The 72,089-nt window shown below is 44.3% G+C and overlaps 3 protein-coding genes across 3 annotated transcripts in view; 2 read left to right on the plus strand and 1 right to left on the minus strand.

Annotated features, from left to right (window-relative positions):
• The window catches only part of LOC143282257 (tetratricopeptide repeat protein 37-like), a 52,988-nt gene extending 51,200 nt beyond the window's left edge, over positions 1 to 1,788 (plus strand). The window contains exon 34 of the mRNA XM_076587856.1: positions 1 to 1,788. This exon is cut by the window's left edge and continues 548 nt beyond it. The gene's annotated coding sequence lies outside the window, so the exon portion shown is untranslated.
• Positions 1,789 to 27,587: 25,799 nt separating this feature from the next.
• LOC143282258 (uncharacterized) lies at positions 27,588 to 42,375 on the plus strand. The gene is made up of 4 exons (XM_076587858.1): positions 27,588 to 27,690; positions 35,635 to 35,860; positions 38,465 to 38,696; positions 41,826 to 42,375. The coding sequence occupies exons 1-4, from the start codon at positions 27,588 to 27,590 to the stop codon at positions 41,973 to 41,975; spliced, it is 711 nt and encodes a 236-aa protein (XP_076443973.1). The 3' UTR covers positions 41,976 to 42,375.
• Positions 42,376 to 54,994: 12,619 nt separating this feature from the next.
• Positions 54,995 to 55,672, minus strand: LOC143282259 (uncharacterized). Its single transcript, XM_076587859.1, has one exon. The coding sequence runs from the start codon at positions 55,670 to 55,672 to the stop codon at positions 54,995 to 54,997; it is 678 nt and encodes a 225-aa protein (XP_076443974.1).
• Positions 55,673 to 72,089: the final 16,417 nt, after the last annotated feature.

Consider the following 72,089-nt stretch of genomic DNA (forward strand, 5'->3'; position numbering starts at 1 on the left):
GTGCTGCATTGGACATTGACCACGGTTTGTTAGCTGATTGAACCCTGTGTCTGTTTTAGGACTGCTTGTTGTGGTGTGTGCTGCAAGTCAGACTGTTGTTTCTGTTTCTGTAGTTGCGGCTTAGAATATCTGACTGTGACCATCACAACAGCAGAGGAAGCAGCTGCTGTCCCGACTATCTGGAATTGAATTTGATTATGGTGGAGATTATCTTGCCCACAAAACATCCCAGCTCTCTCTCAGCCTACAGGGCTTTTGGATAGTTAGTGTTGGGATGGTCCCCAATACATCCCACCTCTCTCAGATAGTTGGTGTTGGGATGGTCCCCAATACATCCCAACTCTCTCAGATAGTTGGTGTTGATGGTCCCCAATACATCCCAACTCTCTCTCAACCTACAGGGTTTTTGGATAGTTGGTGTTGGGATGGTCCCCAATACATCCCAACTCTCTCAGATAGTTGGTGTTGGGATGGTCCCCAATACATCCCCAACTCTCTCAGATAGCTGGTGTTGGGATGGTCCCCAATGGCAAACTGGCCCCTAGGACTGCAGCACTGAGAGCCAGTGCAATCTGGCTTCCTAATTTGGAGAGTCAGCCCTTCACAAAAGACTCATTTGTAAATGAATTCCCATTGCAGAGGAGAAACCACTGACCAACCATTGACAACTAAAACCTTATGTCAGTATGTGATATCAGCTGAGCGTATAATCACTGTGGGCCAGTAGTAACTAGTATGGAACAAATTGTCCTTCTCAACTGTATTCTCCAGTTCAGTTTAAAAGGTTTCACGGAAACACACCTCTCTCCTTCTGCCCACTAATGTGCTTCTGGAACTTCTGCTGGTTATGTATGTGCATGTGAAGGTAGGTGTGTGTGTGCACATGCTTGTCTGTGTACAGTGTACAGTACTTGATGCGTGCTTATTTATGTTTGTTTTATCATGAACACCGTGAGCTTCCTACGGGGAGGGGGTGAGAGCATTTGTTATTATTTTTAGTGTTTCTTTTATCATACTGCTGTATACACTTTCAAAGGTGTTGATTTCAGCATCCTTCTTAATCTGTCTGAAATGTTTGTCATGGTTTTCTTTCATAATTGTCCCCAGAAACATTCATTATAACCTTTCACAGGAAACATTTCCAGGATTTTTGTCAGTTTTGCTGACTGCTCTTCTCTGAATTTTTCTTGCATGTTCATCTGTTTTGGAGTCAGGTGGATCATGTCTTTTCTGCACCGTTGTACTTTGAATTTTGGTTTGTGCCTACTGCCGATTTTTTTTTCTTTTTTTTTTTCTTTTTTCCTTTTATGGATGATGATTTAGATTGAAGTGATATGTCAAGAAAGCATTGTTTCCAGCAGGAGGGTGTGTATAGTTGTTCACACTGAAGGTGATTTAGTTGTTATTTCTTTTATTGGTGTTTTGTCAAAACCAGTGACTTACAAAAGATGGAAACATGTTTTTGTTTTGTTTTTTTCTTGCATTTTTGTTTGTTTTTTGTTTTTTTCCCCTTGGTTACATACACTGTCAGTGTACTATTTGTATTTCTATTTCTTTTCCCCCTTTATAGTGATTATTATTCTTGCAGTTTAATTATTCTAAAACATGAAATACAGATACAGAATTAATGCAAATGTGTTTGTGTTTATTCGTGTGGGTGGAACACAGTATAGCAAAACATGTCACAATGCGTTTGTGTGCGTGTATAATACAACACAGTACAGTTTAGCACAAAACAATACAATGTATGTTCATGTGTGTGGAACACAGTGTAGCAAAACACGTCACAAGGTGTTTGTGTGCGTGTGTAATACAACACAACACAGTACAGTCCAGCACAAAACAATACAATGAAAAACAATGAATCTAACTACAGTGGGTCAAGGGAGAGAATTGCATTGTCTGATTCTTGCACATTACTCCCCTTAAGTGACTGACGTGAGAGTACATAAAAAATACAAGCACGCATTCATGATCATACAAGTGTTAACATGTATGCATACACGTGCTTACACTCTCAAGCACAAACATGCATGCATGCTAATACGCACAACACACACTTTCACACATTAACCAATATGCAAACAGGCAGGTACACTGTCAAACATGTACACACAAATCTCTCTCTCACACACACACACACACAGACTGACAGGGAAAATCAATTGTTCGAAAACTATTGTGGCTTCTTGGTGAATTGCTGACACGCTGTTTCCTGGGACCATTTCAATGAGATCAGCAGCTGCTCTGACTTTTTTTTGGGGGGGGGGATCCCCTTCTCCAGAAACCCCCTGTGCTGTCTGTCCTGTGCTGTCTCTGCTAAATCCCCTTTGCTGTCTGTCCTGTGCTGTCTCTGCTAAATCCCCTCTGCTGTCTGTCCTGTGCTGTCTCTGCTAAATCCCCTCTGCTGTCTGTCCTGTGCTGTCTCTGCTAAATGCCCTCTGCTGTCTGTCCTGTGCTGTCTCCAATAAATCCCCTCTGCTGTCTGTCCTGTGCTGTCTCTGCTAAATGCCCTCTGCTGTCTGTCCTGTGCTGTCTCTGCTAAATGCCCTCTGCTGTCTGTCCTGTGTTGTCTCTGCTAAATGCCCTCTGCTGTCTGTCCTGTGCTGTCTCCAATAAATCCCCTCTGCTGTCTGTCCTGTGCTGTCTCTGCTAAATGCCCTCTGCTGTCTGTCCTGTGCTGTCTCTGCTAAATCCCCTCTGCTGTCTGTCCTGTGCTGTCTCTGCTAAATGCCCTCTGCTGTCTGTCCTGTGCTGTCTCTGCTAAATGCCCTCTGCTGTCTGTCCTGTGCTGTCTGTCCTGTGCCGTCTCCGCTAAATGCCCTCTGCTGTCTGTCCTGTGCTGTCTGTCCTGTGCTGTCTCCAATAAATCCCCTCTGCTGTCTGTCCTGTGCTGTCTCTGCTAAATGCCCTCTGCTGTCTGTCCTGTGCTGTCTGTCCTGTGCCGTCTCCGCTAAATGCCCTCTGCTGTCTGTCCTGTGCCGTCTCCGCTAAATCCCCTCTGCTGTCTGTCCTGTGTCATCTCCACTAAATCCCCTCTGCTGTCTGCCCTGTGCTGTCTCCGCTAAATGCCCTCTGCTGTCTGTCCTGTGCCGTCTCCGCTAAATCCCCTCTGCTGTCTGTCCTGTGTCATCTCCACTAAATCCCCTCTGCTGTCTGCCCTGTGCTGTCTCCACTAAATCCCCTCTGCTGTCTGCCCTGTGCTGTCTCCACTAAATCCCCTCTGCTGTCTGCCCTGTACTGTCTCCACTAAATCCCCTCTGCTGTCTGTCCTGTGCTGTCTGCCCTGTACTGTCTCCACTAAATCCCCTCTGCTGTCTGCCCTGTACTGTCTCCACTAAATCCCCTCTGCTGTCTGTCCTGTGCTGTCTCCGCTAAATCCCCTCTGCTGTCTGTCCTGTGCTGTCTCCAATAAATGCCCTCTGCTGTCTGTCCTGTGCTGTCTCCGCTAAATCCCCTCTGCTGTCTGTCCTGTGCTGTCTCCAATAAATCCCCTCTGCTGTCTGTCCTGTGCTGTCTCCACTAAATCCCCTCTGCTGTCTGTTCTGTGCTGTCTGTCAGAGAGAAGATTTAATGAGGAGAGGATAGTTTGGAGGGGATAGACAGGGTTTAAAAAGGTGAGAAGAGAAGAACCCTATAGAGTTAGAGATAGACAGTCAAGAAAAGAAATAGCCGATATTAGATAAGATATGCCCACTTAGCCCTGAACATAGATATGGACGTACATACAAAATATCAACAATGACACGGGCTTAATGACCAGTCATACATTTATTCATTCACCCATGACATCAAATTTCGATATTACTCTACTCCAACGCACCTTGCACTCTCAATCATACATCTACTCTAACACACATTTGCTCAACCAAGTCCTTTGACCCTTATATAGGTCACTAAATTAATTTATAGTCTTCTGTAAAGTTCCTCCTTGAACTGTCCAGGGAAATACAAATAATAATAACACTTTTCTTTTACCAGGATAGCATCCACAATAAAACTGCGATGATTATTCTCGACTCCATTCGAAGTCCAACTTTTCAACCAGCAGATCTAAACGCCAAGGATAAACACTGATGCTATCCCACGCTGATGAAGAACCACTGATGCTAACCCAATGTTAAATGAAGTTAAGTGATGCCCTCCCAATGTTAATGACGATCAAAGAAGCTACCCCAAGTTGACAAAGAACACGAAGCAAACCCAGTTACCCCTCCCGATGTAAATTAAACGTCTCTCTGTCGCCGACCCCAAAAGCTGATCTACAGTTCCGCCTTGATGTAGTAAAAATCACAGAAATGTTTGGCTTTCGGCTAAAAGCCTTTTGCCCTCATAATCAGTGTCCATTTATGTGCTTTTGGATCACTTGTGAACAGACTCTTGTTTAGTTTCAGTTTCAGTAGCTCAAGGAGGCGTCACTGCGTTCGGACAAAACCATATACGCTACACCACATCTGCCAAGCCAAGCAGATGCCTGACCAGCAGCGTAACCCAACGCGCTTAGTCAGGCCTTGAGAAAAAAAAAACACCAAAAAAAACAACACAAAAAACAAATAAACGGGGGAATAAATGATAGATAAGCTTGCATAAATAAATAAATAAATAAATAACAATTATAATATAGAAAAAGGTAGTAGTAATAATATTAGTAATACTAATAAAATGATAATAATAAAACATAAATAAATAAATAAATAAGACAACAATGGTGATAAATAAGCGAATAAATGTAAAACATGAAGACACACATTCACACATACACCCACACATGCATAACAGAAATGCACCAAACATGCAGTTTCACAGATATGAAAGCACAGTCAAATACATATAAACGTACATGAGCTCCAACACACACACACACACACACACACACTACCTTGCACCTCCTCTACCCCCCTCCTCCACACACTCATTTCTAGTCTGAGTATCGCAGCTTCCACGACACACACACACACACAAACACACACTCACAGAGATGAACACTTACTTGTACAAGCACATATGAAAGCACAGTCAAATACATATAAACGTACATGAGCTCCAACACACACACACACACACACACACACATATTACCTTGCACCTCCTCTACCCCCTCCTCCACACACTCATTTCTAGTCTACGTATCGCAGCTTCCACGGCACACACAAACACATACTCACAGAGATGAACACTTACTTGTACAAGCACACCCACACACGCCCGTATCTCCCACTCCCAACCCCACACACGTACATACAAAGATATATATATATATATATATATACGTTCCAATATCCTGTTGCTCCCACAGTGTAGGCATGCATACACTCACATACCTCATCCTCTATCCCACCTCCCTCCGCACTCCCACCTCCCCTCACACACACACACACACACACACACACACACGTACACATATCTCTCCTGACACTTGTGTACACTTTCACTCTCGCGCATTCACAAACGCACTCAAAAGCACAGACCCACACATACACACAAACACACACATACACACACGCACAGAGGCTGCCACTGACTGGCCGCAAGAGGGATGGGAAAAGATCTCTGATGCCAAGAACGTGGCGTCTAGTGTGTTGCTCAGTTTATTGTATTTGGAAAGGCCCACAGCCAATTTCATGAAGGCATGCAGGCTCGAGTCCAGGACAAAGGCGAAACATCTGCTCCTTTTGCTGTCACAAATGGTGTCAAGCAAGGCTGCGTCCTGGCTCCAACGCTGTTCAGCCTCATGTTCTCTGCAATGCTTACTGATGCCTTCAGAGATGGCGATGTTGGAATCGGCCTAAAGTACCGAACAGATGGCAAGTTGTTTAACCTCAGAAGGCTTCAAGCAAAAACGAAGGTCATGACAGACATCATCAGAGACTTTTTGTTTGCTGATGATTGTGCCCTCAACGCTGGATCTGAAGCTGACATGCAACTCAGCGTTGACAAGTTTGCCACTGCCAGCAGGAACTTCGGCCTTACCATCAGCACGAGGAAAACTGAAGTTCTTCATCAGCCAGCCACAGGGAAACCCTACGTTGAGCCCAACATCACAGTCAACGGTCAGAGACTCAGTGCAGTGGAGCGGTTCACATACCTTGGCAGCACACTGTCACGAAATGCGACCATCGACGATGAAGTGAACGTCAGGATTGCAAGAGCAAGCGCAACTTTTGGTAGACTCAGTGCAAATGTCTGGAACAGAAGAGGCATTAGTCTTGAGACCAAGCTAAAGGTCTACAGAGCAGTAGTTCTCCCCACACTACTGTACGCCTGCGAAACTTGGACAGTGTACCAACGACATGCCAAGAAGCTGAACCACTTCCACACAACATGCCTCAGGAAGCTACTGAACATCAAGTGGCAAGACAGGACCCCAGACACAGAGGTGCTCGCAAAAGCCACCCTTCCCAGCATCTTCACCATCCTGATGCAGTCCCAGCTTCGCTGGGCTGGACACGTGGCGCGCATGCCAGACCATCGGCTGCCCAAAAGGCTCTTCTATGGCGAGCTGCAACAAGGGAAGAGATCACACGGAGGTCAGAAGAAGCGCTTCAGAGATACTCTGAAAGTCTCTCTGAAAGCATTTGATATCAACCCTGACTCCTGGGAGGAATCTGCAGTGGACCGTGACAAATGGCGTGCTGCTGTGCACAAAGGCGCCAAGTTGTGCGAGGCCAACAGGACTGCTGCAGCTGTTCAGAAGAGGCAGGCCAGAAAGTCACGGGCAAACAAGCTCCCTGACAATGGTATGCCTGTCTTTGTCTGCCCCAACTGTCAGCGAACATTTCGTGCGCAGATTGGACTATTCAGCCATCTGCGCATTCACAGATAGATTCATGAGCATCCTCCCCCACACCCCACCACCACCCTCCCCCCATCCCCCAGCTGGATGACAACGATGGTCATCATCGATCTCGATGGACACACACCACCATTTGGAAAGGCCCACAGAGACTCTGTTCCGTTTTGAAGAAATTTGCATAATGTTGGTTTGGAAATGATGCCGATATTTGATTTGCAAAGCATCGTGCTCTACCTTTCATGTTAGACTTGCGGCCGCTCCCTCTCTCTGCTTCTATTTCTTTGAGGCGATCGATGGTGTGATGGCCTTGTACCTGTTCTTTTTGGTATTCTTTGACTTTTCTGAGGATTTCCGATTTTCCTAGATGTAGGCCGCTCGTTGGTGTTGCGTTTCCAGCAAGTCTGTCAGCTCGCTCATTTCCCTTAACACCTGCATGTCCCGGGCAGTATGACCATGTGAGGTTTTTAATCTGAAAGTTGCGCATTGCGTTATGCCACTCTGGGCTTCCCATTCCGTTTTCAATTTTCTGTATGAGGTTCATTGAGTCGGTTAGAATCATGGCATGTTGGTTTCCGGGCGTATGGATGGACGATAGCCACTGGAGGGCATGTGTCACAGCTTCAACTTCCATCGTTAGGCTGGAGGTTGTGAATTTGTAGGCAGCATTCTCTTCCCAAATTGTTTTTCCATTTTGTTTCGCAGTGAATCCCCAACCAGATTGGTCTTTGGTGACTGAGCCATCTGTGTATATGATGATGTCCTCTTTTTTACTGTTTTCTTCTATAAGTAGCTTCACTTCCGCATCAGTTTTGCCCTCTGGCCATTCCCGACAATGTCTTCCTAGAGTGGGTGAAATGACTGTGTTGAATAGATGGTTGAGGTTTTCGGGGGTTTTCTCCCATTCTTTTGTTTCTTTCAGGTCTTGTAGTCGGCATACTAGCTGGATTGTGTCTTCTGCTTGCCCCATCCATGATCTTCCTCGTCCTAGGCGGCTGCCTTTTGGTTCTTTGACTGCGTCATGCAGTGGGTTTTGAGGGTTTTCTAATGCTTTGAAGTAGGTCTTGACCTGTTCTAACTTGTTTCTGGCCTGCACTGAAGGAAGGTCAAGCAGGTATCGCATGGTTTCTGTGGGCGTGTCTTTTGTTGTTCCAAGGATCAGCCTCATAGCTTCATTTTGTACTCTTTCTAGTTTTAGGAGGTTGCTTTGAGACGGTGTTGTTAGCCCAAGTCCGTAGTCGATCACACTGAGGACGAGTGATTGGTATAGCAGGAAGAGGTGGCGTTGTTCAATTCCTTTGGTTGCCATTGCTTTTAAGACTGAAAGGCCCTTTTTGCATTTGAGAACTGTATTTTCCGTATGTTTTCTGAAGGTCAGCATCCTGTCGAAGTGTATTCCTAGGTAGCGTAGGCATTCAGTTTTCTCAATTTGAATCCCATCGAATGACACAGAAGGTGGTGATTTGCTCGCGGTTTTGTTGTTGAGGGTGCACAGCAACGTTTGGGCTTTCGCTGGATTGATGGAAGATCCTGTGTTTTTGCATCATTGAGCAATATTGTTTAGTTGTTTCTGGACGGCTTTAGTTCTTTCCTGAGCATTTTTCGAAGTTTTGAAGACCAGGCCATCATCCGCAAGGGTAAGCACCCGAGCAATTCCATTGTTGTTTAAGTCTGCAAGGCCCTTCGTGTAGACATTGTAGAGGACAGGAGAGAGCGGAGACCCTTGTGGCAGTCCCATGGATAGTTTAGAAGGTGCAGACATCCAATCTCCGAGGCGTAGGACGACGGTTCTTTCCTGAAGCGCTGCTGCTATCCATCTTGTCAGTGTCAAACTTACTCCATACCTTAGTAGCAGCTCCATGAGGTGCGCAAACTGGACTTTATTGTAGGCATCTTCAAGGTCAATTGCTACTGCTAGTGTTTCTTCTTTTCTTTGAAATCCTTCATACACCTCATATGCAAAAGCAGCTGCATTTTCCCATGTGGACTTGCCTGTTCTGTAACCACCTTGATTTGAAGGGAGAATGTGCCTGTGTTCAAGATCCCTTGCAAGTTTCCTGGCTATCATGCGTTCCATGAGCTTTCCAGCAATGTTTTGCATGGTTAGGATCCGGTAGCCGCTTACCTGACGATGGTCCTTTCCTGGTTTTGGTATGGGTTTTAAGAAGCTGTGTGTCCAGTCCTCCGGCACCTGTCCATTGTGGAAACTGTTTTGATATAGATTGAAAAGTTTGCTTCTGTCTTCTTCCGATAGCTCCTTGATGTCTGAGTAACGAACTTTGTCTGGGCCAGGAGCCGATTCTTTCTTGCATTTAGCTATTGCCTCGTTTAGATCATCCATTGTCAAGTCATCATCAGGTCCAGTGTGCATAAGGGTTTGGTTTAACTCCTCAACATATTTCTTTTTCTCATCTGAGTTTCTTTGATCACTCTGTTGTATGAAACGTTTGAGCAAGGCAGATCCTTTTTCTTCATTTGTCTTAAGCTTGGTTCCGTCAGTGTCTAACATGTCTGGGGTTGTTGTGCACGTTTTCCCTTCCATGCGACGATAAAATTGCCAGAACTCTGTCAATGTTGTGTCATAACTGAGTGCCTCGCAAAACTGTTTCCACTTGTCATTTTTGGCCTCTCGAGCAATGACTTCAAACTGTTTAGTTTTTTCTTTCATTTTTGTTTCAATATCTTTGTCCGGAGATGGTTTTGTTCTTTCTTTTTGCCAAAGTTTGACAGCCGCATGTTTTTTTTTTATCCAGGCTCTCTCTGTGTCGGTATTCCACCATGGGGTCTGAATAGTTTGCATCCTGTTCAGTGCCGTTCTTTTGTTTCTTCTGCGTCTTAATTTTTCGATGACGGTTGTTTCTTTGGTTTCATACTGAAATGGATCACGCAGTTTCATACAGGGTTTATCTGACCGTTTCTGTAGACTGAAAGCTACCGGGAGGTGGTCGCTGCCTTGGTATGGAAGCGTCTCTGCATTCATTTCTGCTCTGAATTTTGGAGATGTTAGAGCGATGTCGATCACACTGTCACTGTCCCCTTGTCTTGTTCCAAGGCGAGTTGGGGATGTGGTTGTTAAAGGGCTAAGAAGAATTTCCCCTATCATTCCTTCAAGTGCGAGTCCTTGTGGGTTGGTGTTCCGCTGGTCCCATAACTTCGATCTGGCGTTAAGGTCTCCACAGATAATGACCGAGTCTCCAAGTTCGTTCTCTATTTCCTCTAAAAAGGCCCAGTCCTCTTTTGTTGTGCAGGTTCCTGGGTGAACATAGGCATTGATGAGCACGATGCTTTTGTGAACTCCGTCAGGTTTTTCAAGACGCACCCCCAATAATTCACATGAGTTGCTACACCATTTCTCTAGATTTATGGTGGAAACTTTGTTTTTTAGGTTTTTGTTCAGTATGATTGCTACCCCTCTTCCTTCATTCCTTTGAAAGACTGTGAAATTCTCAAAATGTATTGGTCTGTCTGCACTTGTCCTGGTCTCTTGGAGACATAGAATGTCAAAATCATATGCCAATTTCTCAATTGTTGAGATTCTCATTCTTGTTTAGATCAGGCACAGTGTATACTACATTTATCTACAGCTCAATAAAGATTTAACTCTGGAAAATACATGGTCCTTAAACTTTCTGTCAATGTGATTTTTGAAGGCGTTTACCGATGGTGCATTGATGGTGTCATAGGAAAGGTTATTCCACAGATTTATGATACAGTTAGTAAAAAACTTGCGGAACTGGTTAGTTACGAAATTAGTTTTGTTTATTTTGAAGTTGTGCCCTCGAGTTTTATCATAGTTAGCCATAGTAAACAAGGAAGAGGTGGTGCAAGGATCATAAATATTGTGCATGATCTTGTATACTTCAATGAGATCACCTCTTAATCTTCTAAACTCTAGGCTAGGCATATTAAAAAGAGCCAGGCGCTCCTCATAACTAAGATCTCTAGTACTATTAGTATTACTAGTTATACACTTGGTAAATCTGCCTTGAACACCTTCAATCATATTTATGTGCTTTTTAAGGCAAGGGCACCATACTGAGTTTCCATATTCAATAATGGGTCTAACCAGAGCTTTGAACAATGGAATCATAATTTCAGGAGATTTATTAGTTATAGTTCTCACAAGAAGACCAGAAATTTGATTTCCCTTTTTCACTATATTATTTATATGTGCCTCAAAGCTTAGTTCTGGATCCATCGTGACGCCTAAATCTTTTTCGGCAATTGTACTATCCATTGTTCGAGTTACCCCCTTTTTCTGTATCTTGTACTGATACTGTCCGAAGCCTACCCCACAGCTGACGCACAGTCTGGCCGTTTACTTTACAGGCGTAGATCCCAAAAGATCGTAGAGGGTCGTAGTCCTTTAGAAGGGGAGGAGCAGGGGTGTAAGGGAAATGGTAAGTGGAAATGGGGTACAAGATGGGGCACAAAAAATGGACCCTGGAGTCTCCAGAATACCCGACGTCAATACAACATGGAACATACAGCGCGACCCAGCGCAGAATACCTCACCGCGACACAGCCCGGAGTAGCCCGCCACCTCAACACACGTAACTGAGAACAGACGAATTTTTTGCCCACTTGGAACCCTAAATCTTTCCTGAAGGATTTGCACTAGGATTATTATGCTAATAAACACTCCTAACTTGTTACTCCCCCGTTTCGGGAGTATAAAGCTAGAATATACACAGAATACAACGAAATTGAACCCTGCTAGAACGAATCTAGTACTGCTGAAGGCTCCAACAAGCACACAGACTGTTTTCTAATGTCAGTTGCAGAACTCTAACTTCTGGCACTAAAGATTTTTACGTTTATATCTAAAGTGACTTCTAAACGGGACTCTTCCAAAACAATAGATCTCTATAGCTCTACATAGTGATACAATACTATACATATATAGGTAGCTCACCTATTCAGTATAACATGTTGAAGTGGCGTGCGGGTCTACACTAATTCTAGGGCTTTTTAATATTTGTTCTAAAGCAATTAAACTCTGCAACAACGTAACGATCATGTTCCAACAATAGTACATAATTTATCTAGTTTGATGGCTGTGACAGTCTCCGCTAAATCCCCTCTGCTGCCTGCCTTGTGCTGTCTGTCCTGTGCTGTCTCCGCTAAATCCCCTCTGCTGTCTGCCTGTGCTGTCTCCGCTAAATCCCCTCTGTCTGTCCTGTGCTGTCTGTCCTGTGCTGTATCCGGTAAATCCCCTCTGTTGTCTCCGCTAAATCCCCTCTGCTGCCTGCCTTGTGCTGTCTCCGCTAAATCCCCTGTGCTGACTGCCTTGTGCTGTCTCCGCTAAATCCCCTGTGCTGTCTGTCCTGTGCTGTCTCCACTAAATCCCGTGCTGTCTGTTCTGTGCTGTCTGTCCTGTGCTGTATCCGCTAAATCCCCTGTACTGTCTGTCCTGTGCTGTCTTGCGCTGTCTGTCCTGTGCTGTATCCGCTAAATCCCCTGTGCTGCCTGCCTTTTTCTGTCTCAGCTAAACCCCCCGCACCCCCTACACAAGGGCACTGCTGGTCTCGTGGTAACGCATCCACCTGGGAAGCGAGAAAATTGAGGCACATCATCGAATCCAATCCCACACTCGCCGTTATTTTCTACAACGAGCAGACAGAAAAAAAAAGAATATATTTACATGGGTGGACGATGTGCTGTGGAGAGGAGCCTGAATTTCACAGAGGAATCTGCTGTGGCAAAAGGGGATTAAACAATACAATACAATGCAATGCAGTACAGTACAAACACAATGCAACACAACGCAACGCAGTTTTCGCCGTTCATATCTTTTTCACCGTTCACAGCCTTGTCTCCCTTGGTCTTCCCGGCACTGTGATTCCATCCTATGACCAGTGAAGGGCTGCCTCTGGAAGTGTCTCTGGTGACATTCTGAGTACATGGACAGTGTGAAGTGTCTCTGGTGACATTCTGAGGACATGAACAGTGTGAAGTGTCTCTGGTGACATTCTGAGGACATGGACAGTGTGAATGCCTCTGATGACATTCTGAGGACATGAACAGTGTGGAGTGTCTCTGGTGACATTCTGAGGACATGGACAGTGTGAAGTGTGTCTGGTGACATTCTGAGGACATAGTGTGGAGTGTCTCTGGTGACATTCTGAGGACATGGACAGTGTGAATGCCTCTGGTGACATTCTGAGGACATGGACAGTGTGGAGTATGTCTGGTGACATTCTGAGGACATAGTGTGGAGTGTCTCTGGTGACATTTTGAGGACATGGACAGTGTGAATGCCTCTGGTGACATTCTGATGACATGGACAGTGTGGAGTGTATCTGGTGACATTCTGAGGACATGGACAGTGTGGAGTGTCTCTGGTGACATTCTGAGGACATAGTGTGGAGTGTCTCTGGTGACATTCTGAGGACATGGACAGTGTGAATGCCTCTGGTGACATTCTGATGACATGGACAGTGTGGAGTGTATCTGGTGACATTCTGAGGACATGGACAGTGTGGAGTGTCTCTGGTGACATTCTGAGGACATGGACAGTGTGAAGTGTCTGGTGACATTCTGAGGACATGGACAGTGTGGAGTGTCTCTGGTGACATTCTGAGGACATGGACAGTGTGCATTGTTGGCCCAGTGCTAACGCGTCCGCCTAGGAAGCGAGAGAGTGCATTGGTTCGAATCCCACGGTCGCCACTATTTTCTCCCCCTCCACTCAGAAGACATTGAGAGGTGACAGACAAAAGGGTGGCACTGTAAAGCTTCGATATTTACGGAAAAATTCACATCTCACTCCTCAGCCAGCCATGTTCACGTGCATAATAATCACACAGGAGACAGATCTTTACAAATATTTAAATAATTTACATACCAAAAAAAAAAAAAAAAACTTTTTGAAAATTCAAACACATTCACTCACGCACTCATACTAAATATGGTTGAAGGGCCACAACACACTGCACAACACATGACGGGAATACTTCTGTTCTTCAAAGATTTCCTTTCACTCCAGTCCTCAGTCCAGAACACGGGCTGCTCCTCAGCGCCTTCACGGCTTGGCTGCCGTCCACGGTGGCGCCAGCGGTTACTACTGCTGCTGCTGTTGCGGCTAGGTCTCGGCCCAGTGCCAACCCACAAGCTCCTTAAACCAAACAAAAAATACGTTGTTCATCTTGGCTTATGTTCGTGCTTATGCTGATGTCTGTTTTGTCTTGTCTAGTCTGTTTAGTCTCGTCAGTTACATGTGTGTGAGGTGTGCGTGTGTGCCTTGATAACGCATCAACCACACCATTATTTTACATATTGTAAGGTCAAAAATCCTTAGCTCATCGTCTTCGTAATTGTATCTTTTGGCCTTGTTCCGTCTTTCCAATCCAATCATATGTTTTCCAGGCAAGTGCTAGTAATTACATATTACAAATTTGTATTCGATTATTCCAGCGTTAAGACAAAAGTCTCAACTGAAACCATTATAATATTTATGAAAGATTAGGTGAAAACAAGGGTAAACAAACAATATTCTTTTCTCCCTGCCACAGTAGCAATGATATGATAACTCAAAAAGGAGTCTTACTACCACGTTTAGAAACAGTATCTCGAGTATGATAATATAACATCGAGTTCTTTTAAAGACCAAATAGCAAGCATTTATCCAAATTACTCCATCGACACTATCACGCTGTATTAAGACAAACACCAGAAATATTCTAAGTGTTTTTTTCCACTCTCACCTGAGCACTAAGGTCACAGTGCCAAAGTTCTCTGCGGCTGTAAGCCGAACAGCCGCACATGTATAACGACAAACAAGTTGTGCCAGAGAGCACGCATCTGCCTGAGCTCTCACCTGAACTCCCGTATACGGATGATAACTGTTCACTCGAGCGCCCCATGCAACTCGTGCAACCACACATACATCAAAATTGCCTCTCTTAACCAAAGTGTTATGCCATACGAAAAAAACGTCTGTTCCGACGTGATGGCTTTCATCTGTGTCTCGACGAGCTCTACCTGGGGAGAGCAGCCCAAATTTCACGCAGATAAATCTGTTGTGACAATACAACACAACACAATACAATACAATACAATACAATGTTATATACCTATCTATTTATAGCGTCAACTTTGTCGCTTGATCTTCTGGAGTGACATCCAGCATGGAAATTCTTTTCTGCAGTTCAGTGTTTGAGATGGTGGTTGAGCAAAAGAAAATCTTTTCAGAATACGGCATTGACAACGGGTCCTGTCTGAATAATGCAGGCTATTGTTTCTGCCTTTGGCTCTCTCTCTCTCTCTCTCTCTCTCTCTCTCTCTCTCTCTCTCCCCCTCTGTGTGTGTGTGTGTGTGTGTGTGTGAGAAAGAGAGGGGAGAGAGAGAGAGCAGTGGAAAAGATGCATTTTGGCTGTGGAGGACACTTAGCATCAGTTTGTTACTGAAAATTTGATGGGGAAAAGTAGGCCTAATAAGGAAATAAAACTGACATGAAAATGGCAATGTAATAAAACGCAGCTAAAACAAATGATAAGACAGGCAGCAGGTGGGAGTCATTTGAATTGTCCCTGAGGGATGAAGCCATTTTCATGCCGATAATTATGACTGCAACTTGGCTCCCTGTGGACTCTGTAGATATCACATCAAGGGCAGTGAACCGTTTGTCTCCCGTGGATTTCTCAGATAGCTCGTCATCAATAGCAGAGGACTATCCTCTCCCCCCCCCCTCCCTCCACCGTGCAAATGATCCAATGATACTAAACACAAGTCAGTGGTTATCTCAATCTCAACGAAAAAAAAAGTGCAATTTACAGCAGGCCTGTCCCCGCCACCCCTCCCCTCTGTGTGTGTGTGTGTGTGTGTGTGTGTGTGTGTGTGTGTGTGTGTGTGTGTGTGTGTGTGTGTGTGTGTGTCTGTCTGTCTGTCTGTCTGTCTGTTAATGTGTCTGTCTGTCTCTGTCTCTCTGTCTGTCTGCCTGTCTGTCTGTCTCTGTTCCCCTTTCTCCGCTCATTGATTTTTCTACTATCTCTGCAACTTTTTGTAGTGTGTCTGTTTATGTGTCTTTTCAACGGGTTACTGATGTACTTTTTGCAGTGTGTCTGTTTATGTGTCTGTTCAACGGGTTATTGATGTACTTTTTGTAGTGTGTCTGTTTATGTGTCTGTTCAACGGGTTACTGATGTACTTTTTGTAGTGTGTCTGTTTATGTGTCTTTTCACCGGGTTACTGATGTACTTTTTGTAGTGTGTCTGTTTATGTGTCTGTTCAACGGGTCACTGATGTACTTTTTGTAGTGTGTCTGTTTATGTGTCTGTTCAACGGGTTACTGATGTACTTTTTGTAGTGTGTCTGTTTATGTGTCTGTTCAACGGGTCACTGATGTACTTTTTGTAGTGTGTCTGTTTATGTGTCTGTTCAACGGGTTACTGATGTACTTTTTGTAGTGAGTCTGTTTATGTGTCTGTTCAACGGGTTACTTCTGTGTCTTTTTATGTGTCTATTCACCGGGTTACTGATATGCTTTTTTCATTCACTTGTTGATTTATTGAATCGTGGGTCACGAACCGTCTGATGTTCCATCTGATGTCAGTCCCAGAATAGATAATGCCTGTGTATGTGAGGGATAGGAACAGATTCTGTCAGTCGAATCCTTTTCCTCCCCTGATCATGCTGTGAATAACATGTATTTGTTCAGGCAAAAGACTTCACAGGACATAACTTTTCATTTTTTTTTTTTTTTTTGTTTTTTTTCCACGGTTTCTGGCATTGTATATTTTTGTTTGAACTGCAAAAAAATCTAATAATGAAAAAAGATAGATAAATGAAACGAAATAAAAACGAATTTATTTTGATAAAAACGAATTTATTTTCTTTTTCAGGTTGTCATTTGAAAGTTTTCCACAGAGGAGAAAATAATAACCGCTAAAAAAGTTTTTTTGGAAATGCGTTATTTAGTGAAGACTTAATGTTCTTCTTTTATTTTGTTTTTTGATGTCTTCAGTTCTAAGGTCTCATCCTAAAGGGGGGAAGGGAGGTGGAGGGGGAGAGGTCTTTGATTCGTAATTTGCCTTCTTTCTTTGTTTTCGTTGTGTTCTTGTTCGTCTTTTTCTTCTGTTGACGTGTTTCTTCATGGTTTTTCTATGTAGATTTGTTCGTCTTTTCTCGGTATTTTTCTTTCTTTCTTTCCTTCCTTCTTTCCTTATTTTGTTCTTTCTATCTTTCTACCCTTTTCTTTTTTCTATTGTAGTTTTCTTTTTATCGTATTTTCTTATTCTATTATTTTCCGTTTCCAACGCTTTAAATGTTTCTTTCTTTTATTTCCTTCTGTCGTTTGTTCGTTTCTTCCTTTCTGTCCCCCGTCCATCTTTCTTTATTTCTGTTGTTCATTCCTTCCTTCCTTTCTGTCCCCCGTCCATCTTTCTTTATTTCTGTCGTTCCTTCCTTCCTTCCTTTCTGCCACCCGTCCATCTTTCTTTATTTCTGTCGTTCCTTCCTTCCTTCCTTTCTGCCACCCGTCCATCTTTCTTTATTTCTGTCGTTCTTTCCTTCCTTCCTTCCTTTCTTTCTGCCCCCCGTCCATCTTTCTTTATTTCTGTCCTTCCTTCCTTCCTTCCTTTCTGCCACCCGTCCATCTTTCTTTATTTCTGTCCTTCTTTCCTTCCTTCCTTCCTTTCTTTCTGCCCCCCGTCCATCTTTCTTTATTTCTGTCCTTCTTTCCTTCCTTCCTTCCTTTCTTTCTGCCACCCGTCCATCTTTCTTTATTTCTGTCGTTCCTTCCTTCCTTCCTTTCTGTCCCCCGTCCATCTTTCTTTATTTCTGTCGTTCGTTCGTTCGTTCGTTCGTACATCCCCTCTTTCAGTCTGTCTTTATGTCTTTGTGTCTGCCTTTCTGTTATTCTTTCTTTCTTTCTTTAGGTCTCTCTGTCTGCCTTTCTGTTATTCTATCTTTCTTTCTGTCTGTCTCTCTGTCTGTCTTTCTGTCATTCTGACTTTTTGTCTTTCTGTTTTTCTTTCTTTCCGTCTATCTGTCCGTCTGTCTTTCTTTCCGTCTTTCTTTCTTTCTGTCTGTCTTTCTTTCTTTCTTTCCGTCTGTCTTTCTTTCTGTCTGTCTGTCTGTCTGTCATTCCGTCTGTCTTTCTGTCTGTGTTTCTTTCTATCTGTCTGTCTGTCTTTCTTTCTTTCTGTCTGTCTTTCTGTCAGTATTTCTGTCTGTCTGTCTTTCTGTCTTTCTGTCTGTCTGTCTGTCTTTCTGTCTGTTTTTCTGTCTGTCTTTCTGTCATTCTTTCTTTCCGTCTGTCTTTCTGTCTGTCTTTCTGTCATTCTTTCTTCTTTCTGTCGGTCTTTCTGTCTGTCTGTCTGTCTGTCTGTCTTTCTTTCTTTCTTTCTGTCTGTCTGTCTGTCTTTCTGTTATTCTGTCTTTCTTCTTTCTGTTTATCGTTCTTTCTTTCTGTCATTCTGTCTTTCTGTTTACCTTTCTGTCATTCTGTCTTTCTGTTTACCTTTCTGTCATTCTGTCTTTCTTTCTTTCTGTCTGTCTATCTTTCTTTCTGCCTGTCTGTCTGTCTTTCTGTCATTCTGACTTTCTGTCTTTCTTTCTGTCTCTCTGTCTTTCTTCCTTCCTTTCTTTCTTTCTGTCTACCTTTCTGTCTGTCTTTATTTATTTCTGTCTGTCTTTCTTTCTGTTTTTCTTTCTTTCTGTCTATCTATCTATCTATCTTTCTTTCTTTCTGTTTTTTCCCCATTTTTCTTTCTGTCTGTCTGTCTATCTGTCTGTTTCTGTATGTATTTCTCTCTTTCGTTGTCTTTTTTGTTCTTTCTGTCTTTCTTCTTTATGTCTGTCTTTCTGTCTGTCTATCTTTCTGTCTATCTTTCTTTCTGTCTTTCTGTTTATCTTTCTGTCTATCTTCTTTCTTTCTGTCCTTTCTTTCTGTTTTTTCTCCTTTCTTTCTGTCTTTCTTCTTTCTGTCTTTCTGTATTTCTTTCCGTATGTCTTTATTTCTTTCTGTCTATCTGTCTTTCTTTCTGTTTGTTTTTCCTTCTTTCTTTGTTTCTGTCTTTCCGTCTTTCTTTCTGTCTGTCTCTCTTTCTTTCTGTCTGTCTGTCTTTCTATCTGTCTTTCGTTTTCTCTTTCCGTCTTTCTGTTTTTCTTTCTATCATCTTTCTTTCTTTCTGTTTGTTTGTCTTTCTTTCTTTCTGTCTGTCTGTCTGTCTTTCGATCTTTCTTTCTTTCTATCTGTCTTTCTTTTTCTCTTTCTTTCTTTCTTTCTGTCTGTCTGTCTGTCTTTCTTTTTCTCTTTCTTTCTTTCTTTCTGTCTGTCTGTCTGTCTTTCTTTTTGTCTTTATTTCTGAATTTCTTTGTCTTTCTTTCTTTTCTTCCCTCCTTTCTTTCTTTCTGTCTTTCTTTCTTTTTTTCCCTCCTTTCTTTCTTTCTGACTTTCTGTCTTTCTTTTTGTCTATCTGTCTGCCTGTCTTTCTTTCTGTCTGTCTGTCTTTCTGTTTGTCTTTCTGTCTGTCTTTCGTTCTGTTTTTTCTGTGTTCTTTCTGTCTTTCTATCTTGCTTTCTGTCTGTCCCTCTTTCTTTCTGTCTTTCTGTCTGTCTTTCTGCCTTTCTTTCTTTCTTTATTTCTTTATTTCTGTCTGTCTGTCTTTCTGTAAGTCTTTCTTTTTTGTCTTTCTGTATTTCTGTGTTTATGTGTTTCTTTCTGTCTTTCTGCCTTTCTTTCTTTCTTTATTTCTGTCTTCCTTTCTTTCTTTCGTACGTTCGTTTGTTAGTTCATTTCCTTATGTATCCCTTCTTTCTATATTATTGTTTTTCTTTCTGTCTGTCCATCATACCTTCCTTCAATCATTTGTTCTGTCTGCCTAGCTGTCTTTCTATCTTTACTTTCTTTCTTTTGTTATTACCACCACATACATACATTCATTCCTTTCTTATATTCCTTGCTTCTTTCTTTACTGTTGGCTATTTCTTTCTTCTTCACCCCCCTCCACCCCCTGCCTACCCTCTGTCATTTTTTCCTCTTTCTTTTTTTCTTCCTTTCTTTCTTTCTTTCTTCCTTTCACGTTTTTCCCCTTTGTCTGTGATTTGTCGTTAGTGAAAACGATGATGATGATGCTGTTGATGATGATGAAAAACAAGCCCCTTGATCCCCGCTCCAAGAACCGTAACTCTGTCTGTTGACAGAGGCGGACAGACAGCAAACAGCCTGCATCGTCCCGGGTTAGCGGCCCCTGACACCCCTTATCTGCAACCACCCCCCGGGGGGTCCAGCGTAAATCACACCCTGCGGCGAAGGGGGGAGACACAAAGAGAGAGAGGTAGGAGACTACAGACGGGGGAAGATTCACAGTGGCTGCGACATGGCCCCAGCCATCTATCGTGCTCCTTTGTCCTTCTCCTTCCTCCTCCTTCCTTTCCGGCCCTTCTCCTTCCTCCTCCTTCCTTTCCGGCCCTTCTCCTTCCTCCTCCTTCCTTTCCGGCCCTTCTCCTTCCTCCTCCTTCCTTTCCGGCCCTTCTCCTTCATCCTCTTCCTTCCTTTCCGGCCCTTCTCCTTCACCCTCCTTCTCCTTCCTTTCCGGCCCTTCTTCTTCATCCTCCTTCTCCTTCCTTTCCGGCCATTCTCCTTCCTCCTCCTTCCTTTCCGGCCATTCTCTTTCACCCTCCTTCTCCTTCCTTTCCAGCCATTCTCCTTCCTCCTCCTTCTCCTTCCTTTCCGGCCATTCTCCTTCCTCCTCCTTCCTTTCCGGCCATTCTCTTTCACCCTCCTTCTCCTTCCTTTATGGCCCTTCTCCTTCACCCTCCTCCTCCTTCCTTTCCGGCCCTTCTCCTTCAACCTCCTTCTCCTTCCTTTCCGGCCCTTATCCTTCATCCTCCTTCTCCTTCACCCTCCTTCTCCTTCCTTTCCGGCCCTTCTCCTTCACCCTCCTTCTCCTTCCTTTCCGGCCCTTCTCCTTCAACCTCCTTCTCCTTCCTTTCCGGCCCTTCTCCTTCATCCTCTTCTCCTTCACCCTCCTTCTCCTTCCTTTCCGGCCCTTCTCCTTCATCCTCTTCTCCTTCACCCTCCTTCTCCTTCCTTTTCGGCCCTTCTCCTTTATCCTCTTCTCCTTCATCCTTCTCCTTCCTTTCCGATCCTTCTCCTTCATCCTCCTTCTCCTTCCTTTTCGGCCCTTCTCCTTCCTCCTCCTTCTTCCTTTCCGGCACTCGGTCTCCCTCCTGGCGTGTCCGTGCACCACGCAAATACTGGCAACGGATGTCGTGGTTTCCTTTCGGCGTTATCTCTTCACAGAGAGAGGGGAGAGAGAGAAAAGAGAGAGAAAAGAGACAGAGACAGAGAGAATGAATGAATGAATGAATGAATGAATGAATCTTTATTTTCCAACGGTGAAGACATTAGCACTTTGGCCGACTTTGACACATCTGCCGTTGATCTAAGAGATACACAAACACATAGGCATATAAATGTTGCTATACTTAATACATGTATAATGTACAAGAAGAGCACAGCGTCAAACTGAGAGACACAACATCGCTCACATCTGTACGGAACGGAAGCGAGTAACACACACACACACACACACACACACACACACACACACACTAACACACACACTAACACCAAGAGAAAAACAACAACAAAACCCTAGCATGAATGCTACACATGAATGATTCAAGTGAAATTAACACAGAAAAGTAATGTTAAGATTTAAAACACAGATGTAAGAGACATAAAAAATAGCAAATAAGGGAAATAGGGAGAGAGAGAGAGACAGACAGACAGACAGGCAGACAGACAGACAGACAGACAGAGAGAGGGAGAGAGAGAGAGAGAGAGAGAGAGTAAACGAACAAAGTTTTATGCAATATACGACCATCAGCCATTTGAACAAACCAAGAGAAGAGAGAATAAAGAAAAAATAATCGTCATTGCCTTACACTCTGATTTCGTACATTTCATTTGCAATCTGACGCCTTTTCGAAGCTTTGTATGCATACAGAGATAACTTTGTTAACATAGTTTCATTTTTTTATGATGAGAAAAACAGACAACGTATAAATGAGGATGGGTTTACAACAGAAGTTCACATCACTGACATAAAACGGCACAACTCACACCGAAATATCACACAGTTCACAAAAGGACTCATACATCAAATAAAGTACTGCTGAGTCTTAAGAAAAGATAAAATTCCGAGAGAAAAAAATCCGTTACATAATTCAAAAGAAAGAAATAAAGAACATCTCTCTCTCTCTCTCTCTCTCTCTCTCTCTCTATATATATATATATATATATATATATATATATATAACATACAAAAAAACAACACAAAAACAAAAACAAAACAAACAAAAAACAAAACAAAAAACACCTGCTTTTAACAAAAACATGTCACACAACTCGCAAAAAATAAAATCATAGAATAAAATAAAATGAAATAAATTAAAAAAATAAAAATAGAGAGCGAAACTTCACATAACTCACACCAAAGAAATGTTACATGTTATTTGAAAAAACAAAACAAAACAACAACAACCAAATATTGGAAGTTGATCACGAAGCCCATTAATTGAACAAAACACGATGCCTTTATACCACGACACGAAAATCACAACATCAGAACCCCACAGAAGGGCGCTAAATATGTCATAAATCATGAGCATCAAGCGGCATTGACAAATAATCATAATTCAAATATTTCAAATATTCTACACCTTAATATTGACATGCGATGTAAATCACAAATTTATGATGCGCTGGTGTCACACACACACACACACACACACACACACACACACACACACAGGTTAATAAAAACAACAACAACAACACAACACTCTGTGATGCTGCATTAAATAGTTCGGATTTATTTATCAACCTTCTCCAATGTCAGTGACATGCCGTAAATCATCAATATTTTCACGTGCGGATCTGGCTGCAGGACGTTCCAGCACATCTTAATCCAATATATCACAGCACGTACAGTTATAACATGATAATGCCAAACCTTTTTTTTCGAAAAACACCGCACGAAAGGACGTTATATTAAAGAAGTGCTTATCAACAGAGCTGACAGAAAATGTTTTCGTTCACATGAAACAGGGACGACAAATGACAGATACATCTACTACACTAAGCTGCGAAGACACTACTACACAAAGCTATAAAGACACTACTACATTAAGCTGTGAAGACACTACTACACAAAGCTATAAAGACACTACTACATTAAGCTGTGAAGACACTACTACACAAAGCTATAAAGACACTACTACATTAAGCTGTGAAGACACTACTACACAAAGCTATAAAGACACTACCACATTAAGCTGTGAAGACACTACTACACAAAGCTAATAAAGACACTTCCACATTAAGCTGTGAAGACACTGCGAAATTAAGCTGTAAAGACACTGCTACACTACACTGAGCTATAAAGACACTACAACATTGAGCAATAAAGACACTACTAAATTAAGCTGTAAAGACACTATTACACTAAGCTGTAAGGACACTACTACACAAAACTATGAAGACACTACTACACAAAGCTATAAAGCCACTACTAATTTTGTTAAAAAAAAAAAAGAAAAAAAAAGTGCTCTCCCCTTGCCAGGGGATTTTGAGGGTTCGGGGGTAATAAATCACACAAAAAATTTCAAAGCTATGGGGGATACAGAAAGAAAGTAAACGTTTTTGTGAAGGAAAATAAGTGTAGATTCTGCTTCTGGGCTTTTTTTTCTCCCCCAATTAGGTTGATTGTATGTAACTGTTCAGGCATGTAAAGTCAATACTTTTTGTGCAACAAAAAAGTTTCCACCTCTACATAATGATATCTATAAAGAAAAGAAACAAAATACAGCTAGAAATAGCAAGCCTATTGTCAGATTATACCTGTACACGAAATTAAAACAGGCTACAGCTTTATGAAAACAAATCACAGCTTTTGCAGACACGTAAGTAAATCACTGTCCCAGTAATGACAAAGGTGGGTAAAGTCAATGTGAAAGGTCAATCACAGCCCCAGAAACTGAACTGGCAAGCTTTTTGACAGCAAAGAGCGTTTGCAAGTGAGAGGGTGAAGTTCGTTGATGACGTTCACTCCTTTCGAGTTGCACGTGGGCCGATTAAATTCCGGCTTGCCACCTCTTCAACAAGTCATCCCTCTGAGTCAGCGATAAAAAAAAAAGCGTTAAAAAAACAAAACAAAAAAACAAAACAAAAAACAGCACGTGTTTCACGGCCAGTGAAGGTTCAGAACTGCGTTTCGTGAAAATCGTGCGGCATTGGCGGTTGTCGATTGCCTTCTGTCTGCTCTAAAATGTGAGTTCACTCTTCCCAAAAGCCACGCCCCCTTGATGACCTCTGGCTGGCATTCGACCTATCATCTCACATCACTCTTCTCCCTCTCCTTCCCTTCTTCCAACACTGGCTGCACGAATTCTGTCAGTCATAGCCAGTTGTTAAAAAATGCTGTCTGATTGGATGGACGGACTGAATTACCATAAAATGGGCTGTTAGTATCATAACTGTCGTTGTCAATCACCTTCGTTTTCAAACCAATCATCAGACAAAAGAGATCCTTCTCCATCGCCAAAGCTGTCCATAATCACTAGCAGAGCTATCAGAATTGTGTAAATCTGCTGACTGTGACTATTTGCTTTACTGGACACAGTTTTCAATGCCTTTTTTTTTTTGCACATGATGCAGCCCCCTTTTCCACGTGCATATCACGTGGTCAGTTAGCAAATTATTATCGAGTAGAAAGAGGTGTTCTACCTGATGTAAATTCATTTAAATAGTATTTTTATAATCCAGACACATCAAACTAACTGTTCAGAGTCTGTTTATGTGAACTGAAGCAAACTCCAATGAAGGAAAAATCGGAACATATGCAGGACGTCAGTGGACGTCTTATAGGCACTATGGCAATACATTTTGTAGGACGTCAGCTGACGTCTTACAGGCACTGTACTGATTAAGAAACTACTACACTTAGCTATAAAGACACTACAACACTAAGCTGTTAAGACACGACTACATTAAGCTATAGACACTACTACATTAAGCTGTGAAGACAGTACTACACTAAGCTGTTACGACACTACTACACTAAGGTATAAAGACCCTACTACACTGAGCTATAAAGACACTCCTACATTAAGCTGTTAATACACTACTACACAAAGCTATAAAGCCACACTATACTAAGCTATAAAGACACTACTACATTAAGCTGTAAAGACACCACTACACTAAGCTGTTAAGACACTACTACACTGAGCTAATAAGACGCCATACTACATTAAGCAATAGATACTACTACAATAAGCTATGAAGACACTACAATACTAAGCTGTTAAGACACTACTACACTAAACTGTAAAGACTCCACTACATTAAGCTGTAAAGACGCAATCACACAAAGCTGTGAAGACAACACTAAACTAAGCTATAAAGACACTACTACACTAAGCTGTAAAGACACTACTACACTAGTCTATAAAGACACTACTACATTAAGATATACTGAAAAGACACTACTACACTAAGCTGTGAAGACATTACTACACTAAGCTGTTATATCACAACTACATTAAGCTGTGAAGACACTACTACACTAAGCTGTAAAGACACTACTACACTAAGTTGTGAAGACATTACTACACTAAGCTGTAAAAACAATACTACACTAAGCTGTAAAGACACTACTACACTAAGCTATGAAGACATTACTACGCTAAGCTGTGGAGACACTACAACACTAAGCTGTAAAGACATTACTACACTAAGCTGTAAAGACACTACTACACTAAGCTGTGAAGACATTACTACACTAAGCTGTAAAGACACTACTACACTAAGCTGTTATATCACTACTACATTAAGCTGTGAAGACACTGCTACACTAAGTTGTGAAGACATTACTACACTAAGTTGTGAAGACATTACTACACTAAGCTGTAAAGACACTACTACACTAAGCTGTGAAGACATTACTACACTAAGCTATGAAGACATTACTACGCTAAGCTGTAAAGACACTACTACACTAAGCTGTTATATCACTACTACACTAAGTTGTGAAGACATTACTACACTAAGTTGTGAAGACATTACTACACTAAGCTGTAAAGACACTACTGCACTAAGCTGTGAAGACACTACTACATTAAGCTGTAAAGACATTACTACAGTAATCTGTGAAAAATTACTACACTAAGCTGTTAAGATACAACTACACTAAGCTGTTAAGACACTACTACATTAAGCAACAGACACTACTACGTTACGCTGTACAGAAACGACTACATTAAGCTATAAAGACACTACTACACTAAGCTATAAAGATACTACTACGCCAAGCTGTTACGACACTACTACACTAAGCCACAAAGACACTACTACACTAAGCCACAAAGACACTACTACACTAAGCCACAAAGACACTACTACAATAAGCTGTAAAAACACCACTACACAAAACTGTTAAGACACCACTATCTTAAACTATAAAGCCACCACTACACTAAACTGTAAAGACACTAATACACAAAGCTATAACCACGCTACTACATAAAGCTGTTAAGACACCACTACACTAAGCTGTTAAGACACTACTACATTAAGCTGTAAAGACACATCTACATAAAGCTGTAAAGACACTACTACACTATGCTATAAAGACACTACTACACTAAACTATAAAAACATTACTACACAAGGCTATGAAGACACTACTACACTAGGCTATAAAGATACTACTACGCCAAGCTGTTACGACACTACTACACTAAGCCACAAAGACACTACTACACTAAGCCACAAAGACACTACTACACTAAGCCACAAAGACACTACTACGCTAAGCTATAAAGACACTACTACAATAAGCTGTAAAAACACCACTACACAAAACTGTTAAGACACCACTATCTTAAACTATAAAGCCACCACTACACTAAACTGTAAAGACACTAATACACAAAGCTATAACCACGCTACTACATAAAGCTGTTAAGACACCACTACACTAAGCTGTTAAGACACTACTACATTAAGCTGTAAAGACACTACTACATAAAGCTGTAAAGACACTACTACACTATGCTATAAAGACACTACTACACTAAACTATAAAAACATTACTACACAAGGCTATGAAGACACTACTACACTAGGCTATAAAGACACTAAAAATCAAACACGTACAAGCACGCACAAGCACACACACACATTCACCAACACACACACACACACACACACACACACACACACACACGCAAACAGCACAAATGACAACCTTGATTTGATAACCCCCATCCACGCCCCAACTCAACACAGTTCCTTGTCCACCACAACCACCACCATCCCGACCCCCACCCCCACCACCACTCCCACTCCCCTCCAGACTCTCCCACCACCACCACCCCACCACCACAACCCCCAACCACCCCACCCCCACCTCCCCGACCACCACCACCTCACCCCACCCCGTACCTCACCCCAAACCCCCTAAGTCCACAAACAGTGGTACATACATCAAAGTTATCTTCATGACGCAAAGCTTCCACCATTGTCACCCCCCCCCACGGCCCCCCTCCGCCCCCCCCCCCCCCCACACACACACCACCAACCCACCCTTCCATTCCTTCCAACATCTGCCGTGGTCTCAGAGGGTTCCAGATAAGACTTCACGTCACGGCAGACCACAGCGTCTGACCCGATTGAAGCACAAAACTGAATCTGGTTCCAGAGGAAAGAAAGGTCAACAAGACAGCAGGGTCTGACAAGGTGCGCTCTGTGGTGTGCTCATTAACAGTGGTGATGACGAGGATAATGGGGGTGGTGGATAGGGTGGTGGTGATGGTGATGATGGGGGTGATGAGAGGCGGGGGTGGGGAGTCCATCTTGTTGCCTGGCTTCAGCTGGGACCATTGTGGTAAGTTTGAGTGGTGTGTGTGTGGGGGGGGGGGGGGGGGGAAGGGGGGGTTTGTGGGTTTTTTTGTGAACATTCCAGGCTGTCTTTGTCTTTTTCGCTTTTTCCACGTCATGCTTTTCTTTGTTCTGTTGAAGGGATTGCAGTCGAGATATTTTTGCTGTGTCTGTATGCATGAACAATTCATTTACCTATTCATGCATGGCAAGAATGCGTTTAGATGGAAGTATTCATTCTTAGAACATAGACCAAGGTACAGCAGATATCTTATATGAACAGTTCTTAAAAAGATCACAGGTGAGTTCGAGGGCTTTTGATGGTTCAATTTAGTCTCTTTTAGTCACTTTTTCTTTTCTCTTTTTTCGCCCTTGCTTTTCTAGAAATCCGTTCAATTTCACTGATGGTAGAATTGTGTCCCAAAGACTGAACAGAAAACATTTTGAATCTGTTTGTATTAACTTAGGTAGACAGACAGAGACAGACAACGAGAGTGTGGTTAATTTTGAATCAGTTTGTTGTTTTACATTGGCACTGAGTGGGGGAGGCCCGTTCGTGTTTCTGATGAACTGAGGCCAGTAATTTGTCTGTCTCTCCTTGACAAGTGCGGAGACACTGTTGATCAGTGCATCAGGTATACACGCTGAAGTCTGTTGTATTAATTTATTTTGTTTTCTCAAAATGTTAAACTGTGATATTTCAAAATATATTGATAAATGTAGGGCATTGTGCTTGTAATAATACATGATGACCACAAACATGATCAGTAGTAGTAGTAGTAGTAGTAGTAGTAGTAGTGTGTGGTTCGTCCGTCGGGATCGACGAGGACCATCTAGTCATCCTGGGGGTGGGTGGGTTGGGCTTTGTTGGTGCGCAGATAACTGGTCAGGCCAATTCGCGCCCGGAAGGTTCTGACGCAGTGTGGACAGGGGATGGTGGCGGCTGTCGGGGACTTGCTGGCCCTGCTTTTCCTGGCCTGTCTGCGTTGCTCTGCTGCAGCGATTCTGTTGGCCTCACAGAATTTGGCGCCTTTGTGGACAGCTGAACGCCACTTTGGTCTGTCCATTGCATTCAGCTCCCATGTGTAGTGGCTGATGCTGAAGGCCTTCAGAGAAGCTTTCAGAGTGTCTTTGAAGCGTTTCTTTTGGCCTCCATGGGAGCGCTTGCCATGTTGGGGTTCGCCGTACAGCACTTTCTTGGGGAGCCGGTGGTCTGGCATGCGAACTACATGGCCAGCGCAGCTGGGCCTGCATCAAGATGGTGTAGATGCTGGGCAAGTTTGCACGAGTGAGCACCTCTGTGTCAGCGATCTTCTCTTGCTACTTTATGCCGAGAAGTTTTCTGAGGCTGGTGGTGTGGAAGTGGTTCAGCTTTTTGGCGTGGCGTTTGTAGACCGTCCATGATTCACATCCATAGAGCAGTGTGGCGAGAACTATGGCCTTGTATACTTTGAGCTTCGTCTCCAGGGTGATGCCTCTTCTGTTCCAAACGTTCTTATGGAGTCTGCCGAAGGCAGTGCTGGCTTTGGCGAGTCTGGCATTCACCTCGTCGTCGATGACAACTGTGCGAGAGAGTGTACTGCCCAGGTATGTGAACTTGTCCACCGCGTTCAGTCGTTGCCCGTTGATGAAGATGTTTGGTTCAACGTAAGTCTTTCCTGGAGCTGGCTGGTGCATCACCTCAGTCTTCTTTGTGCTGATTGTGAGGCCAACGTTGTCACAGGCAGCAGAGAACTTGTCGACGCTGTGTTGCATATCAGCTTCGGAGGCAGCGTTGAGAGCGCAGTCATCAGCAAACAGGAAGTCGTTGACGGTGTCTGTCCTCACCTTGGTTTTTGCTTGAAGCCTCCTGAGGTTGAAGAGTGAGCCATCTGTGCGGTACCTGATGCCAATGCCTACGTCAGCGTCTCTGAAGGCATCTGTCAGCATGGCTGAAAACATGAGACTGAACAGGGTGGGGGCAAGAACACACCCTTGCTTGACTCCGTTGGAGACAAGGAATGGTTCTGAAGTCTCTCCGTTGTCTTGGACTCGGGCCAGCATCCCATCATGTAGTTGCCGTATGATGGTGATGAACTTTCTGGGACATCCGTACTTCGCCATGATTCTCCAAAGGCCATCTCTGCTAACAGTATCGAAGGCCTTGGTCAGATCGACATAGGTGGAGTAAAGGTTAGCGTTATGTCCCTGACACTTCTCCTGGAGCTGCCTAGCAGCAAACACCATGTCGATAGTCCCGCACACTGGCTCTCTGGTAGGAGACCTTGCTCAAGGTGCGCTATGAGACGGTTGAGTAGCACTCTGGCCAGAGTCTTGCCTGCGACGGACAGCAGGGATATTCCACGATGGTTGTCACAGGCCTGACGATTTCCTTTGCGCTTGTACAGGTGTATGATGGAAGCGTCTTTGAAGTCCTGTGGAACTGCCTCATGCTGCCAGATGAGCTGGAACAGCTGATGAAGCTTCTCAGTCAGCGCCATACCACCTTCTTTGTAGACCTCAGCTGGAATGGAGTCTGTGCCAGGGGCTTTGCCATTGGATAGCAGACGGATAGCTTTCTGGGTCTCCTCCAAAGTTGGAATGGCATCCAACGACTCACTGACTGGCACCTGGGGGAGTCAGTCGATGGCTTCATCATTGATGGTGGAAGGGCGGTTCAGTACGCTGTCAAAGTGTTCAGCCCATCTCTCAAGGATCCCGTCCTTGTCAGTGATCAGGGTGAAACCATCAGCACTGAGGAGTGGAGCAGATCCGGAGGTGTTTGGACCGTAGACTTCTTTCAGGCCGTTATAGAAGTTCTTCATGTCGTTCCTGTCTGCAAAGCCCTGGATCCCATCAGCTTTGTTGCTCAACCAGGAATCCTGCATCTGCCGCAGCTTCTGCTGGATGGTGCTGCGTGCGATCTTCAGTATGTCTTTCTTTGACTGTGACTTGGGATCTTCAATGTGGGCTCTGTAGGCTTGGCGTTTGTCTTCCAGCAGCTGCTTGATCTCAGTGCAGTTCTCATCAAACCAGTCTTTGTGCTTCCTGGCAGAAGGCCCAAGGCACTCCATGGCAGTGTTGTACACCGTCTCATGCAGTGCGCCCCATGCTGCCTCCACATTCTGGTTGTCCAGCACGGTGGACTCAAGGCGTTCCTCCAGGGTGTCAGCAAAGCTCTGCTTGATGTTGCCTAGCTCCAGCTTGTTGACATTCAGGCGTTTGGGTGCTTTCATGCCCTGAGGCCGTCTCTTGGGCTGGATGCGGAGGTTGAGTTTGGAGACGATAAGGCGGTGGTCTGCCCAGCACTCAGCGCCGCACATGGCCCTCGTGACTCGTACGTCCTGCCTGTCCCTCTTCCTGACAATGACAAAGTCGATGAGATGCCAATGCCCAGAGCGAGGATGCATCCATGACGTCCTGTTACGGGTAGGGAGGCAGAAGATGGTGTTTGTGATAAGAAGGTTGTGCTCGGCACATGTCTGGAGAAGTAGTTGACCATTGCTGTTACAGTTACCAACCCCGTGCTTCCCAATCACGCCTTCCCAGGAGGTGCTGTCACAGCCAACTCTCGCGCTAAAGACACCAAGAATGATGAGCTTGTCTGCGTTGGGAACAGTGGTGATGACAGCATTCAGGTCCTCGTAGAACTTGTCCTTGATCTCATCCGGTTGGTCATAGTGGGCGCGTAGGCGCTGACAGTGGTGGTAAACTTCTTCCCGTTGCATAAAGGGAGTTTCATCGTCATCAGGCGATCGTTCACTCCTTTCGGGGGGCCAGCCAGCTTGCCAACAAGGGTTGTCTTCACTGGGTCCCCGTCAGCCGCGGTATGCTGACTAGGGTGGTGTGGAGCAGGCAATGTTTAGGGCACCTTTTCTAGCCCCTTCCTCATGCCATGGAGGTGAGCAGTGCTGTCCTGAAGAGGGCTGCTCAGTCGCTCAGGGGGCTGCCGATCTCCACCGCTGCTCCAGTCGGTGAAAAACGACCCTATGGCCTGAGCCGTCTGTGTGCAGGTCCGCGGCTACGACTGCCAGTGTACCCACACCTGTCGCTTCGTCGCTCGCCTGTCGCCACAGGGCTTGGGGAAAATGATGGTATGGGATGAAGGATGACTGATGACTTGCGCGATGACTTTGTTTATAGTGAGGAGGAGTTGAGCACCGTCGACCTCACTCTCTTGTCCGAGACCGTCTGTATCCAGTGGCAAGACGAGGTCAAGACGACTGGAGATGGAAACGGATGCAGTGGATGACCAGGATGTCCTATGTGCCTCATCCTGCCCTTAGCACTCCACAGTGCTCTGCTGCAACCACCTTCCTCTCCGTTGAACCATGAAGGTTTCTTCCGCAGACTCTGCCGGATCCAGTCTTCACATGCTTTGGTAGACAAGCCCTAACTCACCGACGGTTTGAGACCTGTCGGCTACCCTCACCTAGTTTAGCCAGCCTGTCAAAGCCGTTGCCCCGGGGTTGGGCGCTGCCGCACGCTAGCAGCTTCTAGGACCCATAGGTGAGAGCTGGGTGCCGGTGGGGACCAATAGAGGACGAACCACTCCCGGAAGAGCGTGACAACCCCCCCTCTAGAGGTACTACTCCTCCCGTGCACCCCCTAACAGTAGTAGTAGTAGTAATAGGTAGTTCCCCATTTATATTACAATGGGCTCTAAGCGCCTAACATGAAACAATTCATACATAATTGTGCATAATTACATACTTCTCCACATGAAAAAACGACACATTTCTGTTTATCTGTACACCAAGACAATACTACAAATTGCAGATATGGACAATCACACACACACACACACACACACACACACACACACACAGACACAGACACACACACACACACGCGCGCGCGCGGGAGAGAGAGAGAGAGAGAGAGAGAGAGAGAGAGAGAGAGAGAGAGAGAGAGCCAAAAATATCCTACACAAGCACACACGCGCACACACACTCTCGCGCACACAAACACGCTCGCGCACACAAACACCCCCCCCCCCCCTCCACAGACACACACAACATGATAATTTTAGTGGAAGGTAAAGTGGGGTGGGTAGGAGAAAGAAGAATACAAACAAACAATTATTAGCAATGCTTCATCACACCCAAGCCCTGTTTGAACAGGTGGGTTTTCACGTTTGTTTTGAAAGAGGACAGCGTTGGAAAGTGACGGAGATCCAAAGAAAGAATTCCAGACAGAAGGTGTTTGATACTGAAAAGCCCTTTGACCAAATGTCTTTGAGGTTTCGAGGACTGTTTTTCAACAGAAGACTTGAGAAAACGGGAAGGGGTGTAAACATATGAAGGACAGACGATAAGTAAGGTGGGAACGCAAGAATGCAAGAATTTTATTGTATCGGCCATATGACCCGTTACAACAGATCGTGCGGACAATGTCAGAGTGAACCTTTGTTATAGTAGACTATGAACATAAAAAAAGAAAAAAAGAATTAACGACGTCGGTTTTCATAATAAATGTATCTTCCAATGTCATGGAGGTAATGCTCGTCTTGCATCAAATGCTGAAACCTCGTCATCGACGGATAAAGCGTGTATTTTTTAGGAATATACTTCTGTCTTAAGTCATTCAATTCTGTGCAGTGGAAAAGAAAATGCAGTTCCGTTTCTATAGTATTGTGGCAGAATGAACATATGAGGTCTTGCTCTGATACAACAAGTAAGGTGGGAGAGATCATTCAAAGTGGTGATAAGCCATTATGGCAGTTTTGTGCTGAATTCCTTTCAAAGTGGTGGTAAGCCATTATGGCAGTTTTGTACTGAATTCCTTTCAAAGTAGCGATGAGCCATTATGGCAGTTTTGTACAGAATTCCTTTCAAAGTGGTGATAACCCATTATGGCAGTTTTGTTCTGAATTCCTTTCAAAGTAGCGATAAGCCATTATTGCAGTTTTGTACAGAATTCCTTTCAAAGTGGCTATAAGCCACTATGGCAGTTTTGTTCTGAATTCCTTTCAAAGTAGCGATAAGCCATTATTGCAGTTTTGTACAGAATTCCTTTCAAAGTGGCGATAAGCCATTATGGCAGTTTTGTACAGAATTCCTTTCAAAGTAGCGATAAGCCATTATGGCAGTATTGTACAGAATTCCTTTCAAAGTGGTGATAAGCCATTATGGCAGTTTTGTACAGAATTCCTTTCAAAGTAGCGATAAGCCATTATGGCAGTATTGTGCTGAATTCCTTTCAAAGTAGCGATAAGCCATTATGGCAGTATTGTGCTGAATTCCTTTCAAAGTGGTGATAAACCATTATGGCAGTATTGTGCTGAATTCCTTACAAAGTGGTGATAAGCCATTGTGGCAGTATTGTGCTGAATTCTGTACTGGATGTGTACGCAGTGATGTTGGCATAAAAGTGGGGTAACGTGATCCTTTTGTAACTTTCTGAAAATGATTCTTGCAGCATTGTTCTCCTCCTTCTTCTTCGTTCATGGGCAGCAACTCCAACGTTCACTCATATGTTCACGAGAGGGCTTTTACGTGTATGGCCGTTTTTACCCCTCCATGTAGGCAGCCATACTCCGTTTTGTGGGGTGTGCATGCTGGGCGTGTTCTTGTTTCCATAACCCACCGGACGCTGACATGGATTATAGGATCTTTAACGTTAGTATTTGATCTTTTGCTTGCGTATACACACGAAAGGAGTTCAGATCTCCACCCTTTACCAACCAGGCTTCGTTCCCGAGATTCGAACGCGGGACCCTCAGATTGAAAGTCCAATGCTTTAACCACTCGGCTACTGCGCCCGTCGCAGCATTGTTCAAAATCATTTGAAGGCGTGACAAAAAAATCAGAAGGCAGATCAGCAAATAGTGAATTGCAGTAGTCAAACAAGCCGAGTGGTTGCTTCAATAATTAGATACGGTCGAATGATACGGATTTTCCTCAGTTGGAAGTTTTACATACATTACTGACATGGCCGGGCATGGACAGAGCTTAATTAAAAAAAAAAAAAAAAAAAAAAAAGCACCCAGGTGTCTGACAGAATTTTGAAGGCTGATATCAACATTACAGACAGCCAAGGTGTCGTTTGAATAGTGACAAAGTGTAGTAGTAGAAGCGTTTTCTTCTTCTTCTTCTTCTTCTTCCTCATCACCATTATCATCATCATTATTATAACTCATTATTATCATTATTATCATTGTCATTATCATCATCATAATCACCATCCTCATCAGTAGTAATCGTCGTAGTAATAGTAGTAGTGTCGTTATTACTATTATCATCATCATCATCATCATCATCATCATAGTAATCATCATCATCATCATCAGCTCTGGCAGTATTATCGTCACCACCACCACCACCACCACCACCACCACCACCTCCACCATCTCCATCACCACTACCACCACCATCATCACCACCATCATCACCACCACCACATTCACCACCACCATCATCACAATCAACACCACCACCACCACCATCGCCACCACCATCACCATTACCACCACCACCTCCACCATTACCACCACAACCACCACCATCACCACCACCACCATCATCACCATCACCACCACCATAACCACCATCACCACCACCATCACCATTACCACCACCACCTCCACCATTACCACCACCGCCATCACCATCATCACCACCACCACATCACCACCACCATCTTCACCACCTCAACCACCACCATCACCATCACCACCACCACCTCCAACACCACCACCACCACCACCACCTCCAACACCACCACCACCTCCAACACCACCATCACCACCACCACCTCCAACACCACCACCACCACCTCCAACACCACCATCACCACCACCACCTCCAACACCACCACCCCCTTCAACACCACCATCACCATCACCACTACCACCTCCAACACCACCACCACCATCACCACCACCTCCAACACCACCACCACCAACATCACCACCATCACCACCACCACCACAACAGTCACCACCACGTCTGACACACTGTCCCAACACAAGGAGCGGAGTTCCACACCCCGGCCACCCCCCCGGTCCAGGTGCTGGCTCTAAACGTGTCCTCCCCGCTGACCATCCCCGGACAGCTGACGGTCCACAGGCTGGAGGCAAGGGTGGTGCAGCCCCTGCCCGCTGATGTCCTGCTGCACTTCGTCCTCCAGGCCAACTCCAGCTTCGGCCCGGACTTCCCCAAGACCTACCCCTGCTTTCCTGGACAAGGGGGGTCTTGGTGAGTGAGTCTGTGTGTGTGTGTGTGTGTGTGTGTGTGTGTGTGTGTGTGTTCCTCAAGACCTAACCCTGCGTTTCTGGTCAAGAGGGGTCTTTGTGAGTGTGTGTGTGGGGTGGTGAGTGTGTGGGGGTGGGGTTGAGTGTGTGTGTGTGTGTGTGTGTGTGTGGTGAGTGTGTGTGTGGGGTGGTGAGTGTGTGTGTGTGGGGTCGTGAGTGTGTGTGTGTGTGAGGTGGTGAGTGTGTGCGTGTGGGGTGATGAGTGTGTGGGGGTGGTGGTGAGTGTGTGTGTGGGGTGGTAAGTGTGTGTCTGTGGGGTGGTAAGTGTGTGTGATGGTGAGTGTGTGGGGGTGGTGGTGAGTGTGTGTGGTGGTGGTGGTGAGTGAGTGTGGAGGTGGTGGCGAGTGTGTGTGTGTGGGTGGTGGTGGTGAGTTTGTGTGGGATGGTGAGTGTGTGTGGGGGTGGGGGTGGTGAGTGTGTGTGCGGAGGTTGGTGTGTGTGCGGGGTGTGTGTGTGGGGGGGAGGGGTTGAGTATGTGTGAGGAGGGTGGTGAGAGCGTGTGCGGGGCGGGACGGGGGCGGGGGGTAAGGGGTGGCGTGGTGGTGGCGAGTGTGTGTGTGTGTGTGCGTGCGTGTGTGTGCGTACGTGCGTGCGTGTGTGTGTGTGTGTGGTGTGTGTATGCATGCATGCGTCCATGTGTGTGTGTGTGTGTATGTGCGGTGGTGGTTGTGGTGTGTGAGTGTGTGTGTGTGTGTGTGTGTGTGTGTGTGTGTGTGTGATAGTGAGTGTGTTTGTGTGTGTGATGGTGAGTGTGTGTATGTGTGTGTGATGATGATGAATGCGTGTGTGTGTGTGATAGTGGAGGGTGGGGTGGTTGGTGTGTGTGGAGGGTAGGGTGGTGGGTGTGTGTGGAGGGTGGGGTCTTGGTGAGTGTGTGTGGAGGGTGGGGTGGTGAGTGTGTGTGGTGGGTGAGGTCTTGGTGGGTGTGTGTGGTGGGTGAGGTCTTGGTAGGTGTGTGTGGAGGGTGGGGTCTTGGTGGGTGTGTGTGGTGGGTGGGGTCTTGGTGGGTGTGTGTGGAGGGTAGGGTCTTGGTGGGTGTGTGTGGTGGGTGAGGTCTTGGTGTGTGTGTGTGGAGGGTAGGGTCTTGGTGGGTGTGTGTGGTGGGTGGGGTCTTGGTGGGTGTGTGTGGTGGGTGGGGTCTTGGTGGGTGTGTGTGGAGGGTAGGGTCTTGGTGGGTGTGTGTGGTGGGTGAGGTCTTGGTGTGTGTGTGTGGAGGGTAGGGTCTTGGTGGGTGTGTGTGGTGGGTGAGGTCTTGGTGTGTGTGTGTGGAGGGTAGGGTCTTGGTGGGTGTGTGTGGTGGGTGGGGTCTTGGTGGGTGTGTTGGTGTGTGTGTGTGGAGGGTGGGGTCTTGGTGGGTGTGTGTGGTGGGTGGGGTCTTGGTGGGTGTGTGTGGTGGGTGGGGTCTTGGTGGGTGTGTGTGGTGGGTGGGGTCTTGGTGGGTGTGTGTGGAGGGTGGGGTCTTGGTGGGTGTGTAGATGGATGAATGTCGTGTTGTGTGCGAGTTCCCCAAGGCCTACCCCTGTCATGTAAGTGTGTGTTTTGTTGTGTTGTGTCGTGTTGTGTAGTGTTGTGTAGTGTAGTATAGTGTAGTGTGGTGTAGTGTTTTGCTGTGCTGTGCTGTGCTGTGCTGTGCTGTGCTGTGCTGTGCGGTGCTGTGTTGTGCTGTGCTGTTCGTGCTGTGTTGTGTTGTGCTGTGCTGGTCTGTGCTGTGCTGTGCTGTGCTGGTCTGGTCTGTGCTGGTCTGTGCTGGTCTGTGCTGTGCTGTGCTGGTCTGTGTTGTGTTGTGTTGACCTGTGCTGTGCTGTGCTGGTCTCTGCTGTGCTGTGCTGTGCTGGTCTGTGTTGTGTTGTGCTTGTCTGTGTTGTGTTGTGCTGTATTGTGCTGGTCTGTGTTGTGTTGTGCTGGTCTGTGTTGTGTTGTGTTGACCTGTGCTGTGCTGTGCGTGCTGGTCTGTGTTGTGTTGTGTTGGTCTGTGCTGTGCTGTGCTGGTCTGTGTTGTGTTGTGTTGGCCTGTGCTGTGCTGTGCTGTTCTGTGCTGTGCTGTGTTGTGCTGGTCTGTGCTGTGCTGTGCTGGTCTGTGCTGTGTTACACCTTCCCCCTAGAAACGACACACAGAAGACACCAACAGGACAAGGACATGGGTTCCAGACATGGTGACATGCACACCAACGTGGACACACCTGCTGCACCAACACCGGGTCACAGTGCCACGCATACCTGTGAACGCACTCGCGCGCTTGTAAGCACGCACACACACACACACACGCACGCACACTCAAATGCACACACCGGCGAACACACTCGCGCGCACAAAAGAAGACACGAACTCATACGCGCACACACACATAGACAAGCGCACGTGCGCGGTCGAGCGCGCGCGCACGCATGACTAAAGCTATCCTAAAATCCCCCCCCCCCCCCCCCCCCCACCCCCTGCTCTCTCTCTCTCTGTGATGGTAGTGGTCATTAGTACACCCTTACAGAAGTGTTGTTTTCTAACTCTTCTCTCTTTCCAACGCCCATCCCCCTCTCTCCCCACCCCCACCAGTGCCTACAAGCTCTGTGACCTACTGACCTTGACCCCGGACGCCTCATCCATCAGACGGCAGATCGTGAATGCCCTCATGGGCGCAGGCTTGAGCCCCGGGTGTCCAGTCTCCTCCCCCTCCCTCTCCCCATCCTCCAGCTCCGCTGCCTCCGCCGTGACGATAGCTCTCAGTGACGTCACGCTCGACATTCCCAGTATGCTCCACACCCCCATGGACACGTTCATCAACACTGTGAGTTGTATAACTGTATGTGGTGTGGTGTGGTGTGGTGTGGTGTGTGGTGTGGTGAGGCATCCCGAAGCCTGATGAATCAAAACAGCACATAACTAACTGGAGACCTATCTCATCATTAAATGTTTTATATAAGATAGGAGCATAGCAAATAGGGTTAAACAGATTCTTCCAAAATTAATTAGTGAGGATCAGACGGGATTCATAGCAAACAGGTACATTGGCGATAACATAAGATTGATGTAACATCTGATCTGCTATCTAGACAAGAAACGTCAACCAGGTCTCTTACTTTGTTTAGATTTTGAAAAAAAGCTTTCGACTCTTCAGATTGGCAATTTTTGTTCAAAGTTTTGAAAGCATACGGGTTTGGGCAAAACATACAAAAGTGGATAAAAACATTTTATGAAAATATAAAGTCAGCAGGGGTAGTCAATGGACAAATATCCAACTGGTTTTCAGTAGAAAGAGGATGTAGACAGGGAGACCCACTTTCCCCTTACTTATTCATTTTATGTGTCGAAATATTAGCAATCATGATTAGAGAAGATAATGATGTAAAAGGCATAATGATAAACAATAACGAGCATAAGATTTCTCAGTTCGCAGAAGATGCACAGTTAATGAACAACGGAGATAAAATGTCATTTGAAAGATCCATTTATTTGGTTGATAAATTTGGAAAAGTTTCATGGCTATTCATAAATGCAGGCAAAACACAAGCAGTATGGTTAGGATGCAAAACGAATTCTAAGATAAGATATATGCAGCATTTAAACATAAAATGGAATCCAGAAAAAATAAGATACTAGGGGTATGGTTCACAAATAACATTAAAGATTGTGAAAAAGTCAATTACGCAGAAAAAATAACAGAAATAAAAGCGCTTTTCAATGTTTGGATGAAAAGAAGTATAACTCCTCTTAGTAGAGCTTCAGTATTAAAACCACAAATCCTAAGTTGATACATCTCTGGATTCTACTGCCAAACCCACCAGACGATTTTATGAACAATCTTCAGATAATGTATTTTAAATTTATATGGAACGGTAAACGAGAAAAAATCAGTAGAAAGACAGCAACGAAAAACATTGAAATAAAGGTTTGAATATTCCAGATATTAGAACATATATAGAAGCACTTGAACGTACATGGATTAGAAAGTTTACAAAAGAAAAACATAAATGGAAGAATATCACTATAGAATTATGTCCCCCCCCCCTTTTTTTTAAACTGAATTAGAAAAATATGGCTCTGGTTACACTTTGAATAAAATTGATAATAATCCTTTCTGGAGACATGTATTCATGGCATACAACCACTTTAGTAAATGTGTAAAACCGACATCGATAACCGAGTTATTTTCTGAACCAATATTTTATAATGAAAACATTAGAATAGAAAACAACACTATTAAGTATAGAAATTGGATAAACAAGGGAATATATCGCATTGCACCCTTTGTAAACAATGATGGGAATTTTCTTGCGCAAAACGAATTTAACAGAAAATGTGGAATCAATGCACATATTCTAAGTTTCAATGGATGTTTACTAGCCATTAAGAAGTGTATACAAGAAACGGAATTAAACATATCAGAAAACACAACGCACGATATTCCCTCAGCGTTAAAAATTATATACTCTGTACCTAAAGGAACCAGGCCATACTACGATATTTTATTATGTGACAATAAGCTTCCCAACGGCTGTCTAAAGTGGTCGGAAAAACTAGGATTATATATTTGGTGGAAAAAAGTGTTTGAAAAAATACAGAAAATAGATGACATAAAGCTGAAATGGTTACAATTACGTATCGTACACAGAATTCTTGGAACGAAAGTTATCCTGAAAGAAATGGGGCTAGTAAATGACAATCATTGTGACTTCTGTATGGAAGCAAAGGATTATATTGAACGCATTTTCTGGGGATGTAATAACACAAAACTATTTTGGCAAAAATTCGAAAAGCTGTTCAAAGAAAAAAAGTAGTGTGTACAAACATAAGAATAACAGAAAATATAGTATTATGTGGTATAGCCGAAAACATGCCCACAGAGTCCGTGTTTGACTTTTTAATACTCATTGGTAAAATGTATATTTACAGGTGCAAAATGGAAAAGAGCACACCGAAAAAAAAAACACTGCCTATTTTCGCGATACAAAATTGAAGAACATAACGCAAGAATGTCATGGACATTAAATGACTTTAAAATAAAATGGTCACCCTACATGAAAATAAATCAAGAATCTACCAAGAACTGCTACAATTAAGGTAAAAAGTGTTTATAAACCCGATCAGAAAATGTGTTAAATATTTTGACGGTTGCCTCTACGGGTGAAATAATCACCTGTCGTTAGCATTTTTGTTTTCACTTGACTCTGTGTGTGTGTGTGTGTGTGTGTGTGTGTGTGTGTGTGTGTGTGTTGTGACACGATGGTTTTTTGTTTGTTTTTGAGTTGTTTTTTCCCCATATTTCTAGTATTTGTGCACACGTTAAGATATTTACAAATGAAACATTCTGAGTGGCATAGATATCTTATCTCATATTTGATGACATATAAACATGATGTATCTCTATATACATTTACTCACATTTGTATTGCCTGGAATACTTTACATGTGTCATTATATTTTGCTTTTATCGTGTTTTCATCCGTTTGGTCATTTCCCCCTTTCTTTTACACGTATTTGTGTCAATTTTCTATGTCATAAAAAATGGAACTTAAAAACACTTAAAAAAAGAAAAAGAAAAAAAGGAAGAAAATGATGATGATGACGATGATGATGACGACGACGACGATGATGATGACGACGATTATTATGATTATGGTGACAAAGATGACGATAACGATAATGATAACGACGACGACGACAATGATGATGATGATGATGATGATGATGATGATGATGATAATGATGATGATGGTGATGATGATGATGATTACGATGGTGATGATGATGACGATGATGATGTTGATGATGATGATATTGATGACGATGATGACGATGATGATGTTGATGATGATGATAATGATGACGATGGTGATGATGATGACGATGATGACGATGGTGATGATGATGATGATGATGACGACGACGATGATGATGATGATGACGACGTGTCCAGAACAACTACTACCTGACGGCCAGACTGGTGGCGGGGGGACAGACTCTGGGCTGTGTCAGGATGTTGACGCCAGTCCGCAGGGTCTGCCAGGGATGGCTGTGTCCCCAGAGTGAGGACCAGGCCATCCACTTCCTGACGGCGGGCAGATAGACACACACACACACACACACACACACACACACACACACACACACACACACACACACACACACACACACACGGAAAAGTTTCAGTTTCAAGGTGTCAATAAAAGCATGCGGTCTGATCTTCATTCTGTTCCGATTCCGCTGAAAACCCACACTAATAAAACAGGGAACAGAGAGGATTATGTGTCTTTGGCCATGCCTGTGTCTATTTCTATGTCTGTGTCCGTCAGTCTGTCTGTTCGCGTATGTCTGCCTGTGTGTCTATGTTTGTGCCTATATCTGCTTCTGTGTTTGTGTCGTCTGTCCGTGTCTATGTCTGTGCCTGTCTGCCTGTGTCCGTGTCTGTGGCTGTGTCGACGTGTCTGTATATTTGTCTATGTCTGTGTTTATGTCTATGTCTGTGTCTGTGTGTTATCTGTGGTGTTTTTTTTTCTGGTTCTTTTTTTTTATAGATAACTTCCCGTACCGGTTGTCTGTTGAGGGCTGGCTGAAGTAAAGTATTGTGTGCGTACTCCGTTACTCTCGCTTCATTCATTCATTCATTCATTCATTCTCTCTCTCTCTCTCTCTCTCTCTATATATATATATATATATATATATCCCTCTCTCTCTTTCTCTTCTCTTTTCTCTCTTTTCCTGTGCGTGTGCATCTGTTTCTCTATCTCTGTCTGTTTGTCTGTGTTTGTCTGTATCCCTCTATCTCTCTGTCATTCTTAATAAAGACATGATATGTCAGAGTGTATAGAACGCGAGGTTAAAGAAGAAGAAGAAGCCTTCAAAGTCAGTAACATCCTCATGACTTCCGTGTTGAGGAAGGGGAGGGGGATGGGCTGGAACGAAAGAACGAGAGAAAGAGAGATAACGAGAGAAAGAGAGAGAACGAGAGAGAGAGAGAGAGAGAGAGAGAGGGAGAGAGAGAGAGAGAGAGAGAGAGAGAGAGAGAGAGAGAGAGAGAGAGAGAACGAACAGACGAACGAATATGTTTTAATGAACTTTGGCTATAGACCACAATTCAAAACCAGGGGACTCGGGGTGGGTTTGGGAAGGGGTATTATAATACTTGAAAAGCTATCACACAATATTATACTGATCATGGACCTGACATTTTACTTAATTATGTCTGAGTAGATGGTTTCTCCTTTTGATCGCATGGAAAATACATTTTGATACTTGGCAATTTCTCTGCTCGAAGAAGCAGAAGAAGAAGAAGAAGAACAACAACAACAACAACGAGGGGCAGGAGGAGCAGAAAGAGGAAGATGGAAAACGTACACCCCCACAACATACAGACACAGATACAGCAACACTTCAGACAGGCTCACAGATACAGCAACACTTCAGACAGGCTCACAGATACAACAACACTTCACACAGACTCACAGATACAACAACACGTCAGACAGGCTCACAGATACAACACTTCAGACAGGCTCACAGATACAACACTTCAGACAGGCTCACAGATACAGCAACACTTCAGACAGACATAGATACAGCAACACTTCAGACAGGCTCACAGATACAGCAACACTTCAGACAGACTCACAGATACAGCAACACTTCAGACAGGCTCACAGATACAGCAACACTTCAGACAGACTCACAGATACAGCAACACTTCAGACAGACTTACAGATACAGCAACACTTCAGACAGGCTCACAGATACAACACTTCAGACAGGCTCACAGATACAACACTTCAGACAGGCTCACAGATACAGCAACACTTCAGACAGGCTCACAGATACAGCAACACTTCAGACAGACTCACCGATACAGCAACACTTCAGACAGGCTCACAGATACAGCAACACTTCAGACAGACTCACAGATACAGCAACACTTCAGACAGACTCACAGATACAGCAACACTTCAGACAGACTCACAGATATAACAACACTTCAGACAGACTAACCGATACAGCAACACTTCAGACAGACTCACAGATACAGCAACACTTCAGACAGACTCACAGATACAGCAACACTTCAGACAGACTCACAGATACAACAACACTTCAGACAGACTCACAGATACAACACTTCAGATAGGCTCACCGATACAGCAACACTTCAGACAGACTCACAGATACAACAACACTTCAGACAGACTCACAGATACAGCAACACTTCAGACAGGCTCACAGATACAGCAACACTTCAGACAGGCTCACAGATACAGCAACACTTCAGACAGGCTCACAGATTCAACACTTCAGACAGGCTCACAGATACAGCAACACTTCAGACAGGCTCACAGATACAGCAACACTTCAGACAGGCTTACAGATACAACAACACTTCAGACAGGCTCACAGATACAGCAACACTTCAGACAGGCTCACAGATACATCAACACTTCAGACAGGCTAACCGATGCAGCAACACTTCAGAGAGACTCACCGATACAGCAACACTTCAGACAGACTCACAACAGACTCACAGATACAGCAACACTTCAGACAGGCTCACAGATACAGCAACACTTCAGACAGGCTCACAGATACAGCAACACTTCAGACAGGCTCACAGATACAGCAACACTTCAGACAGGCTCACAGATACAGCAACACTTCAGACAGACTCACCGATACAGCAACACTTCAGACAGGCTCACAGATACAGCAACACTTCAGACAGACTCACAGATACAGCAACACTTCAGACAGACTCACAGATATAACAACACTTCAGACAGACTAACCGATACAGCAACACTTCAGACAGACTCACAGATACAGCAACACTTCAGACAGACTCACAGATACAGCAACACTTCAGACAGACTCACAGATACAACAGCACTTCAGACAGACTCACAGATACAACACTTCAGATAGGCTCTCCGATACAGCAACACTTCAGACAGGCTCACAGATACAACACTTCAGACAGACTCACAGATACAGCAACCCTTCATACAGACTCACAGATACAACACTTCAGATAGGCTCACCGATACAGCAACACTTCAGACAGGCTCACCGATACAGCAACACTTCAGACAGACTCACCGATACAGCAACACTTCAGACAGGCTCACAGATACAGCAACACTTCAGACAGACTCACAGATACAGCAACACTTCAGACAGACTCACAGATACAGCAACACTTCAGACAGACTCACAGATACAACAGCACTTCAGACAGACTAACCGATACAGCACCCCTTCATACTGACTCACAGATACAGCAACACTTCAGACAGACTCATAGATACAGCAACACTTCAGACAGGCTCACAGATACAGCAACACTTCAGACAGACTCACAGATACAGCAACACTTCAGACAGACTCACCGATGCCCATTCCATTTGTCTTGGCGGCAGTTGCAGGCTGGCGAGAGACGTCAGGAAGCCAGGTGATCCCTCAGGAAACTCTCAGCCAGAACCTGGCTTCATGAAGAAGAAGAAGAAGAAGAAGAAGAAGAAGAAGAAGAAGAAGATTGATTGATTGAATCTTTAGTGGGTAAAGAATTAGGCGCAGTAAAGGCCTTTTTACGATTCTGCCCATTTAACGACACAAAACATAAAAATAAACAAGACATAAAACATAGAAATTAAGAAATAAAATAAGATAATTAGAACGATGAATAAGAATAGTAACTGGAATAGTCCATTAAAGGTAACAAAGCGATGAAAAGAACAATTGGTACATTATCATGCTCGTACGTTCTTAAACACACACACACACACACACACACACACACACACACACACACACACACACACACACACACAATTATAAAACAATCAAACAAAGACATACGTACACATTCACGCCCACACACTCAAACACACACACGCTTACTGTTCATTTGCTAGCACGATCACACATACATTCAATTTTTCATTCATCATGGCATGACAGCTAGTGGACTGAGTACAAGCAAGCATTTGCAAAATACCGCGAGTAGGTTCATCAAATGTATCGAATAGAAATATTTTTATGTTAGTTTTAAAGAGAGACATGGCTGGAATTTGACGACATGTCTTTGCAAGCATGTTCCATTCTGTGCTTCTATTAAATGAGAGACTCGTCTTAAATAAATCAATTTTAGGCTTTTGGACAATAGCTCTGTAATATTGTGGGCATGCGTTGTGAACAATCTTATGCATAAGAATCAATATGTTATATCTAATAAGTAGATGAACAGGTAATATTTGAAGTTCTTTGTACATATTGTGCACAGATCCGCCTGTGGTATTTACATGGCTAATCATGTTAATGGCACTTTTTTTTGTAAAGAGCAAAGCGGCTTTAATGTAGAAGGAGGACATTTACCCCAGATAATCGAGCAATGGCTGAGACGAGACAGGATATAGGCAAAGTAAAATACACGTCTAGAATGATTATCAAGACAGAAGAAGAAGAAGAAGAAGAAGAAGAAGAAGAAGAAGAAGAAGAAGAAGAAAACAAGAAAGATAAAAGAAAGAAAGAAAAAAAGAAGAAGAATGGGAAGAAGAAGAAGACAGTGGAGGAGGATATATATCCCAGTCTCTGCTAAACGACAAGAAACCAAAAGAACTAATCCATTTCATGTGAGGTAGAGTGAGTCCGTCTGCTTTACATGCATTGTAAAGTAACTCCAGTCTGTCCGAAAGAACCTGAAAGGAATAAAAAGATCCAATCTTATCCATACTTTTTAGTTTTGCTCTTTTTATAAACCCATATTAGCCGTCCCATATAACGGACACCAAAATCAGCGGTTATCAGAAGCAAACTTGGAGGCATAAACAATCGTGAATGAAGGGGTGCTGGTGGACATTGATAATGACAAATTGTGATTTCCTCCACGATGTTTCCAGCATGACAACCATTGTGACCTAATGAGAGGCGAACTGACAAAGTGATGGCAGGTTCACAATGATGATCTTATATTTCGTTTCTGCTGCAAATTTTTATTGGTATGTAATAATATAAAATGCTGGCATGGACAATATCTAAAACAGTTTTTCTTCCTTTTTTCCCTGGAAACTTATGGGTTTAAAAAAAAAAAATATATATGCCTGATTGGTTTGGGGTTTTTGTCAGTACTTCACAACTATCGTCTGCCGCTTTGTCTCAAATAGTTCATTGTTCACAACTATCGTCTGTCGCGTTGTCTCAAATAGTTCATTGTTCATAACTATCGTCTGCCGCAACACCATATACGCTACACTACTTCATCTGAATGACTAGAAGCTCAGTTTGATGTTCCAGTCAAATTTGGGAGAAAGTGCGAGACTGGTGATGGAACCCAGACCCACATGGACACTGTGTTAACGGATAAGCATCTTGGCCATTCTGCCACCCTCCTCCTAGATATGTAGTGGTGACACTGACATGAATACGAGCAAACTGTGATGGGTGTTATTATTTTCATCTAGTTCTGCTCAATTTGTTGATTATTCAGAAGAGAGCTGACATTTATGAACAGAAAACAGTTATCTGATTCTTTTTTTTTCTCCAAAAACTGCAAGAGTAACTATCCTTCATCCACCAGAGATTTTACATGTGGTTTTATTTTCTTCTTAAATCATCAGAATGAACCCAGTTGTTTTGAACAGAAAGCACATTTCTCCATATCTGCATGTGTGGTAAAGCCCCCTGGCCATTCAGCCCTGGCGTCCCATGTACAGGACGCACATCATACATATTACATATCATCTCATGAAATAAGAATAGATCTTAAAAAAAAGCATTTCTGATGAATAAATGCAACACTTCAAAGGCATTTTCATTAAGATCTAAATTTTCGGCGCAAATGGGTTAAAATGATTTATCACAGCGTCAGCATGTCGTTCGTGTTAAAGTCTTAACTCCAGAGAGCAAGGTTTCGGTTGCGCATGCGCACTAGAGCCTATGCATAAAAGGGAAAGGGGCGGAGTTTATCTATAAAAAGCGCGAGCACGTGTCCGGTAGAAATGTAAACATGCGGGAGGTGAAAGCAAAACAAAGACCGACTCACTGTTAGCGGAGAAAGATATCCGTGTACTCCTGCCACACCTGCTCCCAAAACCGAAACTGCTTCCTCTCCAGCACTCTCACTTCAGACTGGCGCCGGGGGTTACGAGCGTCAATCACAGTTTTTGTGGAGGTCACTCGCCGGCTGTTTATGTGATCATTCCAGTCCAAGAAAGGTTAGTAGATCGTCATATTTCTCTCCGTTTGCATGTTTTACAAACAATGTGGTCGTTTACGGTTGCCAACGTCGAGGGGCTGTCTGCATGCTTTCCAATTCTCACCGGACAGTACCACGTGCTGGTGCTATTTTTATCTGACAGACACGTCTAGCGCAAACACAAACGGCTCTAGCTCCGCCCCTTTTCTCTGCATTCAAATTTTGTATTACGTGTAGCTGACACATTTGTACTTTCCAAAGTCAATTCAGGTCTAGATTGGAAGCTGCTAGGCAAATCTCGCTCTCTGCCATAAATGAAGCCAAACCGTAGCTTTATTAGGCTTTTATTTTGAATAAACCTTCACCGACGTCACAGTGTCAGACTCTGGTGAGAAACTGGCTTGATTCAAATCGCCCGCCATTTATAGTCCGGTTCAGGCTTTAAGGAACAATGGCAAACAGAGAAACACAAGATGAACGATATTTAGTTGTATTAGTCACACTTGCCACAAGTTGAGACAACATTGTTTTCTTTGAATCAGAGACTCTGCAGGAAGTGGAAGACAGCTCTAAAGCGACATGTTGAATCTGGAGTGTTCACCTTAACTTTGTGTCTGTGTGTGTGTGTGTGTGTCCACCTTAACTCTGTGTGTGTGTGTGTGTGTGTGTGTGTGTGTGTGTGTGCGTGCGTGCGTGCGTGTGTGTGTGTGTGTGTGTGTGTGTGTGTGTGTGTGTGTGTTTGTCCACCTTAACTTTATCAACTGTGGTGGTGGGTTTTGGTAGAGATAAATCTCTGTCGTGTGGGTTTAACATGTGTGAGAGAACGAACAAAGAAATCCAGACACACGTCTCTGACTGCACGTTTCTATCAGCGTGAATATTTATTCTCATCAATTCCGGTGATTGCATTTCTATGGTGGAAATTATTATTCTTATAAAAATCCCGTCTTATCAATGCATTCATATAAGTAATATTTTCTGTTTCCACGAAAGTATTTGAAATTTTACAGATAATGAGGTGTCATACTCAAATTCATCCACGCTGTTAACTCATCACGTCTGAGTTTTTAATTGACGCAGCCCGATTCTCAACTTACAGACACGTGAAATGCGATGATGACAAAAACTGTCTGACTATTGATAATCTGAATTGTTGATGGCGATGATGACAAAAACTGTCTGACCATTGATAATCTGAATAATTGTTCCTTTGCCAGTGTCGTTTTTACTACCGGGTCAAATCTTGCTAGCCCAGCAGTGCAGGGTCTCCTCTGGTGTGTGGCCTCCTGGCGACCTAGCATCGATGGTTCCAAGTGGTCTGCCGACAACTAGGTCTGGGACACACGAAGCTGGGTGTGGTTGTGTATGGGGGACTTGGAATGAGCGGCGTGGGAGTGATGCCACTGAAGCGGTGCAGATGATGGGGCAGAACCCCCCCCCCCCCCCCAACACCCTAAAAAACAAACAAACAAACAAAAACAAACAAAACAACAACAACAAACAAACAAACAAAACCAACAACAAACAAAAACAACAACAACAATAACAACAACAACAAAAACCCACAAAAAATAAAAAAAACAAAAACAAACAAAAACAACAACAACAACAAACAAACAAAAAACAACCCATCCTGCTGGCCTAGATTAACTGCGGGTTGTATATACACTGGCTTGAAATGAACACTGGGGGTATACTTCAGCTGGTCAAAACTGAACCCCACCCCCACCCCCCATATTGGAATTTACCCCCCCCCCCTTCCCCCACCCCGCCCCTCTTTAGAGGCACCTTCTATTCTAGCTAGAAACCACCTCCCCCCCCCCTTTCCCCCCTCTAGGAGGGTGAAATTTGAACCAGTTAGAATCAACACAGACTGTAGAGAGGAGCTATGCAAACTCAGGTCCTATGCCGTGACCAAACACACATCGCATGCACACGCGCGCACACAAACACATATACACACATACATTTAAACACTATCTCTCTCTGCCTGCTAAGCACACACACGCGCGCACACACACACACACACACACACACACACACACACACACACAACCACCACCACAAGCACATGCCCTCCTCCCTCTCCACCCCCCACCCCCCCCCCCCCCCCCCCCCCCCAACGATCCCCAGCAGCCAGAGGGTCAAACACAGACGGGATGAATTCAAACAGACATCATCAACTGTCCACAACATCCTGATCCAGATGAGTCTGTCTCCAACCCACGGATTACATGGGATCGACCAACGCTCGTAGCAACACACAACGGCGAAGGAACAGCAGTGAAGAATAAAACCCGTCTTATTAAATGATTGCTGAGGGATAAAGACTGGGGCTTTCTTCAGCTGCCAGGAATGATGATAATGTTGTTACCTCCAACACTATCCTTTCTCCCTGAGGGCACTGACCACCACTGGACAATGACCACTGAGGAGATCTTAATAAGACCGGGAGATTTCATGTTCGCCTCAGTCACAGACTTTTCGGATATTTCGAGATGCGCATTCATAAAAAAAAGTTATGATACGTCTTGAAAGTGTTGCGGGCGAAAACAAGCTCTCCAACGGTGTGTGTGTGTGTGTGTGTGCGCTTGCGCGCGCTCGCGCATGCGCGTGTGTTTGAGCATGTTCCATGTGGACAGGCTGATGGCATTCACATAGAATGAGTTCCTGAGAGTATCGGTATCAGTAGCTCAAGGAGGCGTCACTGCGTTCGGTCAAATCCATATACGCTACACCACATCTGCCAAGCAGATGCCTGCCCAGCAGCGTAACCCAACGCGCTGTCAGGCCTAGAGAAAAAAAGAAAAAAAAGGACAAATATCATCAACAAGTCTGCAAAATATCTAAAAGTTCGGTCGCAAATTATGCGAGTATTGTCAAATTCAAAACAGCATGTCAAAAAATCCCATATCAGAGGAAAACTCACTTGCTTCAGTTGATGCTCAATGTGGCCTCCATCTTCCTCCACGACAAAACGAAGCCGTTTCTTCCAAGCAGAAATGCTTTTACGTATTTCTTCCACCGATATCTCCCCCCATGACATAATTATCCTGTCCTTTAACGCCTGCTCGGTCAATTTGTCTCTCACTCCCCGGTAAACTTTCTCCTTCAGAGAGTCCCATGTGGCAAAATCCATTGGGTTACAGTCAGGACTTTGTGGAGGCCATTCATCCTTCTTGATGAATTCTGGTGTAGCCTCCTCCAGATGGGCCTGGGTTACCCTACTTTTGTGTGAAAGAGCCCCATCTTGCTGAAACACGTAACTGTTTCTAGGATAAAGACGCCTACAATCCGGGAGAAGATTATCATCCAATAACTGAATGTTGCTTTCACTATTAACCTTGGCTCTATCAGTGTCAACAAAATGAATGTTTGTTTTTTCCTTTCCAGGACACTCCAGCTGAAACCGTTATCTTTTTGAAAATCTAGAAGTCTCATGACAGAGGCGAGATGGCTGAAAAGGCATGCAAATGGATTTACTCCTTCACTAACCCCGCACGGTTCCCCTTGAATCAGTCCAGGTATAGAAACAAAATCATAAAAACAACAACAACAATCGATCTGTTTAAAACTAGTCTGGCATACTCAGGGGGGACACTTTGGAACTCCTTACCAGGATCTATTAAAAATAAAAGCAGTATCAGCTCATTTAAATCAGCTTACAAAACTTTCCTTTATAAGAATGTAGGTAACACACCACAATATCTGATTTATTCTCTTCAAGTCAATAACTGTGACTGTTTTATTGTGTTTTTTCTGATAATGTTTGGTGTCTTACTGATGTCCTAGTTTGTCTGTGTGTGAGTAGTATATCATGCCTGACGTTGTTTTTTTTTGTTTTTTGTTTTTTTTATCTCCCTTGGTAACATTTTTTTCCCCTCGAGTGCGTGAGTATGTATGTAATTTTGTTTGTTGTCGATGGATTATTCCCCCCTCCCCCACACACCAACAACCCCCTCCCATCCTCCACCTTTCTTTTTTTCTTTGTTTTTTTTCTCGATCTAGTACTTGATGTTTCCCCTTTTTTTTCTTATGCTTGATATTTGCGGTTTTTTATTTGTTTGTTTTTGTTTGTTTGGGATTGTTTTTGTCCATGGCTGGGTGGAAAAAAGCATGTGTACTTGCGTATCTCATTACCCTGGTGAAATAAAATTTCGTTTCGTTTCGTTTCGTTTTTGTTTCACATAAACGCGATCGTTTTGGCGATTTTTAGCTATCTCTAACGTAAAGTCTTTCTCGTCTGTGAAAATGATCCTTTTCACATCAGTGGCCGAGTAGTGGTCTTTCAAGTTACGGCAGCGAGTTTTTCTTTTCCCTCTAACATTTTGGTCCCTCTTTGATACCCGTATCCTCTTGGAAGGCTTCAGCTCCGGTTTTTTCGCCATTCTTTGCACAGAAGACTTGCTCACTTGTAAATCGCTTGCAACTTCTCCAAGAGATTAAGAGATTTGTGGGTCCATGGGTTCTCCTCCTGGGATTGAATCAGTTCCACAACACGGTCCTTGTTCTCCTCCGAACATGCAGTCTTGGGTCTCCCACTGCCAATTTTACGTGCTACTGACCTTGTAGTGTGTATTTTAGCGATAAGTCTATTTACAGTGACATGACTCCACGCCTTGCCTGGAAATTCATTTACGATCCTTCTTCCACCCCAGCCTTTCTCCTCGAAACAGTTTTCAATGGTAACCTTATCACTTTCACTCAAAGGCATGGTTGATCTTTCCAAACTGAAACTTTGGACAGAACTGATTTTGGATACAGACGACAAAAAAAAAAAAAAAAAAAAAGAAAGAAAAAAAAAAGAAAAAAAATCAATAGACTTGACACCCAGACAGGCTATTTTTAGACTGACACTGATTGACAGATGCCAACACCTGGCAGCTGGCATGAACATGATGAAGGTCACATTGCACACCTCTGATATTGGATTTTTTTACATGCTGTTTTGAATTTGACAATACTCGCATAACTTGCGTCCGAACTTTTAGATATTTTGCAGACTTGTTGATGATACCTTAAGGGTACTGTGTAAAACTTTTCAATTGAATCGGTGAATCGGGTTTTCTATCACTGAGATAATACTTGTCAAAAAGTTGTTCACTTTTTTGGGATACCCGATATACATATATATATATATATATATATATATATATATATATATATATATATGAACACCGCACGTTCCAATATTCCATTGCTCCCGCAGTACAGACATGCATACATACACACATCTCGTCCTCCACACACACACACACACACACACACACACACACACACACGTGCACAGAGCTCTCCTGACACATATCTACACTTACACACTCGCGCACGCACACACGCACACAAACACACAGTCACACACAGACACAGACACACACACACACACACACACACACACACACACACACACATGCATACACACACGCACAGAGGCTGCGACTGATTGGCCGCAAGAGGGGTGGGAAAAGATCTCTGATGCCAGGAACGTGGCGTCTAGCTTGTTGCTCAGTCTATTGTATTTGGAAAAGCCTACAGAGACTCTGTTCAGTTTTGAAGATATTTGCGCAATGTTGGTGTGGAAATGATGCCGATATTTGTTTGATTTGCAAAGTATCGTGCTCAACCTTTCATGTTAGACTTACGGCGCTCCCTCTCTCTACCTTTATTTCTTTGAGGAAATCGATGGTGTGATGGCCTTGTACCTGCTCTTTTTGGTATACTCTGACTTTTCTGAGGATTTCCGATTTTCCCAGAGGTAGGCCGCTCATTGTTGTTGCGTTTCCAGCAAGTCTGTCAGCTCGCTCATTTCCTTTAACACCTGCATGTCCCGGGCAGTATAACCATGTAAGTTTTTGAATCTGAAAGTTGCTCATTGCCTCATACCACTCTGGGCTTCCCATTCCACTTTCAATTTTCTGTATGAGGTTCATTGAGTCAGTTAGAATCATGGCATGTTGGTTTCCGGGCATATGGATGGATGGTAGCCACTGGAGAGCATGTGTCACAGCTTCAACTTCCATCGTTTGGCTGGAGGTTGTGCACTTTGTAGGCAGCATTCTCTTCCCTAATTGTTTTTAACTCACTTTGTAAACAAAGTGAGTCTATGTTTTAACCCGGTGTTCGGTTGTGTGTGTGTGTGTGTGTGTGTGTGTGTCTGTGTGTCTGTGTGTGTCTATGTGTGTGTGTGTGTGTCCGTGGTAAACTTTAACATTGACATTTTCTCTGCAAATACTTTGTCAGTTGACACCAAATTAGGCATAAAAATAGGAAAAATTCAGTTCTTTTTAGTCATCTTGTTTAAAACAATATTGCACGTCTGGGATGGGCACAAAAAAATAAAAAAGAAGCCAAATTATATGCACACTGCATTTACTGTTATATTCATTTTTTTTTTAATTCTCTAAACTTGGCACTTTGATCTGATATTCTGACACAACAACAAGAGCAGTCATTATTATCATTTTTTTTGGTTCAAACAGGAACTTCTTTTGCTAAGCATGGAAGTTTTGTTTATTTTGCAAACGTTTTGGTGCAGATTGTAAAAAAGGGAAATTACTCTGTAATTAATGCTAAGGGACTTATCTTTCTCATCTTAAACATTACATTTTGAAATTATACTCAATACATAAAAAGCTTGTGTATTTTACTCTCGGTTTACAGGACTTTCACTATGTTTATTCGCCCAAGTGGTCTTTCTCGGAAAATACTAAAATCAATACGACGAGTGGACTTTATAGATCTATTGGCTGAGCCCTGAAGGTCATGGGCAAAAATCAATTGCGTACACATATTTAAACCTTGAACCTTGAACCTTGAACTTTTGGGCGTTGAAGCCTTCTTCAGGCTAGTTCGCCTCTCCTTGGTGGCTACAGCACTGGTTTGTGGCATGCGTGGCAAGCAGCACTGTAGCTGAGTTACTGCAGGCAGGATGGTTCGTACACACTAGGCAACTGTTGCCAGTGCGCGTCCAGCCTGGATTTGAAGCAGTTTAGGGTAGGGGCGGTCACAACACTGTCCGGCAGATTATTCCATGAGTTCACGACTCTTTGTGAAAAGGAGCTGCTGTGGACATTCAACCTACAGTGTTTTTTCTTTATCCTGAGGCTGTGTCCCCAGGTGTTGTGGCTGGTGGCTGGTTCTAACCTTGGCCTATCCACGTCGTAGAGCCCGTGCATGTACTTATAAGTGTCAATCATGTCTCCTCTGTTGCGACGGTGCTCTAGGCTTGGTAGGCGGAGGTGACGCAGACGTTCAGGGTAGGGCAGGTCTCGAACGGTTGGCAGCTGCTTGGTGGCGCGACGCTGGACATCCTCTATGTCGCTGCAGAGGGTCTTGTGATATGGTTGATATACGGAGTGACCGTATTCCAGAATCGGGCGAACAAGGCTTTTGTACAGGTTCATGAAGAGGTTATCATCGAGGAAGTCGAAAGTTCGGCGTATTATTCCGACAACTGTATTGGCTTTGGCGGTTGTTTTTGCCACATGTTCTTTGAAAGTCAGTTTACTGTCGACAAATACTCCCAAATCTTTCTCCACTTCATGTTCCTCTAATTTAATGATGCAGTCTTCGCCGTTTCTCGTTCCTCTCATGGACTACCTTCCAGTGGATTTCTTGTTTCCCAGTTTGTGAACGCTGCACTTATCAGGGTGGAAGCGGAGCATCCAGTCGTCTGACCACTGTTGGAGCCGGTTCAAGTCTTCCTGCAGGATAGAAGCTGCATTTGGTTGGTCACTGCGGTTAAAGATCTTCGCGTCATCTGCGAAGAGGCGAACCTCGCTGGAGCATACTGATGGCAGGTCGTTAATATAGATGACAAAAAGCATTGGGCCAATCACAGAGCTCTGAGGGATGCCGCTTGTCACTGCTGCTTCCTTGGATCGTGCCCCGTTGACCACCATCCACTGCTGTCTTCCCGCAAGGAACCCCTGGATCCACCCCAAGACCTTTCCCTGGACTCGATGTGCTTCTAGTTTGGTCAGAAGACGACGATGAGGCACAGTGTCAAAGGCCTTCATGAAATCCATATAAATGGCATCCACGCTTCCTTCATCGTCAATGATTTCCGTCGAGAGGTCAAGCACATCCAATAGCTGGGTGGTACAGGAGCGGCCTTTAACGAATCCATGCTGGTGTCTGCTGATGAGTGCATTTCTCTGGAGATGACTAATCACTTGATCATGGATCAGAGTTTCCATGGCCTTGCATATCACACAGGTGAGGCTCACAGGTCGGTAGTTCGACGCCAGCAGTCTGCTACCCTTCTTAAAGATGGGAGTAACCTGGGCTGACTTCCAGTCTTGGGGTACTTGGGCGGATTTGAGTGATCGCCTGAAGAGGATGGAGACGGGGATTGCAAGGATATCAGCTGTCTTGGCAAGAATCCTGGGGCTTATGTTGTCAGGTCCTGCTGCCTTATTGGGGTTCAGGTTTTCCAGTATCTTCTTGACGCTCTCTGCCGTGATGTAGAAGTCTTCTATAGGCTCACTGAAGTGGGAGTGTGGTGGCTGCGGCAGAGGGCCATCATCCTCTTGGGTGAAGACACTCTGAAAGTAGTTGTTCATAACCTCAGCTTTCTCTTGGTCCGCCTTTGTCTTTTCTCCAGCTTCTTTCTTCAGATCCCCCACCCCTGTCTTTGAGGAAGTTTTTGCTTTGACATAAGACCAGAAGGTCTTTGGATTGCGCTTGGCGTCGGCAGCGACATTCATCTCCAATCTCCTCTTTGCCTTCCTGCAGTCGCGTTGCGCCTTATTGCCTGCCCTCGTGTAAGCAACATAGTCTAGGCCGTTTTTTGTTTGTAACCAACGACGACACAGCTGGTGCTTCCTTCGTACTGTGGTGAGAGTGCCTTTGTCCATCCATTTTTTGCGCTGTTGATTGCCTGACATAGTCTGGGGCACTGCCAGCTCCACAGCAGAATTGATGTTGGCCTTGATTTTCTCCCAGGTTTCATCAACATCTAGGTCCTCCAGTTCCTTTTCCCAGTCATGCGCTTGAAGTGTTGTTCGTAGCAGGTCATAGTCTGTCCTGTGGTAGTTGAGACGTGGTTTGTTTGGCGGTGGTCTGTACTCCATGTCTAAGGAGGCGATCAGAGTTACATGGTCGCTTGTGCCTAGGCTTGGTGCTACTGTGATGTCTTCAACTAGATTGTCTCTATTTCTCAGGATAAGGTCCAAAACATTGGCCTTCTGACCCTCTCTATAGCGCGTGGGATCCTTCTGGTGTTGCATGAGAAAGGCGTCACGTGTCGCTTTCACGAAATGTGTTGCCACATGATTTGCGCTTGCAGTGCTGATTTCTCGTGACCAGTCAATTTCTGGGAAGTTGAGATCTCCCATTATGAGTAGATCTCCCTGAGCAGCAGCCTCTGAAGCCATTTGCATTAGAGTGTTCAGCTTTTCTGTGTTCTCTGGACTGCTGTTCGGGTTTCGGTACACTAGGCCCACAAGTAGATTCTTTCCTTCTGATAATTTGCATTCAGCAAATACTGATTCTTCGAAGTCGTTGTCCACATAGAAAACTGATGGATTCAGATCTTTGAGAACATACAGGCAGATGCCTCTCCTATCCTCGTCCTTGTCTAGGTTATGAAACATTTCATATCCTTCCAGTTTCAATTCACACTCTTGAACCTTAAATCTTGAGTGTTTCGGTTTCAACTCTACAATTCCGATTATGCCAGGTTTGTGTAGCCTCACGAGTGCTTCTAGTTCAGGCTTCTTTGTTTTCAAAGTGTCTACATTGCTGTATAAACACTTGCAGCTTTGGTTAAAACCAGAAAAAGATGAAGATTCTAGTTTAGAAACTCAAGAAACTTTTATAAAACTATGTACATCTCTTCTGTTTGTCTTCTTTAACTGCCTCGCCCCTCGCCCTCTTGGGCCTTGGGATATTTCCCCACGTTGACCACTTGGCCTTTGCGTCGAATCCAGTGGGCTATTTGATCCCCTTCCTTTTTTGACTCCTCCCTTTTTTGTCTCATCATCTGGTAGAGGGCCTCCTCTTCCGTTCTCTCTTGTGGTGTCAAATCTTTCCTGACTCAGATTTTTGCTACCAGTTTTTCACTGTTGTTCTTCTGTTCTGCTTGCTTTCTGGCCTGATGAAAAGCTTTCAGTGTCTCATCTCTTGCTGCTTCTGAGACAAAGGTCAGACGGAGTGGCCTTGTTTTCTTTGATTCATTTTCTCCCACTTTGTCCGTACGTAGACTGCCAAGACGCCTAATGTCATTCGGCTGGTGGGTCACCTTTATTTCCCCAAGCAGTGTCTGCACTGTCTCATCATCTTTTTAACATACAAAGCACGTGCTCATATTCTTCGCGAACGCGAACGACGCCATTTTGTTTCAAGTTGTTGACCTGCCCTTTCAATCCTATATTCAATGGACAATACACGATAACATGTGATGGAAAGTTGGAGAAGGAGACCGTTGAATATTTATTCAGAGAAAGATTTGTGAACGCCTCATCACTTACTGGATTATGCCCCAAACTGCCATAAAAATATCCACAGAATCAGTCGGAACTCACAGTTAAAAATTGTAAACCATGCGAGTTGATACCCTTGAATTGATGAAACGAAAAAATTTCCAGTCTTGACTTTTCTCAAAATGAAGTCCTTTTCACTTCATACGATGTTTAGAAGTACTTGTACTTGGCTCTACATGTTATTAGTTTAACAAAATACTAAATTTTCATATCAACTTTAAAACTATAAAGCCAGAATGAACATTAAAGACAAATTGAATCGACCGTGTCGTACTACATTCCCGGCGGGTGTAACTAAACTTGTACATCTATCTAGATCTAGAGAAAACGGCTAAATGTTGCAGTGTGACTGTGGCGATAGCCACGTCTCCTTTACCGCGGACTTAAAATGAAATTTTTATTGCCCTTAAAGATTTTTTTGAATGCCCAAGACACACCAGAAAAATATGATTTAAACAGCGTTCTCACTGCAAATATCGCAATTGATTTATCGCCCTTTACAGAAAAGTATGTTCAAATATTAAATTTTAGAACGTCAGTTAAGGAGCCACGATAGTGTAATGGGTAAGACAGTTTCTTCTCACCCGAACACGCAGGGTTCGAATCTGGTTAGGACTTTTTTTTTTTTTTTTTAACCCAAAGCTTTATAATAACAAATACAGAACACATTTTAACGATTAGATCTTTTAAAAAAAGTGTATCACAAGTGAGTCTTGAAGGCCTTGCCTCTCTTGTTCCATTTTGTTTCGCAGTGAATCCCCAACCGGATTGTCCTTTGGTGACTGAGCCATCTTTATATATGATGATGTCCTTTTCTTTACTGTTTTCTTCTATGAGTAGCTTCACTTCCGCATCAGTTTTGCCCTCTGGCCATTCCCGACAATGTCTTCCTAGAGTGCGTTAAATGGCTGTGTTGAATACATGATTGAGGTTTTCGGGGTTTTTCTCCCATTCTTTTGTTTCTTTCAGGTCTTGTAGTCGGCATACTAGCTGGATTGTGTCTTCTGATTGCCCCATCCATGATCTTCCTCATCCTAGACGACTGCCTTTTGTTCCTTGACTGCGTCATGCAGTGGGTTTTGAGGGTTTTCTAATGCTCTGAAGTAGGTCTTAACCTGTTTTAACTTGTTTCTGGCCTGCACTGAAGGAAGGTTAAACAGGTATCACATGGTTTCCGTGGGCGTGTCTTTTGTTGTTCCAAGGATCAGTCTCATAGCTTCATTTTGAACTCCTTCTAATTTTAGGAGGTTGCTTTGAGACGGTGTTGTTAGCCCAAGTCCGAAGTCGATCACACTGAGGACGAGTGATTGGTATAGCAGGAAGAGGTGGCGTTGTTCAATACCTTTGTTTGCCATTGCTTTTAAGACTGAAAGTTCCTTTTTGCATTTGAGAACAGTATCTTCCGTATGTTTTCTGAAGGTCAGCGTCCTGTCGAACTGTATTCCTAGGTAGTGTAGGCATTCGCTTTTCTCGATCTGAATTCTGTCGAATGACACAGGTGGTGGTGATTTGCTCACGGTTTTGATGTTGAGGTTGCACAGCAACGTTTGAGCTTTTGCTGGATTGATGGAAGATCCTGTGTCCTTGCACTATTGAGCAATGTTGTTCAGTTGTTTCTGGACGGCTTTAGTTCTTTCTTGAGAATCTTTCGAAGTTTTGAAGACCAGGCCATCATCCGCAAGAGTATGAACCCGAGCTATTCCATTGTTGTTTAAGTCTGCAAGGCCCTTCGTGTAGACATTGTAGAGGACAGGAGAGAGCGGGGACCCTTGTGGCAGTCCCATAGATAGTTTAGAAGGTGCAGACATCCAATCTCCGAGGCGTAGGACGATGGTTCTTTCCTGGAGTGCTGCTGCTATCCATCTTGTCAGTGTCAAACTTACTCCATACCTTTGTAGCAGCTCCATTAGGTGCGCAAACTGGACTTTATTGTAGGCATTGCTACTTCTAGTGTTTCTTCTTTTCTTTGAAATCCTTCATATACCTCATATTTATGCGAAAGGAGCCGAATTTTCCCATGTAGACTTACCTGTTCTGTAACCACCTTGATTTGAAGGGAGAATGTGCCTTGTAAGTTTTCTGGCTATTATGCGTTCCATGAGCTTTCCAGCAATGTTTTGCATGGTCAGGATTCGGTAGCCGCTTACCTGACAATGGTCCTTTCCTGGTTTTGGTTTTGGTTTTAAGAAGCTGTGTGTCCAGTCCTCCGGCACATGTCCATTGTGGAAACTGTTTTGATACAGACTGAAAAGTTTGCTTCTTGTGTTCTTCCGATAGCTCCTTGATGTCCAAGTAGCGAACTTTGTCTGGGCCAGGAGTCGATTCTTTCTTGCATTTAGCTATTGCTTCGTTTAGATCATCTATGGTCAGGGCATCATAAGATCCAGTCTGCATAAGGTTTTGGTTTAACTCCTCAACATATTTCTTCTTTTTTTTCCATCTAAGTTTATTTGATCACTCTGTTGTATGAAACCTTTGAGCAGGGCGGATCCTTTTTCTTCATTTGTCTTAAACATGGTTCCACCAGTATCTAACATGTCTGGGGTTGTTGTTGTGCACGTTTTCCATTCCATGCGACGATAAAATTGCCAGAACTATGTCAATGTTGTGTCATAATTGAGTGCCTAAAACAACAACAACAACAACAACAAAAACAACAACAAAAAAACCCAACTGTTTCCACTTGTCATTTTTGGCCTCTTGAGCAATTCAGTTCCTGAGAACAGAACGTGATGAACAATAAGACAGGTTGGACTGAAGGTGACGAACAATAAGACAGGTGTGAATGAGGACTGAACGTGACGAACAATAAGACAGGTGTGAATGAGGACTGAACGTGACGAACAGTAAGACAGGTGTGATTGAGGACTGAACGTGACGAACAGTAAGACAGGTGTGAATGAGGACTGATCGTGACGAACAGTAAGACAAGTTGTGAATGAGGACTGAAGGTGACGAACAATAAGACAGGTGTGAATGAGGACTGAACGTGACGAACAATAAGACAGGTGTGAATGAGGACTGATCGTGATGAACAGTAAGACAGGTGTGAATGAGGATAGAACGTGACGAACAATAAGACAGGTGTGAATGAGGACTGAACGTGACGAACAATAAGACAGGTGTGAGTGAGGACTGAACGTGACGAACAATAAGACAGGTGTGAATGAGGACTGAACGTGACGAACAGTAAGACAGGTGTGAATGAGGACTGAACGTGACGAACAATAAGACAGGTGTGACTGAGGACTGATCGTGACGAACAGTAAGACAGGTGTGAATGAGGACTGAACGTGACGAACAATAAGACAGGTGTGAATGAGGACTGAACGTGACGAAGAATAAGACAGGTGTGAATGAGGAATGAAGGTGACGAACAATAAGACAGGTGTAAATAGGGACTGAACGTGACGAACAATAAGACAGGTGTGACTGAGGACTGAACGTGACGAACAATAAGACAGGTGTGAATGAGGACTGAACGTGACGAACTATAAGACAGGTGTGAATGAGGACTGAACGTGACGAACAATAAGACAGGTGTGAGCTCTGTGGACTGACGTATGACGTGACTGAGGTCTGACTGACCTCCCCTGAAGCTATGGAGCTCTGTGGACTGACGTACGACGTGACTGAAGTCTGACTGACCTCCCCTGAAGCTATGGAGCTCTGTGGACTGACGTACGACGTGACTGAAGTCTGACTGACCTCCCCTGAAGCTATGGAGCTCTGTGGGCTGACGTATGACGTGACAGTGATGTCTGCATGAAGGACAAAGGAAACGAAACGTCTTCATTTTACATTTGGTATCAGCGACACTGTTCTGGACTGGTTCATATCTTATCTCACTGATTCCAGTCTGTCATTGTTGATAATTTCCAATCTGAACCCGTTAAAATCGAACATGGGGTCCCACAGGGATCTGTTTTAGGCCCAGTGCTCTTCACACTGTACACTGCTCCTCCCGCTGAAATTATCAACCGTCATAATGTCAGTCATCATTCTTATGCTAATGACACTCAACTCCAGAAGAGTGATATCCCCGAAAAACTGTCGTCGCTCTTGCAAGAAACATCCAACTGCTTCCTGGACATACAAAACTGGATGACTCTAAATAAGCAACAACTGAACGCGGACAAAACGGAAGCAATGTTGATAGGAACTAAACAAAAACTCTCTTCCATCATGACTGACACAATCAAACTTGGCAGTACATCCATCCCTCTTTCCAGTTCAGTCAGAAACCTCGGCGTTGTACTTGACAACACACTGTCCATGCAAAAATAATCAGTCAGACATGTCAATCCTGCTACTGTCAATTGCGGCGCATCAGTTCCGTCCGGAAATATCTGTCTACTGACGCAGCATCTAGACTTGTCGTTTCTCTCATTATCTCGCGCCTTGACTGCTGTAACTCTCTATTGTCTGGTTTGCCTGCTTCATCCATTCAGTCCCTTCAGCGCATACAAAACTCTGCTGCACGACTCGTTCTCAGAAAAAAATCTGAGCACATCATTCTTCTCTTGCAACATATCCACTGGCTCCCTGTCTCACACAGAATAAAGTACAAGATCAGCACTCTATCTCGCTCTCTACGATCGGCTTCGGATCCACTCTGTTTACGCATACCCAGATTCAAACACTCGACTGTTGGCCGCCGTTCTTTCTCTGTCTCTGGACCTTACAATTTGAATGAACTTCCTCTTTCTCTTCGTCAGGTCTCCGCACTCAGCTCTTTCAAGTCTGGTCTTAAAACCGACTTCTTCCCAAAATAGCCTCCCTCCCCAGCCTCTTAAGTGTCTTCAGTTTTTCCAGTTTTAGAGTTATGCATGCGTGTGAATGACTGGTGCGAAAGCGCTTTGATTTATCTCTGCACAAGATTCAGCGCAATATAAATACAACAACAACAACAATAATAATAATAATAATAATAATAATGAACGCCTAAAGGCAGCCATCAGTCAGCTCTGTCCGAACTGACAGCCTGTTGTGCAAATGACTCCGTGCACAGGGACGCGTGAGCGCGTGCGCGCGCGCGCGCGCGCACACACACACACACACACACACACACACACACACACACACTAATGATAGTAATATTATGAAGTAGAAGAAGAAGAAAAATAAAATGCACGACTCTCAGTCAGAATCAGGCATTGGGACAAACGAGCAATTGGAAAAACAGAGACAATAATTACTTTTTTGTTTTTCTGGGGGTGGAGGGGGGGATGAATAGGGCCACGATACATTTTTGGGAATGTGTTTTAGCATCACATTAGATATTGCATCGATGCCAACTGAACTTTTTTATTTTTTTATTGTGAACAGACATGTACCACTCTCTACCACCCCCAACCCCTACTGTGAACACATGTACCACTCTCTACCACCCCCCAACCCCACTGTGCACACACATGTACCACTCTCTACCACCCCCCAACCCCCACTATGAACACACATGTACCACTCTCTACCACCCCCCAACCCCCACTATGAACACACATGCACCACTCTCTACCACCCCCAGCCCCCACTGTGCACACATGTACCACTCTCTACCACCCCTCAACCCCCACTGTGCACACATGTACCACTCTCTACCACCCCCCCCAACCCCCACTGTGAACACATGTACCACTCTCTACCACCCCCCAAACCCCACTGTGAACACACATGTACCACTCTCTACCACCCCCAACCCCCACTGTGAACACATGTACCACTCTCTACCACCCCCCAACCCCCACTATGAACACACATGTGTCACTCTCTACCACCCCCCAACCCCCGCTATGAACACACATGTACCACTCTCTACCACCCCCCAACCCCCACTATGAACACACATGTACCACTCTCTACCACCCCCCAACCATCACTGCGCACACACATGCACCACTCTCTACCACCCCCCAACCATCACTGCCCACACACATGCACCACTCTCTACCACCCCCCAACCCCCACTGTGAACACATGTACCACTCTCTACCACCACCCCCAACCCCACTGTGCACACACATGTACCACTCTCTACCACCCCCCAACCCCCACTGTGAACACAAATGTACCACTCTCTACCACCCCTAACCCCCCACTGTGAACACATGTACCACTCTCTACCACCCCCCAACCCCACTGTGCACACATGTACCACTCTCTACCACCCCCAACCCCACTGTGCCCACATGTACCACTCTCTACCACCCCCCAACCCCCACTGTTCACACATGTACCACTCTCTACCACCCCCAACCCCCACTGTGCACACATGTACCACTCTGTACCACCCCCCAACCCCCACTGTGCACACATGTACCACTCTCTACCACCCCCCAACCCCCACTGTGCACACATGTACCACTCTCTACCACCCCCCAACCCCCACTGTGCACACATGTACCACTCTCTACCACCCCCCAACCCCCACTGTGCACACATGTACCACTCTCTACCACCCCCCAAACCCCACTATGAACACATGCACCACTCTCTACCACCCCCCAAACCCCACTGTGCACACACATGCACCACTCTCTACCACCCCCCAGCCCCCACTGTGAACACATGTACCACTCTCTACCACCCCCCAGACCCCACTGTGAACACATGTACCACTCTCTACCATCCCCCAACCCCCACTGTGAACACATGTACCACTCTCTACCACCACCACCCCAACCCCCACTGTGAACACATGTACCACTGTTTACCACCCCCGAACCCCCACTGTGCACACATGTACCACTCTCTACCATCCCCCAACCCCCACTGTGAACACATGTACCACTCTCTACCACCCCCAACCCCCACTGTGAACACATGTACCACTCTCTACCACCCCCCAACCCCCACTGTGCACACATGTATCACTCTCTACCATCCCGCAGCCCCCACTGTGCACACATGTACCACTGTTTACCACCCTCGAACCCCCACTGTGCACACATGTATCACTCTCTACCATCCCGCAGCCCCCACTGTGCACACATGTACCACTCTGTACCACCCCCCAACCCCCACTGTGAACACATGTACCACTGTTTACCACCCTCGAACCCCCCACTGTGCACACATGTACCACTCTGTACCACCACCCAACCCCCACTGTGCACACACATGTACCACTCTCTACCCCCCACCCCCCAACACACACACACACTATGCACACATGTACCACTCTCTACCACACCCTCCCATGGTCTAATATCGCTTACCTATGAAAGAAAGAACACACAAACACACACACAGACAAACATCCCAGACCGGAACACCACACACACACACACACACACACACACACACACACACACACAAATGCGCGTGTGTGCATGCATGCATATTACGTGATATCGGGCGATGAAACACAAAAGAAATATTTCATTCTGTGATATTGCCTATGGTCTTTCCGTCAAACTGATAATGATATATTCTGAAACAACAGATCTGTCTGTTTGCCTGTCTGTCTCCCTGTGCGTGGGTATGTGGGTATGTGTGTATGCTTGTCTGTGTGTGTGTGTGTGTGTGTGTGTGTGTGTGTGTGTGTGTGTGTGTGTGTGCGTGCGTGCAGGCCTGGAATCAGTATGCTGTTGTTGCAGTCAATACGTCAGGGATGGCGGAAGAGGTGACAGGAAAAGCGTGCTTCTCGCTCTGAGGAGATGTTCAGGGCCAGACTCCACAATTACCATGCACGCTTGACGCATCTCATAAATGTTTCTCTCTCTCTCTCTCTCTCTCTCTCTCTCTCTCTCTCTCTCTCTCTGTCCGTCTTTCGTTTTGTCCGCCTGTCCGTCTGTCTGCCTCTGTCTCTGTCTCCAACTCTCTCTCTCCTTCTCTCCCTCTCGTTTTCTTTGTCTCTCTCTCCCTCTCTCTTTCTCCCTCCCGTTCTCTGTCTCTCTCCCCCTCTTTCCCTCTCCTTCTCTCTCTGTCTATCTTCCTGTCTCTCTCTCCCTCTCTTTTCTTTCCCTGCTTACAAGTCTAACAAGTTTCGGTCTTGTCTGGAAGGAGACTATGTTTGGAAATTGTCTCAATGCTATATTTGATTTGAATACAAAATGGGCACTTGGTTCAAAAGCATTTGACAGCATCAAACTTTGCTTGGGGTAGGCTTTGACAGTTTTGGAATCACACACATTATATATCAAATTATATATATGTCAAATGTCAGATGATCGGTATGAGGACAGGCCCGGCGCTTCCTTTTTTGAGGAAGTGTCTGGGTTTGTTCCAGTGTACCTTTTATTTACCTGTGTGCTAGCTGAATTGGTAGCGCAAGCAGCACTGACTTGAAGTTGTGTACCTTGTAAATGGAGTGAGTTACCACTCTTTACTATTTGTTAATCATTTCATCTCCTGGCCTCATTATTTGTTAATTTCCAGTTGAAAAACCACCGAGCAATCATGTGTTTGTTCTGTATTGTCCATGTGTTCTGTTGGCTTGTTCAGGAATAAAGAGGCTATGCCAGTCTTGAATAAGAGCTAATTTGTGTTTGCACATTTCTTCTGTCTTTGCTGCTGTGTGCACATGTCAAATGATTGGTATAAGGACAGGGCCGGCGCTTCCTTTTTCGAGGAAGTGTCTGGGTTTGTTCCAATGTACCTTTTTTTTTTTTTTTATTTACCTGTGTGCTAGCTAAATTGGTAGCGTAAGCAGCACTGACTTGAAGTTGTGTACCTTGTGAATGAGAGAGTTAACACTCCTTACTATTTGTTAATCATTTCATCTCCTGGCTTCATTATTTGTTAATTTCCAGCTAAATATATATATATATATATATATATATATATATATATCATCATCATCCTCAAGCCCATAACTACAGAGTAGTCGTCTGGGAAAACCTGAGGACCGCAGACGCAACCTTCCTTCTCCATTCTCCATCTGTCTTTGTCAGCAGCCGCCGGCAGCAGCTCACGTGCATGGAGTCCGGTCCATTCTCTGATGTCCTCATGCCAGTTCTTCCGCTGTCTTCCCCTTCTCCTCCCGCCCTCGATGGTGCCTTGCATGATTGTTTTGGACAGACTGGTGTGTCGAGTGTTGTGCCCAAACCATACCCGCTTGCTTGCGTCTCTTCACAGTTGAAAGGAGAGGTTCCTGAGGTCGAGCAAGGTTCTTAATTCTGCTCCGTACATATTCATTGGTCCTGTGCTCGATCCAGGAAATTTGAAGGAGCTTCCTCAGGCATTTGTTCTCGAAGGCCTGGATCTTTCTTTCAGTTTCGGCCGTCAGTGTCCATGCCTCGCAACCATACAGTACAATGGAGACCACAATGGAGACCACCAGGGCTTTGTAGAGTTTGAATTTTGTGGAGAATCGGATGTTACTTTTCCACACTCTGTTCAGTTTGGTCATGGCTGCGGTGGCTGTGCCAATACGAATTCTTATTTCTGCTTTGCAGCTTCCATCCTTTGTCAGGGTTGCTCCTAGATATTTGAAGTTTCCGACATCTCCCAGTTGTTCTCCGTTCATGAAAATAGTGGCATGGTCCATGTTCACGCTGTTTACCATGGTTTTGGTTTTCTCTGTGTTGACCTCCATTCCGTAAGTACCCGCTCTATCAACAAGTCTGTTAATAAGTTCCTACAGTTCTTCGTTCGTTCCCCCCATCAGATCTGTATCATCAGCAAACCGGATGTTGTATATTCTTCTGCCACCAATGGAGATAGAAGTCTCATGGTTTTCCAGTGCCTCCTGCATTATCCTTATATATATATATATAGCTAACTTGTATATACGCGCTCGCGCGCACACACACACACACACATACACACGCACGCACGCACGCACGCACTTTAAAACAAAGAACGAAGAAAAGAAGTTGAATAAAGATCACAAAATGTTATAGTTTCAGACTAAAATCTTATCTTCCAACCCACTGACTGACAACAATATTAAGTGAGTGTATGGACGAACGAGCAAGAGGCAGACAGACAGACAGTCAGAGAGATAGACAGACAGACAGAGACCGAGACCGCGACAGAGAGAGACAGATAGACAGAGAGAGGAAACTTTTCAGGAGGTGCAGGACACTTTGCAGTCATATTCTTGGTCTGAGAGCCTTGTTTAAAAACCAGTCACAGACTTCTTATGCAGCAGTCTGTTCCCATCACACTAAAGTAACTCATCTTCACAACTTTACAATTAAAAGTAATAAAGGGCTTATTCAGTGTACAGTACCACATCCTCTGTTTATTGGGAGAAAAACACAACATTAACAAACTAGCAGTAGTAGTTGTAGCAGCAGTAGTAGTAGTAGTGGTCGTAGTAGCAGCAGCAGCAACAACAACAACAATCATCATCATCATTATTATCATCATCACCGTCATCACCATCATCATAGTCATAGTCATAATCATAGGTCATAATCAGAGAGAGAGGAGAAAGAGAGAGAGAGAGAGTGAGAGAGACAGATCCACAGACAGACAGAAACAGAAAGAGAGAGAGAGAGAGAGAGAGAGAGAGAGAGAGAGTGACAGATCGTCAGACAGAAACACAGAGAGAGAGAGAGAGAGAGGAGAGAGAGAGAGAGAGGAGAAAAAGAGAGAGTGAGAGAGACAGATCGACAGAGAGAGAGAGAGAGAGAGACAGATCGACAGAGAGATAGAGAGAGAGAGATGGGGGCGGACAGACAGAGTTTTTTTTTTTAATTCAGTCACACATGCATTCCGTTCCCACCAGAAAATGGATCACCCGAGTCTTGTTAAATGATCACCAAAACAATCTCACACAAATCTAGTTAATGACACATGCTATCTCCTGTACATCTCACTTTTTGGCGATTACAGCTGTCTGGAAATAAAACAACGGCTGCATGACTTGGTCAAAAGTGAGAAATATGACACAGGAAGCTAAGGGTGATTTAGTATTGTCGTGAATGTAAAACTGGATTTGTTTTGTACTTTCCAAGAAGGTGAGAAAGGGGATGGGATTTCTTTTCTTTCTTTTTTTCTTTCTTTTTTCCTCTTTTTCATTGTGTGATTTATACGTTTAAATCAGCATACAACTCAATTCCATTTAATGCATTGTATGTATGATGTCTACATAATGGACATTTTCAAAGTATGAGATGTAATGTCAAGGTTTCAAACTGAATTTGTTGTGTTTCGTGTAAAAGCATGCAGTACTGTGCTTTAAGTGAGTGCATCGATATCCAACACAAAGCGCACTTGTTAGGGATATAACATTTCAGACGACAGAATAGTCTTAGATAAAGTTTTCAGAAAAAAATGTCATCATGTATTATGTCTTGGCAGACTGTGCTGCGCTCCTGATTCATTGCTCACTCTATTTCAGAAAAAAACAAAACAACAACAAACAAACAAAAAGCAAAAACAGAAACAAAAATCCCACTGGATAAATTGTTGACATCCACTAAAAAAAAACAAAAAAAAACAACCGAAAACAAACCCACTTGTATTACATCTGGACCAATAAATAACAACACATAATATGACATCGGAAGAGGAGAGAGAGAGAGAGAGAGAGAGAGAGAGGAGGAGGAATATATTCATGTGCATGTTTACCACACGCAGCAAAAAGGAGGAATTTTGTTTAATATCCCGTCATACATATCGGTGATTGAAAACATTTTGTTAAAGTATTTATGTACACATTTGAGTATTATCGGTTAGAAGGGGTGGGATATGTGAATGAATGGAGAGTTGGGGGAAACTGGGCAAATGAGGGTGAAATGAGGGTGAAATTTGAAAAAAATCTGAATACAGTTACAGGAAATTACTTAAAGGACTTCGTAAAAGAGAAGTCGTTAAACTGACAAGCGAAAAAACTGATAATGAATGCAAAAAGTCAAAAAACATCAACGATCTTAGTCACTTGTGAAGACACACTTTCGTGTACATAAGGCTTCATCAAGCTACAGTCAAAAATGATATGCTTAATTGTCAGGTTATATGCACTTGACATTAGAACAATACTTTGTCCGTAATGAATTTGATGATAGTCTCAGAATTGGTCTGTGAATCGGACCAAAATCTGAAAGAGTTAACTGACGAGGTTTTAGACTTGAATGAAAGCACCAATAAAAGTCTCTTTCCAGTACATTGCTTATTTCTTTGTATGACAATGGGCAATATACTTTTATACTATCTGTATGATTCTTTTTGTTGTCAGGTCAGGGGCATAGCCCTTGCTACTGGTACCATATAACCCAGTACTACCTGCCGCATGTGAAGTCTCCCAGCGACGGACCAGGCGGAGGAGGAAACCTTTCCCAACGTCTGTGAAGGCGGAAGAGGATGACCAAAGGGCAGGGGGAGCTCTTGTCCTTGGCTGGAAGTCCTCCTAGGAGACGGAACTCCGAAGAAAAAACCTGCACATGCCGAGGCCGTCCTACTCGTGGCAGTAACTGTGATCGTCGGTAGGCGAGAGAGTGGGGAAGGGACTGCACAACTCCTCTTCACTAAAAAAAAGTCACCTGTGGTGGTCAGGCAACCAGGCTAATGTCGGAACGACGAGCTAGCCCTTCAACACGCAGCTTTCCCAAGCCCTGCAGCGATGGAGAAGTGGTAACGGGAACAGGCAGAGGATGCTGCTGGCAGTTCCTAGTCACGACTCTGCACACAGGCGGCTGTGGGCAGATGCGGCGCCCGTATCCTCCCACAGTGTCAGAGCAGCCCTTTTTAGGGACAGCACTGCTCTCCCCACATGGGGAAGGGGAGATAAAAGGATCTCTAAACAAAGCATGCCTCGCCTAGTACCTAGTAGGAAACCGCACCTACTTGGACATCCAACACTAGCGGTCGAAAACAATAGAAGAAAAGAACCAGAAGTCATGCCCTAACTCTGGGTGCCTGGAATGTTCGCACACTTTTAGACAGAGACGACAGACCAGAATGGCGCACAGCGCTCATTGCTAGAATGCTTGATCGCTACCATGTGGACATAGCAGCCCTGAGCAAAACCAGGTTTGCCGGTGAAACCCAGCTGGAGGAAGCTAGAGGGGGCTACACCTTCTACAGCATTGGGAAGCCAGTCGGCACCCCAAGAATCTCATGCGTGGGCTTTGCCATACGAACCAAACTTGCACGACAGCTTGACGGCCTTCCACGTGGGATAAACGATAGGCTGATGACCCTGCGTCTGAAGCTGTCCGAGGATCGCCTCTCTACAGTCATCAGCTGCTATGCCCCGACGATGACCAACCCTGATGACATCAAAGAAGCTTTCTACGAGGAGCTCAGCCGCACCATTTCAGCGGTAGACAGAACGGACAGGCTGATCATCCTTGGGGATTTCAATGCTCGCGTCGGCGTGGACGTCTCCTCGTGGCCAAAGGTCCTAGGACAGCACGGCACTAGCAAGTGCAACTCCAATGGACTGCTTTTGCTCTCGCTCTGCGTGCAGCATGGACTGACCATCACCAACACCCTCTTCCAACAAGCGGACAAGCACAAGAACACATGGATGCACCCACGCTCCAAGCAATGACACATGCTGGACTATATGATTGTCCGACAGAGGGACAGAGGTGATGTTTCCATTACACGCTGCATGAGAGGAGCAATC

Source organism: Babylonia areolata, chromosome 5 (assembly GCF_041734735.1).
Source record: "Babylonia areolata isolate BAREFJ2019XMU chromosome 5, ASM4173473v1, whole genome shotgun sequence".
Taxonomy (NCBI): domain Eukaryota; kingdom Metazoa; phylum Mollusca; class Gastropoda; order Neogastropoda; family Buccinidae; genus Babylonia; species Babylonia areolata.

What these genes read in the sequence shown, in the direction of transcription:
- LOC143282258 (XM_076587858.1), top strand. Translation starts at nt 27,588, where the DNA reads ATGGGGGTGGTGGATAGGGTGGTGGTGATGGTGATGATGGGGGTGATG. An exon ending in CCTGGACAAGGGGGGTCTTG is followed by an intron (nt 35,861 to 38,464) that starts GTGAGTGAGTCT and finishes CACCCCCACCAG; the next exon opens with TGCCTACAAGCTCTGTGACC. An exon ending in TGGACACGTTCATCAACACT is followed by an intron (nt 38,697 to 41,825) that starts GTGAGTTGTATA and finishes CGACGTGTCCAG; the next exon opens with AACAACTACTACCTGACGGC.
- LOC143282259 (XM_076587859.1), bottom strand. Translation starts at nt 55,672, where the DNA reads ATGAGAGGAACGAGAAACGGCGAAGACTGCATCATTAAATTAGAGGAA.